Source organism: Ostrinia furnacalis, unplaced genomic scaffold (genome assembly GCF_004193835.3).
Source record: "Ostrinia furnacalis isolate ACB-3 unplaced genomic scaffold, ASM419383v2 OfSCF2350, whole genome shotgun sequence".
NCBI lineage: Eukaryota > Metazoa > Arthropoda > Insecta > Lepidoptera > Crambidae > Ostrinia > Ostrinia furnacalis.
The window spans coordinates 377,006-446,403 of NW_021132589.1; the positions used below are offsets into that span (position 1 = coordinate 377,006).

General features: G+C 35.7%; 4 protein-coding genes and 1 non-coding gene across 5 annotated transcripts; 2 read left to right on the forward strand and 3 right to left on the reverse strand.

The window, feature by feature from the left end:
• Window positions 1-4,794: 4,794 nt before the first annotated feature.
• On the reverse strand, window positions 4,795-4,868 carry TRNAT-AGU (transfer RNA threonine (anticodon AGU)). The gene has a single exon. It is a non-coding gene; the product is annotated as a tRNA-Thr (tRNA).
• A 19,319-nt stretch (window positions 4,869-24,187) lies between these two features.
• On the forward strand, window positions 24,188-33,040 carry LOC114355119 (uncharacterized). The gene is made up of 7 exons (XM_028307801.1): window positions 24,188-24,857; window positions 27,872-28,330; window positions 28,406-28,567; window positions 28,973-29,386; window positions 29,486-29,632; window positions 30,899-31,156; window positions 31,848-33,040. The coding sequence occupies exons 1-6, from the start codon at window positions 24,188-24,190 to the stop codon at window positions 31,135-31,137; spliced, it is 2,091 nt and encodes a 696-aa protein (XP_028163602.1). The 3' UTR covers window positions 31,138-31,156; window positions 31,848-33,040.
• A 9,111-nt stretch (window positions 33,041-42,151) lies between these two features.
• On the forward strand, window positions 42,152-53,960 carry shams (glucoside xylosyltransferase 1 shams). Its single transcript, XM_028307802.1, has 7 exons — window positions 42,152-42,205; window positions 45,224-45,404; window positions 45,484-45,790; window positions 45,911-46,103; window positions 46,533-46,648; window positions 51,721-51,903; window positions 52,862-53,960. The coding sequence occupies exons 2-7, from the start codon at window positions 45,283-45,285 to the stop codon at window positions 53,039-53,041; spliced, it is 1,101 nt and encodes a 366-aa protein (XP_028163603.1). The 5' UTR covers window positions 42,152-42,205; window positions 45,224-45,282; the 3' UTR covers window positions 53,042-53,960.
• A 2,128-nt stretch (window positions 53,961-56,088) lies between these two features.
• LOC114355122 (Niemann-Pick type C-2b) lies at window positions 56,089-63,994 on the reverse strand. The gene is made up of 4 exons (XM_028307803.1): window positions 63,863-63,994; window positions 57,809-57,919; window positions 56,702-57,115; window positions 56,089-56,492 (listed from the first exon to the last, which is right to left on the reverse strand). Exons 1-3 carry the CDS (start codon window positions 63,942-63,944, stop codon window positions 56,841-56,843), a joined length of 468 nt encoding a protein of 155 aa, XP_028163604.1. The 5' UTR covers window positions 63,945-63,994; the 3' UTR covers window positions 56,089-56,492; window positions 56,702-56,840.
• Window positions 63,995-67,474: 3,480 nt separating this feature from the next.
• LOC114355126 (uncharacterized) lies at window positions 67,475-69,009 on the reverse strand. The gene is made up of 2 exons (XM_028307808.1): window positions 68,724-69,009; window positions 67,475-67,894 (listed from the first exon to the last, which is right to left on the reverse strand). The coding sequence occupies exons 1-2, from the start codon at window positions 68,748-68,750 to the stop codon at window positions 67,751-67,753; spliced, it is 171 nt and encodes a 56-aa protein (XP_028163609.1). The 5' UTR covers window positions 68,751-69,009; the 3' UTR covers window positions 67,475-67,750.
• Between the last annotated feature and the right edge of the window lie 389 nt (window positions 69,010-69,398).

A 69,398-nucleotide genomic window follows, 5' to 3' on the forward strand; every position in this document is an offset into this window, starting at 1 on the left:
GATTCCGAAGGGGACTGGAGAAGTAATAAAATTACTTTATGTAGTTAATCCCAGTTGTTTTAAAGTGTTTGTAATTTTTAATGCACCATTTAATAATACTCCCGTTAAACTTTCCACAAGGCTAAAGTTGGTAAGGCAGAAAAGTTCTCGAGTGGCGACCACGGGCTGGAAGACGTAGCGTGGGCAGGCCTCCTACTACGTGGACCAACGATCTGGTAAAGGTCGCGGGAAGAGCCTGGATGCGGGCAGCGCAGGACCGTGCATTGTGGAAAACCTTGGGGGAGGCCTTTGTCCAGCAGTGGACGTCATTTGGCTGAAACGAACGAACGAAAGTTGGTAGAGATAATTCAATGCAGTTACATTTCATTATTATTGTAGATCCTAGCATAGCGTTTGTCATATTCTTCCAAGCTTCAAAGCAAATTGATGGCGGTTAGGGAAAAAAGGCATGCATCACGTGACAGTGAGTAATCGACACCGTCCATTGACATCTCCTCACCGTTGCCTACATATTTAACCATTTGATAGAAGACCTCAAATAAACGTCCTCATTTGCAGTTCATTACGATTCAATTACATTACGCAGGCACATTAATTACGTGTAGCTCATTTAACATTACGAAGAACCGCCGTACATTTACGAGCTACACATAAAAAAGGCATACGGTTGGCCGTGTTAGTATGTTTGAACATGGCAGCATTATTAGCTTCTCATCAGAAATGACATCGAACAAAGCAGCAGTTTGGACCAATTAGACGGCAATAAAACGCATAATAAACCAACACAAGCGTCTTAATTCATTCACAAATAAAAACTCGAGCTTTATGCTAATAAAAATAAAGTTCAATTCGTTTTTTCAAGGGTTAAAGGTAACGTGGTAACATGGGATAGAGCGTCGAACCATGGACCGCTCATTAGAGAAAACAAATCAAAATAATTAGGTAATAAAACCGGCTTTTGTTCCCATTGTAACATAATTTCGTAGATTGAGCTTTATGGTCGTTTTGATTGTTACAAATTTGTTTATGGGCGCGGGCGTGGTTAATGGGGCCACGATTCTTTGAAGTTGGGACATATATGGCCGACCGTATGGCACGAACGCGAAAGGGCCAAAAGTTGAGATTGTGAACCGAAGTCGTTCGGCAGATGGAAGTTTATTTAATCCACAACGAGGAAGCTCTTGGCCTGCATCTCACCTGATGGAAAGTGATGATTAGCCCGAGGTGGAAGCGAGCTTCGCCCGTAATCTTCAACCACAGAGGGAGTAATGGTCATAGTCCAGAAATGTAGCAAGCTAATGTGGGACTGGGCTGGTACTCTATCTGTTTCAGAATTGATGAAAGCTGAAAAAATAGGATCCTGAATATAGATAGACCACTTCTCGGCAAAAGCAGAATATACTATAATCCTTCGTGCTCGAAGGACCATACGACCTAAAGAAGATAGGTAGCTGGCAGTGATTGGGAGACTTCAAGAAATGGCTTATAAATACATACTAAATACAAAAATACAAAATTAGAACTACTTACTTAGTATAAGACAGTGACTTGTTGTTACCATATAAATATGCCTCTCCTGTTAGCGAGACGATGTGGCAGTTATTAATGCGATGTAGAAACGACGGTCCGAGATACGTTTCACAGCATCGCGTCGTTAGAAATAATAATATTGATTTCATACAATATAGCAACAAATACTTACCAACACAAGAGCATAGTTAACCTTGAATAACCTCAATCAATATTTTCTCGAAAATCGAATAAACTGGCTCATATTAACTTTTATCTTCCACGGACCAATAAATGATTAGAATATGATAGTGTGAAGAAAATACTTTATCGATAATTGTCTAGACTCGAAAATAATTACTGTTAGAATTATCGATACAATAACGAAATAAAAAATCTGATCGAATAAATACTATTAGCATTATTAGAACCGGTGGACCGGAAGAAGAAAATCATCTTTCTAATTTTCAAACTTTATGTAGAGCCTAACGACTTGAATTTGGCAATACCAATTTATGTGACTAGAATAAAAATATTATGTAGGTAGGAAGTACATGGTAATTTTTATAAAAGCTAGGAAAATTTTATAGAACATCATTATTAATGTTGTTTGTCTGATGTTATCTTTTTGCTTAGTTGTGCTGGTTGTGCATAAAAACAACGAAAAAGATGCATTATGTATTTTGTTAATTTTTATTGAAAATACTATAAAGAGTTTTATACAACTATCAAACTCAATGTTGACTCTATCAATCGTTGATAGAACTGTTAATAACGGTTTTAATCTAAATCGATATTGTGCTCAAACTGTCGACACTGCCACATCACTAGTATGGGATATCAGTGATTTTCACGGTCCCATACCGACGCAGTTCGACGGTGATTAGGCCAATTTGTGGGGCGCCGGCCAATTAACAGTTAGTCGGAAAACGACACTAAAACAATTACCGAGATTGGAAAGTAATCGAGTGTGTTTTCACAATTAAATCATTCATTTGGGGATAATGAGATGGGTATAATTTGGGGATCGATTTTGATAATGCAATGATGAAATCAATGAGTTCTTCGAAATAAATCCTAAAAGTAAGTAAACACCTACCTAATATTGTGGTCAATTTATAACCGCAAGATTTAATAAGTAATGATTATGTAGCTTCTATTATAATTGCCGATGGAAAATCAATGTTTATCTTTGTCTCTATTGGATACAATTTACAGCATACTTTTTGAATTTAAGATACTTTAAAGGTACATTCTGTGGACGAAACCGCGGACAGAAGCTAATAAAGAAATAAACAATATTTGTAGCACTATACCTTAGATGTTTTAGTATACTTAAATAAGTCTATAAGATAATCTAAAATACATTTTTATTGTAACGGCTTATTACCACGCACTAATTTATTTACGTCACTAAGTATATGTCACGATTACAAAAATGTATTCACAAACATTACTATGAGGTCTCACAGTGCGCGTACGCACAGGGTGACACACAAACCAAACACAGAGCTCTATTCAACGCTGTGCGTTCGATTTGCTGCTACACTTGAGCAAGCATCGTTTGTGAAACTTAAACGAGTCGCACTTACTGACTCTATAACATCATTTTGGGATACCTCATCAAGCACTTACTGATTTTATAACATCATTTGAGAATACCTTCGCTTATAACTTCAAAATTACTTTATCTCGGTCCAATATTGTCATTTTTGTCGCGGCTAACTCAATCAGCGCTAATTACAAGCCATCCAGTTTGGAGGGACACTAATAAACGGATCGATGCCCCCAATAAAGGTTCTTCTTCTTCTCCAGCTTTCTTCGGAAAGGCCATTAAGGTTTCGCGGCTCGGCGAATAGCTCAATCAATAAAAGTTATTGGGTGGCAAAAACTCGCGGCGACGGTAAAGGACCATTGTGCATGCGTTCGCGCGTCATTTGGGGGCCGATTATGGAGCAGCTGCAGTTTCGTATGCGATTTTTTATGACTACCTTTTTATTTATTTATTTTAAATAAATTGACTAACTCAATCTACTAATATAATGTGAAAATCTACACTACCATTGCTTCGGGAGAGTTAGAGGCTGATAAAAAGGAAGAGGGAGAACCTATCTAAAATATACCTAAATTAATGCTGATGGCCTTGTGAATAATTTAGGCCGTTATTTGCATCATGTAGAGCTTAACATCTGTACAATTATTCCATTGCATTTCAGCGTCATGAGTATTTATACATCACCTCACCCGCACGCGCGATTGTCTAAATGCACTTTAAGATATTAAATTTTTTGCTCTAAAACCTCTCACTAATTCTCTCAAGTCCTAGTCAGTACTTCTTTTCACTTCTATTGCTTTCTATTCTTATCCTATTTCATTTAATTTGCAGCTTAAGTTGCCGTTGAATACAAAACTGTATTGATGAAAAAATCAATCCGTTAAATTCGAATGACATCTGAATATCACACCAAAAAAGCTATCCCTCGAGTAGCGCCCGCGCAAGGCCTTGCCAAAGAATGTAATTAACAGAACACCAATAAAAATAATTGGATACAAAAAACGATCCGCTCTACCCGCCATTTATTATTTTGATTACCCTTGTTATTGTTATGGCCCTTCGGAGTTTTCCAACTGTATCTTGGAACGACACAGGGAAGGTTTGTGGCGCGTTTTTATTGACAGTTCTAACTAAAATATTTGTATTTTGAGACATAATACTGTTTAATAATACAATTGATGTTCGGGTATAAAAACAGCTGAAATGCGAACTTTAGATGTGCAAACTTTTCGATGGATTTCGTAAATAATTGTAGGCACAAAATGTTCTCTCCAGGATATTTTCGACACAGTGTCCGTTCTGTGTTGCACTTTGAGTTGATCTTTATTGTTACCATTTACGACTTTGTTTGAGCGACCGACAGAGCGCGTGACGCGAAATTAAATGTTGAATGTAAGAACGAATTGTTTATTGGTTTTAGCACCGATTGTTAATTGGTTTTGTACAAATATTGATTGAATTGAGAATATTGGAATGTATGTAAAAGGTTAGATGGTCTATTGTTGTTAACTTAATAGTTTCAAAAGGCATAGTTTCGTTTAATTTATTATAAACTTTTTTTAATTTGCACAGACAGAAAATAACGCAAATACAAGCCTTAAATAGGTAATGCTTTCTACGCAACTACAGACGAATGTACAATAACTAAAGAAATAGCTCTACATTCCGATAAAATCATGTCACAAATGAAAAAAAAAACTTCACATAATCAAAGCTGAAATGTAAAAAGCAGGCACCGGCGAGATTCGAACTCACGATCTCCTGTTTACTAGACAGGCGCTTTAACCAACTAAGCCACGGCGCCGACGGGCAGGGATGCGAAATTTCCTTTCCGGTCCCCTGTCCTTTTTGCACGACATTGTCACCCCTATTGACGCTTCTAAGAGTAGGCGCACACCGTTGATTTTTAGTTGGCCGATAGTTGTGCCCGATTTTAAATTGTATGAAAAATCGGCCTAATCGAATCGGCGTAGTGTGCGCACTCCCATACATGCCCCCATACTGATCAACTGCCCGACTAAACTATCGGCCGACGAAAAATCAACGGTGTGCGCCTACTCTAAAGGTACCTATTGTGTTTGTATTTAGCACCCTACTGTGCACCCCACAAATGCCTCCGCTACAATAATAGATTGACAATTTGGATGCTGGAGAGAGAGAGGTTCTGAGTTCGATTGTCGGATGGAGCACAGAAAGTGGAGAAAAATATTGGGGTGGTAATTCCCACTTCAGGAAATATTAGGGCTTCAATTCACATAATCAAATTATTGATTGAAAGATATCATATATGAAATTACAATACTAAATCTAATGGCGAAGTCTTGAATGCCTGCAGTTATGAGTTCGATTTCTCTTTGAGGCAGTATCGGAAATCTTAGACTGGGGTAGGTACTTTAAGGGCCAAAACCATTCTTAGATACCTAAAATGCTACGACTTTAAAAGTATAAAGGACAAAGCACATTTATCAACCCAGAAAGGGATCGTAACCGTATCAACTTTGGCAGTCAGTATTCTTTGTATGAAACTCCATACTGCAACATACACTTATCCGCACCGTAACGTAAACGCCTCGCCTCGCAGTTGACAGTGCGCGAAAGGCGATCACAGCTCGCGAAAAGTGATACGGTTTTGATCCCTTTCCGAGTTGACAAGTCTGCTATGACCTTTAGGCTACTTTTCCACGATGTGCTAAACGAGAATTGGCTAAAAAACTGTGCAATAAAGAATAAATAAATTAGAACAAGTACATAAAAAGCCTTAAAGTGTCATCCGTATTATCGTTATTAATAAATAAATAAATTCGCCACACTGATAACCTTTGCGTTCGCTATCAAACACTGCACGCCATTAACAACGTTTATCACTAATTAAACTGCAGACTTTGTAAGCATTATTACGGCCGTAATAATCGATATTACGGTCGTAATAATCAATATTACGTTGATTACAGGCCGCGTCGAATATTGCTTTATTAGGCTGCTATTAGCGATTCGTGCTTAGTTTATTGTTGTACTGTGATTCTGAAGGGTTGTCAACGTCAAGGACAATGAGGAATAAAATAAAATATTACAGTACCTACTAAAAATATCCTCATTTTTTAAATAACTTTTATGAATTAGAAAAGGTAAGGCACCGTGCACCGGTTTTATTTTGGAAGATTTTAAAAATATAGAGTCTACCTAGGCTGACCTTCCTCAATATGCACCTACTTACTTCTATTACTTATTTGGTTCTACTGTAAAACTATTAGTATAAAATGTATAACTTTTAAAGAACTTTCAGCAGCTTTCAGTTAATTTAACTAACTAAAATCTTCCATAAGAGGGAAGCAAGGCCTCGGTAGAGAAACTTTATGATATCAATTGCCTACGAATTCTTTCAGTTGTATCAGCAATTGAATTGAATACGCACCTACTGTTCACAACTTTGTAGAAGCGTTTTCACTTATATCTCGGGCTTTATTATGTCGTTAGACAAAAAAGAGGCAACCCTATTTCTGATGCATTATACAAATAAACTTGGCACAATCCATTATGGCCCCTAATTTCTTAGCAATATAAACGATATTCACATCATTATTAGTGGTTACAAAGCTGTCAAGATGGTATTTGCAATCGGTGGTTTATGTCTTAATTAGTACAAAAGGGCTATCAAGCCAGCTTTCGTGTTATGTCTCGTGTCTACGCGAGCTTAATTTATCAACATGCCATATATCTTAAATAAGTTCTTTTAAGCGAAATATTTTAACTTACCTAAGTCAGATTTATATAATGACGATTCTTAAAGCACTAATTAGACTAGTTTGTTTGTTGGGTTGGAGTCAGATGTAAGAGCTTAAATTTAGGTATAATATATGAATGGCTTTAATCGAACTGGTAAACTTTAACGTGCTCATATCATAAGTATTTCTTTTTTTTTCATAATGATTCAAACCTGATATTATTATTGTCTGTGATCTAGGAATATGAACATATGCTGAAATCAAATGCAGAATAACACTTACCCTTTTAGAACTTTGTTTACTGTTGTCACTTTAATATTATGGTAAAAAAGTGTTCTCTATTCTATGCGCTCGCTACTTGTTGTAAAATTGACAACATTCGCAACATCTCTCTTGTGATAGATGCCGCAAAGTTTAGGAAAATATAATCGAGCTTCATATGATTTCATGACTTTCTGCCAAATAATATTTAACCCTATCTTCAAAACTAAATAAAACAAATCAAAATTGCATTCGCAAGTAATTTAACTTGTTAGAAACCCCTATCTTTAAAAGCTGACTTAAAAACCAACCAGTTTAAAGTTTCTCGAAATAATTACTTTGTCAAAAGCATTTAACTATTTGTTTAGTAGAAAATTCGCTTATTATAGAGCGAGCAGGCCGGAGTTAGTGCCAGTTAATGGTAAATTAACAATTTGTAAGGCAAGCGTAGTAATTATTCGGACTAACTTACAAGGTTGGTACAAGTTGAGAGCTTTAGAAAATGACACTTTTTAAAAGTTCAGCAAGTTTGTAAGTGACGTAAGACAGTGGGTTGACAGCACTAATCAATCCCCGTACTGTACTGTACTGTGCTGTACTGTACCATACTGAATTGTTAAAATGTCATACTCTTATTAATTTTTTTACCGTCTGAAAAGTATTATGACAAATTGATTTCCATTCCATTTTATGTTTATTTTTTTCAAGCAATAAAAAATTTAATTTATCAATTTTTTTTGCATGTTGTATTGGCTTTTAGGGGTTACATTGAAGACGAAATCACAATCACAAAATTAACTCTATCTCCTAAACTAAGCAAAATCGTAGAACATACACTTTAGACCTCACTGTTTTGGCCACCCTGTATAATGTCCTAAGACAAGAAATAATTACATTTTGTATTAGGCAGCTTGTGGAAAAAAGGTATTCTGGAAGGAATTAGTTCTCTTATGACTTGTACTGCCCTTAGGCCTGATTTTACGAGTTAAGGCGAGCATGCAAACCAGCGATAAAACCGCGCTGAAATAACTAAATAATCCGAGCAAATTTAATTTCACTACCTACGTAAGTATTCTAGTAAACATTTATGAGCCGTATTATTTTTCGTGTATGAAAAATATTTTGGAAAACTGAAAGACAATGGCCTTTAAGCCATGAGGTAAGGCCTGTCTGATAGATATAGTGAGTAAAGATTACCGTCTTCAAGATCAAGTTCGGGTTCAATACCCAGATGAGCCAAAAAATAAAAAATTGCTTCACAATAAAATAGTACAGTTATAGTATATTCTTATTACAAATAACACACACTGCATTTGTTTTTGAAATATAAATAAATAGGTAAAACTGCTTTATATTGAGGTAGTTAGTTCATTGTTTTGCCGACACCATAGTTCTTCTGTGTACTTGGAAATTGTTTAGTTACAATGATAATATCTTACTTTACCCATACTCAATATTATCTACCAATTACAAAGTAACATCTCGTGAGTAATTTACTTAATGATTAACTTAAGTAAGTACTTTCGACACACTTCTAAGTAAGCATGGCCGAGCTCAACTTAACCCATTGCGTGCCAAGTAACAGCCGACTAATGCCAGCTACCTGACACGAACTAGAGTTTTACTCGTCAACTAAATGGTTAATTGCGAGGCTCGATAATTCTTTTAACCTTTCCTAATCTTGGTAATCGTATGTTTGAGTTAAAAGTTACAGTTTTGGATAATTCGTTCTGGAGCTTTTATTGATATTACTTTATAAGTTTCGACGTTTTTAAAACTCAAAGGACAGTAATCAAAAAGTTTTAATTTGTGTGATCTGATATGTCAGCTAAATCTTTGTCTTTTTAATTGTGTGGGTTGAGACAACTGGTCACAATCCTGTAGTGCCATTCGTTATGAACTGCCTACTGATGGATCTTTTTTTTATTCCCGACGGGGAAGCTCTTGGCCTGTATCACAACTGATGGTAAGTGATAATCAGGCCGAAGGTGGAAGCGAGCTTCACCCGGAATCCTCAACCACAGAGGAACTGGCTATCTTACCTCTAACTGCCCGAACACAACAATGCTGTTAACATTGTTGATCAAATTGAAAGCTCGCAGGTTGTAAGCTTATACTTGCCACCAGTAGGCGTCTGAAATGGTTCAATAGAACCAACTTGCAAACCTATACTCGACAATCGTAAACCCTGGATTTGAACCAACCATTATTTAAGTAGTAGACAGCAATATGTTCAGCGATGGATATTTGAACCGAACAATATGTAATCATGAAAGTTTATGTTAGAGGATGCAATTTCAGTTCTTTTCAATAGAACTGAAATGGTTTCAGTGTTTTTTTCTGATACACATACTAAAATGACTTTCGATACCAAAAAGTGAATGTAGGTTAGAAGGATAACAGATCTACACGTTATTAATGGAGTATCCAGAATAGTGTGGCGATACAAATGCAGTAAATGAGACATCAATGCGGAGCCGACCAATCGCGGGGGGCGGTTTAATGTGTGCGGGCACGCGATATGGAAACGGCCCTTAGGAATAGTGCACACAAAAAGATAGAAAATATAGAAAAATATAAGAGTTAGATGAGCACTTTTGTGCAAGAATGCATCTATGTATTTCTACTGATATCACTACCCGAATATAAAAAATATCGACGATACTGGTCTATCTCTGAATCTATACTGACACGAACTTTAAATCGTAAAATTTACCTACCATCGGAACTTCGAAATATTGATGTCAATATAAAGTTAAAAGTTAAAGTAACCCTACTTTAAATGCAAAGGTTTTATGCAAAACAATTTTTTTTACTAGCTTTTGGTAATACATAGTTGTGAATTTTGTAGTACATAGGGGAGAGTTCGGTATATTGTACCGCCGGGTAAATTGTACCACCCTCATATTTCGTAAAGTATTTATTGAATGTCTGTAATTGCAACACACAGCGATACACAACTAAATTCAATTAATATCGGCCATTTGGTTTTTGCCGTGACAACGAACACGTGTGTTTTATTTTGAAAAGTATTTTTTCATTGTTTTCAAGTAACATTTGACAATGCATGTTTAGTTTGTAATTTTGTTAAATTTAATCTCAGGGTGTTTCTAATATATTATTTAGAAGCGTAAATTAGTGTGGATTACAATTATTTGAAAAAAAATTCGGTATTTATAAGCTATATTTTTTACCGATTTTTTAAAAGCACTATCACCTAGTCGGCTAAATTGTACCACATCAAGTTGTATGGAACTTTACCAAAGGATTTTGAATTTTTTTTAGTTAATCATATTTTGAAGTTATAATAGCGTAGTTATGTTTGACTAACAATAAATGAAAGCAAAAGACTGGCAAAGTAGATTAGGTACAAGTGTGGGTTACGATAATTGAAATTAAAAAACTTTTACTCAAAATCGTGATAACGTGTAAAACAATATCGATTGTCTATGTTATTAACTACTGTTCCTTTTCGTTACCTAATTTGTTAAGAATGTATCGTATAATATTTTGCCATAGTTTTTTTATAGGCTTGAAATTTATTGAAATCCAATTTAGTAACCCTGTGGTACAAATTATCGAACCGGTTGGCTAAATTGGACCGATGCTCTGAACTCGTATTTTGTTGATTTGTGCTAAATATACAACAATCATGTTGATTCATACCTATAAAATAGTAAGTTGAATAATTTCTCTTTAATTATGTACCATGAACATAAGCAAAAACAAAAGAAAACTATGTGTAAAATGGGATTGAAAAAAACTGGTCCAAATTACCGGACTCTCCCTTACATTTTGAAGTAATCTTTCTTTCTTCTTCCTTTCTTTCGATTGTAAAGGGAACTTCTTCCTTAGATAGGTATAGGATATTCTAGACAGTGATAACACCCCTGGTACTTCTTCGCGCTATAATTTCCACTATCAGTGGAGGTAGAGCCTAACATCCGCAAACAGATATCCATGTCTATTACCAGGCTAGATAGGGCGAACCTATTATTTAGGCTTAGTGTTTGTTGAGTAAACAATAATTAGTCCTTTCATTAAGTTAATGGAACAATTAAACAATTTAAGTTAATAATTTTTGTGCAAACCATTTCCTAAAAAACATTTAGAGTCGATATTTTATGGGAAATTGTTTTTACTACTTAAAATCTTTCATTTATTAGTACTACTAACATCAGTGTTTCTGTACATTAGGTAGGTACCAAAAATTAGCTTTTAGGTACCTATTTACGAGGCATGGCTAAAAAATTAAAAATATGATGGATTTTCTGAGCCAGATATAATTAACGGTTGCCATTTGGTTTTTATCAGGCATTTTTAAAACGATTTAATAATTACGAAGATTGGGAATTAGACAAAGGCTGGGTTGCACCATCTTACTTTAACTTTGACAAACGTCAAAAATCTGTCAAACTCCACAAAACACACCTGTTATCGTCATAGTTACCGTTAAAGTTAGGTGGTGCAACTCAGCCTAAGAACATTCAAGTTAAAGTTGTGTGTCTGTTCTTAAAAATGTAACGCCTGACATGAACTAAATAGCAAGTCTACAAGATAATGTCATAAAAGGATTTTATGGCTACCTACTACCAGGATAACGGTTTTTAGCCCTGATTATCCCTTTTAAAATACAGAATTGTCCTCATAACTGGCGTAAGAAAAAACCTTAAGTCCTAAACTAAAAGTTGCGCGCCCTTTTGCTAGAGCTTACTGTAAGGCCACTTTATCAAAAAGACCTTACTTTACTTATCATCATGATTGACTTTTTGATAGTTTATTTACCCGCCTCTGTCAAAATAGTGTTATTATGTCGGGCATCCACTGACAGGTGGCATTTCACGAAATGAACGTTCGAATACTTGTGTAACAACATTTTTTGCCCTATTTGAAAAGGTCGACGTGTGTACTTGAGCAAAGCATGAAAATACTACCAGTATTAGCTGTTTTTTACTTGCAGTCCTATTTTGAATCTTATCCTTATAAACATACGATGCTAGTTTTCAGCGAGCTGGGAATAAAACGGAGATCTCATAATTGCATTAACTTAATTAACACTTGCGTTTAGTTTGTGGTATCAACAGTGGATAATTGTTTAGAAAAAAAAATGGAGGCTCCGATAAAAAGTTGTAAACTATAATTAAGATGGCTCGAGGGTGGTATAGCTTGTTTCGATTGTTTGCGGACTTAACCGGTCATTTGTCGACGTTGTAGGAATTAGATGCGCATATAAGGAAGGTTCTATTAAGGCCATATAATTCAATATTCAAATGTGGACCTTTGATGCTATCTCTACAAATTGAAACTTTACTATAAGGAGACATAAACGAGGAGGACAAGAAGGCTTTATAAGGTGTTTGTGCAATGTGTATTCAGTTATGTGTACCCAACAAATTATAAGCCTGAAAGGGTGAAATTGAAAAAAATATTTAAATTTTTTAACACTAAGGCTGAGTTGCACCACTAAATTTTGACCGTAACTTTAACGATAGCCCGTATTTTTGTATGGATTTTGACAGATTTTTAACATTTGTCAAAGTTAAAGTAAGATGGTGCAACCTAGCCTAAGTAATTGTTGTACCAACCTGACTGACATACCCAAGTTTTTATAAAATCCACAGGTTTTTCTAATACTCAAAAGTCGTCTCCACATTTTTCTGGATATTTTTTCCTTGTCGCACTTGCCTTTAGCTATTCTCGTTTTCAGCAATAGCGTCGCTAGATCTGAAAATACAGACTACGTTAAGTGTAGTCCCATAGGTTTTATGAATTAGCACGATGCGTGGGTAGATATAGTTTTTTTAAAGATCGTACAGCGTAAGTGTTACAGCAATCAACTCTTGTAAGTGTTATTCGTAACTGCAACATCGTCATACGGTGCGTTGCGTTGTCAGGTCGCAACCTAAAAAAAATCCGTGTTGATTTATGTCTAACTAGCTGACCCGGCGAACTTTGTTCCGCCTTAATGGCAATAAATAAGCAGACTTTCTTTTTTATTTCGAACGGGATAAAAAGTATCCTATGTCCTTCTCCTGGCTCTAAACTACCTCCCTGACAATTTTCAGCTAAATCGGTTCAGCCGTTCTTGAGTTATAAGTGAAGTAACTAACACGACTTTCTTTTATATATATAGATAATCGTGCTCAGTGACAGATCGTTAATATCACAGCCAACATCCATTGTTTATCACTTCTCATCAGCGAGAACTTTGCAAGGGTAATAGTATTTCTAATTCTACATGAATCATTGCATCGACCGTGTTAGTTTTTGCCTCGGTTCCCATAATCTCGCCACCTGTTATAAAAAATCAATTTGTTATGAAGCAGACTGCCGGCAATTGGTGCAAAGTGAGCGTGGTTCCTGCCTTAAGGGAGACCGAGGTGAATTGTATCAGAGGAGTTGTGACATTGTCGATTTTGGAAACCTATTAGTTACCAGCGAGTTCGTAACAGCGCGCATTTGGCAGCTCGAGACTTGAGCTTAAAAACACGCACAATTACGAGCTGAGTAGTTAATGAGTTCCAAATCGACAATGTCACAACTCTCCTCTGTTACAACTCACCTCGGCTTCCCCTGCGGATGTTTGTTTGTTCACTTTGTGTGAGCGTTCACGCCTGCCCCGCGCCTACGCGCTTCATTGTATGCGCAAGCTCCGTGTCCACTTAGGGGTGGCTGTGAATGATCAGTTTGAATAACATGACATGAAATAAGTGTATGACAGATTTCACAGCGCCCCTAGCGGTAACTTTCAAACTAGCGATGATGTTTAATGTAAACTAATGGTAAAGCTAATTGAGTTCGAGCTCGTATCCTAAGTACTTCCTAAATATTGTAAAAATGAGAGTTTGTGAGGATAGATGGACGTTACTATTTCACAAAACCTACTCAACGGATTATGATGAAACTTAACAGTATTAAATATTCATACGTCATAATAATTTAAAGGCCAATTTTATGACGATATTGAGTTCATTAAACAATCTGTAGCGAAAAGTATCAAGTCCGACTTTGTGTGAATTTCACACGGATTAAGCCAGTCATGTTTTTAATATACGAAAATTCCAAAACTTCGAGAGTTTCAATTCAAATCCATTACAATTAGTAATAATTTTAGCGGAAATTAGAAAAGATTTACTCACTTAAGTTTGCATTAGAAGAACAAATTATTACAAATAAACAAACAATTTAATATTTATCTACTCATAAGAAAATAAAAAGGCACAGCCCTAATGAAAAGCGTCGCGCGTTCAGATTTGTTGTTTTTCCGAATGGTCACCATAAAGTCCATGGAGTTAGTGGGCCATGGTGTTTGTAGCTATTGTACACAAACACTATTGGTGCCCCACATTGCCGTTAGAAAATGTGTAACATTAGTAAACTTTTGTTAGCAAACATTTAATCACAAATGTTAAAAAATGATTTTATGTTAGTAAATGTTTATTATCGTTAGTTAACAAATTATAACAAAACAAATCATAACAAAATTACATTACAAATTATAACACTATATTTTCCTTTAGCTTTAAGCGTTTGGCGCATCCAATAAGAGCGTTTTTTCTTATTTTTAAACAAAAAACGAAAGCTATTCCAATGAGCAAATCCTCTTCCATTTTCGAGTAGACGCCTTCAGAACGCTAACCAAACTGCGAACCAACACCAGATTTAAATGTTATAAAATGTTAGTAAACATTTTCTATTAGTGTAGGAGCACTTATAGCATGTATGTAACAGTTCCTAACAAAATGTAACAATTGACAACATTTGTTAGTAAATGTTTTTATTTTGAAAATTATAAATAACTTGAAAAAATCGAACTGCCTAAGGCGGGAATTGAACCCACGATTTTTCAAGTTATTTATAATTTTCAAATTAGTTTGAGATGCGACTCTAAACGCTAAAAATTTAATAAAAATGTTTTTATGTTAGAAAATGTTTACAAACATTTTCTAACGGCAATGTGGGAGCACCATATTATGAGTTATTTTATCGATGCACTTTTGTTTCATATGCATTTGAAAATGAACGAGATCTCCTTGTTGATAAATGGAAATGTCCTATAATTTTATGTTTTAATGCATACTGAAATTATATGCCTAAACCTGTAATTAGAGCATGACTGGCATTTGGCTATTTTGAATTTAGGTAAATATTACAAAAAACTTTTAAAATAGACAAAAAAAGAAATTGTTTTCCTGAAATGCTTATGTAAAGCGTAGTTTACTGCAGCAGCTACTCATAATTATGTACAAATGCCATTATTTACTTATTAATTTATCAATATGTGTATCGTTTTCCTGTGTAGGCACTGCCTAATAACTCTAACACGTTCTAAGGCTGAGTTGCACCATCTTACTTTAACTTTGACAAACGTCAAAAATCTATCAAACTCCATACAAAAAGCACCGGTTTTTGTTACGGTTAAAATAAGGTTATACAACTCAGCCTAAGATTCTATAGTAGATTTTTGTTGTTTTCTGTTTAGTTTATTAATAAAATCATTAAAAGTGGGCCCAGTTACTGGAAAATAAATATATTTAAAAAACTAGCGGCCGCCCGCGACTTCGTACGCGTGGATCCCGTTTTACCCCCTTCATCTATCTTACGCGGTTTAGATTTTGTCATACAAAAGGATTTTCCCGGTAATTCCTGTTCCTGTGGGAATTTCGGGAATTCCTTTCTTAGTGCACCTCTACGGTACCTAAGCTACGTCCCTTATAAATTTCAAGTGCCTACGTTTAGCCGTTTAGGCTGTGCGTGGGTATGTCAGTGAGTCAGTCATACAAAAGGAATTTCCCGCTAATTCCAGTTCCCGTGGGAATTTTGCAATGTCTTGTTGTAACTAAGCTTTAAGTTTACTAAGTTACCTGCATGCCAAATTTCAAGCGTCTATCTTACGTGGCTTAGATTTTTTCATACAAATGTTTTTTCTCGCTAATTCCCGTTCCCGTAGGAATTTTGCAATATCCTGTTATAACTAAGCTTTAAGTTTAGTTACTAAGGTACCTGCTTGCCAAACAAGCATCTAACTTAAGTGGTTTAGATTTTTCATACAAAAGGATTTTCCCGCTAATGCCCGTTCCCGTGGGAATTCCTAAGTATCCTATAACCTGCCCAGGAGTATGAAGAATAATTGTACCAAGTTTCATTAAAATCCGTCGAGTAGTTTTTGTTTCTATAAGGAACATACAGACAGACAGACAGACAGACAGACAGACAAAAATTTCACTGATTGCATTTTTGGCATCAGTATCGATCACTAATCACCCCCTGATAGTTATTTTGAAAATATATTTCATGTACAGAATTGACCTCTCTACAGATTTATTATATTAAGTATAGATTCAATCCAGTGACTTGGCACGTGGATCAAGCCAAAAATGGGGCAAGTCACTGGTATACTCCATAATAAACAAGCCCCTGGGTTAGGTTGTCTAATGCCCGTTTTCACCATCAATCCCTAATTTTTAATGTGTTACCATAGGGATCACTTAAATCTTAGGGATTGATGGTGAAAACGGGCATAAGAATGGCGAGTCAGCCAAAATACGTAAAAACCAATTGTAGTTTTATTGACTCACCCAATTAATTTATTCTTCAAATTTAAAGGAAATACCTTAATTCCCGGGAATCGAACTTAAGTCCGCGTGACGGACGTCACGTACAGGATCATCTATCATTATCTCCTGCGCAGAAAGCCGTTACGACTAGATTCTTCCTTGATCCTTTTTTTTTTCTAAAGGTCATTTGAGCGTCAAATTCTAAATGCCAGTTCCAATCGAAAGTTAGTTTTTAAAGTGCCTACTTTCGTATAATACTTTTTAAGAATGCATTACAGACCTCCGTGCTGAAAGTGTTTTTCTTGTTTGCACTCTTTTTTTTAATGGACTGTCCTGCTGAAGCGCGTAGAGCGCATAAATGTGTCCGCTTAAGAAATACTGTTTTTAACTAAAAATACTTTTTGAACACTTTCTTATTTCTTCATAAACATTATCTCCATCATAATGTTTTTAAAATGTGGCACTTCAAATTACTACTTTAGTTTTAAAATTATTATCTTCTCTAATTTCCTTTCATCAAGTAAAAATTATCTGTTGATTATAAAAACCACCGCCAATCGTAAAAGCAATAAAATGGACAAAGTTTAAAAAAGCAAACCCCGAGTGGAAATGAAATTGAATTTTTGAAAGTAATAAGAGATGTCCGTCCCGAATTATTTTTATTGCCTTTACCGGCCATTGTATGTCATTTACTTAACCTGTTATCGTCATAAGCCAGTGGGACCAACTTACAAGAACAGTTTGCATTGCATTTCGAATTTCAAATTTTCACTCAAACAAAAACTTTTTAGTGATGTACCATAGAGACCATAATCGATTGAAATCCAAATTCCACTACAGAATCAGTATTTTTGTATTCGATACACATAATGCTATTGTAATAACTAATAATCATGCACGACTATCCGATACGTTTATCTCATTTTGGTAAATTCGTGTTTGACTCGATGTAATTGAAGGCCTAAATTTACGTTAAATTGCTTTAGTAGGCTCTGGATTTTGGAGGGAGGGTTGTTTTTGTTTATTATCAAATTATGCGGAAGGGACAGAAAACAAAATTAAAAACCATTAAATCGAACCAATAGTTACATCTTACCTATATTTCAAGTAAGTATTTCGTTAAATGGAGAATCATCATCATTTAACGGCTTTATACATACAGGTTGGATTTTTGAGAAAGTTTCAGTCCGTTAATCTTGCTATTAATATGATAAATCATTGAACTGTAAGAATATTATAACACGATCACATTATATAATCCGTTATGTAACGATTTTAATATAATATGAGCTGATAATGGCTATAACTGCACACAAACTGCACGATGCAATTCCAAATTGAAATCGAAAATTGCGAACATACGTAATGAGAGCGGCTACGTGCGGCTATTTAACGCTCAAACGGCGCAAGCGCGAATTGGAAATCAAAACAAGCATTGATCCACAATCAAAACGAATCGAAACTTTAGCGTCGTGATCGATAACATACCATCCGATTATCGAAATCACGATCATTTGCGCCGATTGAAACGAGAAAACCGTGTGCACTTCACTAGAAGGCTCACTTTTCGAATTGGTTTGATTCTGTTTTCGAATTTGAATTTTATTCCATTGATTTAAAATGCGTTTGTGCGGTGAGTTTCGTTTTGAATTTTGAATTTGGAATAGGGAATATTCGAAGAAGGTTGAAAGTGGTTTGCGTTTGTGAGTTCTGGGCAGGTCCGATTGCACCTATTTCTTTGGATCATATTAAATTATAGCTAGCCGTGAAAATCGTCCCGTAATGTGTCGGTGAGATTACCTCCGTGGGACTGGCCAACGTATCATTTGGCTCGATGCCAAAGTGCAGGTAATGAGCATAATCTTTGAATTAGACGTATTTTTATTGATTCTTGTTTCGTACATTTGTGTCGCTTAACTTCAAACTCGGATAAATCCACTCTACCCTGTTCGGAGATATTTAATAAAAAGTGTTTATAGTCTTATTTTAATGAATTAAAAGGCAGTCTTTTTTTATTATCGCACTACTATTGAAGAAAATGATCCTGTTTATTCATTTCAGTATTTAAATCACGCATTCTCTCAAAAATTTAATATTTAGTTTGGATTTACCTTCATTTGATATAACGGAATGCAATTTATCCAACTTTGAAAAAACGCAATGAGGATTTATAGAGTTTTGATTTAATAGATTCGGATTTATCTAGTTATGAAAAAACACGATTAGAGCTAGGGATGTGGTAGCACATGTGGTAGTGACGAAATCGCGGTATACCATCGACAGTCAAATTTGTAGCAGCAAACTGAATAGAACAATAAAACAAAATAAGAAAATCTAGTTATTATTTTATAAAAAAAAAGGAAGTACCCAATTTAATTATTTTAAACACAATTCAATATTTCTTCAGTCATCTTCTTCAATTTCTTCTTCGTGAATTGGTCGCCCTATCACATTTTCAATATTAAGCATTTTTTATAATACATATTTCAATTCCACCAACAATGACCATTATGCCCAATTGGCTAAAGTGCGTTTCCAGCCCCTAACTTAAAGGAAAAAAAAGTTAGTTTATTATAAATCATTTAAATAGATCAATATTTTATTTCACATAATTACATTTACAAATTTAATATATTTAGCAAAAAACTGCAAAACATATCCAGACGACCCAACTCCACAAAGCATGTCTTATATTCTAAAACTTACATGAACATACCTACACAAATTGGATCGGAGAAAGAAATGTAGTCAATATTAGGTAAGTATATCATAAACATACTTATGTCCAAAATATTCTGTAACAATAGAAGGACAAAATAATAATCGAAAATGGTTAACACAACACTAGTGCCAACTCCAAATTCCAAACGACGCACAGGGATAGGTATTTCAAAACCGAGTTTTCGCTTTTTCCTCTTTCCTAAGGCGAACTTTTATATTAAGCCGCTTGCGGGCTTTAGTTGGTGACACAATTTTAATATAATTATCCATGGGAACTGTCTGAATATCGCAAATAAACAATAAAAAGCGGGAGCGCATGGTGCCACTGGTCGCTGAGTTTTCGTCAACTGGCGGCCATGTTGAAGAAATGCAATTACCGGATTGGCTCTCATGGACTTAGCTACGTTTGAAAAAAAATGTCTCATGGATCTATCTCTCTTAGATAAAATATTACGACTTTAACGGCTTATTTCTCAAGAACCACGCTGATTTATACACGACTGATAAAAATGTTTAAAACATTTTTTTTTTCTCTTTGATTTGACACCAAAATCTCAAAAAATCTTAGAATTGGATTTATCCGAGTTTGAAGTTAAGCGACACATTTTAAAATGCGATTGTTTGTGTTACGTTTACAGGGATCGCGCAAATCACGATGGTATAAGTTTTAACGATTGTTGTAATAGACAATAACAGTTTATGACTATATTTTACAACCATTCTAATAGGATTGGTCGACTCGGCACAGAGTATTGGGTAAGGTTTGCCATGGAAATTGAATAAACGTTATTATTATTGTCTACGATTATTGGTGGTATTTATGAATATGAACTTTGTGTTGTGTGAGTTTTAATGCTTATCTACTTAATACCGTACATAACATAACAGTTTGTATGTAAATAATATTAGTTTCCATAATTAAACTACCATGAAAAGAGCGGAGTCATACTGATATTTTGTGTAGGTACCTACTGACCAAGTCAGTTTTATTTTAGGTAAAAAGAAATTAAGGTTTTTATCAAAATGTCAGTTAGATAACTTTTTCTAAATTCGCTACATTTACCATAATCTATCAGAATTTGCTGACTGCAAGTCCAAAGTATGGCAGCTCTAGAGATACTAAAGAAAACAAAAAATAGAGCCTACGGGTTTTTCGCAAAAAATATGATGAATCTAGGTATGAAAACCATCATTATTTTTCCATGTAAATGGGAACTGTCGCTTGTTACACAACGGTAATGCAAACAAGTGTTAGTAACGTCATTATGTACCATTGTGTTTGGTTAATAAAGTGCAGTAAACAGTTAAAAGTTGTTGGGTTTATAATTTAGCTTTTTAGAGCAAAGGGATAGAGTTCACAATCGAATACAAAGAGAGATCTGGTAGTCTGAATGATGACATGATGTAAAAAAGAACAGTGATACCATTTCTTAAAATAGTTTATTTTAGAGAAAACATAAATGACACTGATAGCCATTACAAGTACAACACGTCATGTACTCTTTTGGCTCCAAAAATACATCAACGCTTTATCTCCTTACGAAAATTTCATTTTCAAATGACTTATAAAATGCGTACCTACGTTTTTTTCGGTCACCATTTCACCATTTGCAGAGGCAAATATCAGATGGTATGAGAATAGAACTCCTGCAGCAGAGACTAAATAATTTGATGATGATGATGATGATCGGTCTCCATTAAACAATAGAAGTGATACTTAGTTTTCAAACTACAGCCTTTGACGTGGGCTTCGCGGTACGTAATCTCTCTATATCTGGAGTTTGTGATAGCAATTAGTATCACAGTAAGTCATCATTTCCAGACTGTTATAAGCGTACAGAAGTTTTTACGTGGTACGGGATTCCGTTAGAAAAACTGCCTTGAAAAACTAACTGCAGGTGCTCCTGAGCCTGCCTCCACTGTGGTGAAGGTAAGTCAAGAGAAGACGGCATTAGCATGCGTTAAAATGACATTACCGCGCCACGCTCACTTGCCTCTGAAACAATATTATGAATGTTGAATAATTCCGCTGGCGACCCGAAAGTTGTCCGGAGGGGAAAGGTTCCGTATGAAAAGTTCGATTTAATACGGTTGAAATAAAAAAATCGCAAACCGGCTGAAAAATGGTCAAAAGGCCTTTTTTTGTATGGATTTTTGACGGATTCGATTTTTGATTCGATCAAAAAGTGCATTTTGTCTATGGGGACTGGTACATACTTTCAATTACGCAGCTCTCTGCTGTGTTAGCCTCATATAGAGAGACGCAGGAATGGATATGGAACACTATTAAAATATTATAAAAGTTAAAAATACTACAATAAATTGAGTTACACAATGAGACACAATATGATTATTCTTTATAATTGCCTTGATTTGTGATTGATTAGGAAACCTTAACAAAGGTAGGTACTTAGACTTACTAGTCTGAGTTGCACCACCTAACTTTAAGGGTAACTATAACGATAACCGGTGCTTTTTATATGGAGTTTGACATATTTTTGACGTTTGTCAAAGTTTAAGTAAGATAGTGCAACCCAGCCTAACATTTATCATTTTATTGTTTTCTATTTAATTTGAAAGCACCATTGAATGTCGCCCAGAAAACCCTTCGCTTTCTATTGAAAAGACCACAGAAAAAGTCATTTTTGTGTGACAGTAAAAAGTTTGCCGTTTATCCATACCTACCAAGGAACCCTAACAACACACATACACGTCCGTTGTCACAACCTACATGGACGTAATGAGGTTCTTATCTGACTAATTAAAAGTCGATTTGCCCGCTTTCTACCCGCTAATCCCGCGTGCATAATCGTGTGACACTGACAGTGACGTTACTCCATGATTGATGTTCTGTGGCCTGTCACTTAGCGTAGTTAGTCTGTTCCCCGGGTTTGCTTTTAAACTTTTTCATGTCAAACGAAAAATTATTTGGTTCTAAGGAGACCAATCGCGATAATATGACTGTAAAATAGCGACACAGGGACACCTGAAAATATGCAAATAAGGCGTATTTAAGTTGCTAATTAGACAGTGCATAAGGTAAAAAAGGTATATTGAGGAAATGTAATGATTTTAATAAAATAGTAAAATTTTCTCAACTTATCTCTACTTTTATCATTGATACCGATTTAAAAGCATTATTAATCCAACCTTAATTTTTACTTAAAAAGAAAGTAATTTGTAACAACACAAGATAATATCAATAAAAATTGTTTGAAAAATAGGTCCGTTTTGAATTTTGCATCATTAATTTACTAAGAAATTTTGAGAAAAAAGAAGAAAAGCCGATCAATCGTGCTCAGAGTCCATACATTCTAATGTGTCATGAAAAAACGCCATACATTCTAGTTAGTAAAATTACATTTCGCATACATCTAAATATTATTAATGTGACGACGTAGACAGGCGTAACTAGCCTATGATTTATTCAGAGTTTATTCAACTACCTGCAACTTTGTATGGCTAACGGCTGGAATGCCTACTATGGTGCCTATGGCCCACGCATTCCTTGTTACTTATCCCTATTATGTAGATTGCACTTTTTACCATAGATTCATAGATTCTGTTTTTAATTGCTTATACTCGTATTCAGCTCAGTCGTCTAATACCTTGTAATCAAATCTTACAAGTTATATCCAGTCTACTTTCTGGAGTTCATTCGAAATTCAACTACGTACAGTCACAGAATAAGTAATAGTACAGGTACAGANTTCTAACTCGAGATTATTCTGTAACATAGTTTCAAAAGGTAATATGTGCTCGCGATTCGTTGAAGGAATCAATTTGAAAACTGACGAACCTTTTCATTCCGTGACTGTACTTACAAAACCGATTTTTTTCTGTCATTAAATTTATTAATCGTTATCATAATATCTAATCATTTAGTCTCCACTAGGTCTAGAGAAACTAAAAAAAATCAGCCAACACCAATATTTAATATAAAGAAAAATCAACGATTTTTTGACGCAGACAGAATGTACACGTCGCAATAGCATAGAAAAGTATGCATTTTGTGCAAATTCAGAGGTGGAATTGTGTAAAGCAATCGTAATCATTTGACAGTTCATAACGTACGATAAAGTCAGTTATACAAAGCGTTTGACAGAATAATCGTACGTTATGAACTGTCATATGATTACTATTATAAAGCAATAGTAATCATGGAAAAAAGCGCGGGAAACGTTAAACTCGGCGGGTGTCTTTTTTAACTTTCCGATTTTATTTATAAATTTTCGCGTAATTGTGATCAGGGAAGTAGTTTTAGTGTAAATATTTATTAGTGTGTACGTATATTTTGTGTATATAGTGTTATTTGAGCTGTTATTAGGTAAGTTTTTTCTCAATTTCTTCTCTCACCATGAACGATCCTCCTGACCCAGGGGGATCAGTTCCCCCTGTTTTTGATGAGTCTATCAGCTCTCCTGGACAGTCTTCTCCTTCAGTAGGATTTTATGTGACTGTAACAAACNTCCTTGCGATTACTTAAACCCCGGTGATAAGCTTCGATTATATCGAAAACCAATAGGGTGAGTTGCACCACCTAACTTTGACCGTAACTATGATGTTAACCGGTGTTTTTTGTATGGAGTTTGACAGATTTTAGACGTTTGTCAAAGTTAAACTAAGATGGTGCAACCCACCCTAAGGCTGTTTTGACAAATCCGTATCGCGAAAAGCGCGGGAAACGTTAAACTCGGCGGGTGTCTTTTTTAACTTTCCGATTTTATTTACAAATTTTCGCGTAATTGTGATCAGGGAAGTAGTTTTAGTGTAAATATTTATTAGTGTGTACGTATATTTTGTGTAGATAGTGTTATTTGAGCTGTTATTTGGTAAGTTTTTTCTCAATTTCGTCTCTCACCATGAACGATCCTCCTGACCCAGGGGGATCAGTTCCCCCTGTTTTTGATGAGTCTATCAGCTCTCCTGGACAGTCTTCTCCTTCAGTAGGATTTTATGTGACGGTAACAAACGATACAGATTCCGAAAATTCATTTACTGCTCCCCCCACTCTCAAACGTAGTCACAAGAAAAGAAAACTTCATGGACAGGAAAAGAAAAAGGTTGATGGTCGTATGAGTAACCCTGATGACAAAACTACAGTAGATCCTCCTACTCCCACTCCTATTGACCAGGATTTGCCAAATTCGGGCTCTGCTCCCGTCACTATTGGACGCAAGTTCTACAATAACTCTGATACGGCTCCATACGTTGTCCACGTTCAGCGTAATCAATCGTCTCCCAGTGACGGCGTTTATTTGCATCCGGTAACTTTTGGGAACTTTCTAAAGAGACATAATTTTCACAACATTATTGATGGAAGCGTCAAGAGAATCGGACGAAACAAATGTTCAGTCTCATTTTCAGACTTCTCTCAGGCTAACTCATTTATGAGTCATCCTAAACTGGACTCTAATGATTTCAAGGCTTTTATCCCTACATTCAACGTCACTAGAATGGGACTTGTTCGTGGTGTTCCTGCTGAATGGTCCCCCGAAGAAGTCATAGAAAACATGTCAGTTCCAGTAGGATGTGGGAAAATAATAAAAGTGCGCAGACTGAATTTTAAATCTTTTAATAATGGTTCAGTTTCTTGGAAACCCTCTCAATCAGTTGTTGTAACATTTGACGGACAAACCTTACCAAAAAGAGTATTTATTTGCTACAATGCTTTACCAGTTGAATTGTATATCTTTCCTACAGTACAATGTTTTAATTGTTGCCGATTTGGTCATACAAAGGCCCAATGTAGGTCCCAGCCTCGCTGTTTTAAGTGTGGGCAGGCCCACATGGGAGATTCGTGCTCTGTTTATGAAGACCAAGCTTCCTGTTGTCTTTGCTCCGGTTTCCACTTTGCAACTAGCAAGTCATGCCCAGAATTCATCCGTCAGAAAAAAATTAAGTCTTATATGGCTGAAAATTCCATCTCATATGCAGAGGCTTCCAAGATTCACCCTCCAGCCTCAAAGTCCTATGCAGACGTATTGTCCTCTAACCCTGAAAAACAAAGCTCTTTTAGTAAAAATATTCCTTATTATAACCCTAATTCTGGTCCTCCAAAAGCATCATCTTACAAAAAGACAGTCTTCATGACACNACTGGACTAGGATAGATTTCAGTGCGATCCGGTTAGCACATTAGTATTGGCCTGAGGAACAAAATGTACTATGGGTTAATTCTGGGCAGCACTTGGTCCAGCCCCTGACACCATCCTTTTATACATTGCCTAGACGCCCCAGGCATTCTATACATTACCTAAGTAGTTAAGTATTTAGTTAATACCTGAATTATACACATTGCCGGTAACTTATCCAAAATCAAATTATCAAATAATACTTATTTATTATTAGGCCGTGGTTAGTTCTTAACATTTTTTTTAGTTTAATTACTTAATTCACTTCCTTATGTGTGTTTGTGTTGTTGGTTGTCCTAATAAATAAAATAAAATAGTTATTGAAATCTAAATGACAACTGAATCTCCGACACCCTTAGATTGACACACTCTGAGCTCTGCAAAAATCAGTCTGATGATATTGACCAAGAGGTCAATATTATTCCAGTCAGTCAGGCAGGGCGTTAGTCAAACCGACTTTTGACTGCAAAAAATCAGTCAAAAGTGCTTTCGCCTGATCTAAAATTTTACCAATCAGTCCAAACTTCATACAAAGTAATTACTAAAGCGCTTGGTCAATATCACTTTTGAGTGAAAAATCTGTATAAAGTGATATTGAGTGTTCAAAACCACTTTTGACTGATTTTTGCAGTCAAAAGTGATGTTGACCGATTATGAGTTTTGACTGTAACACATACTTACAAGTGGGAAACTTCCAGCCTGACCAACTTCATTATAAAGAATCCACCACTAATAATCATTAAACTTAGATATTCTGGTTCTCAAATACCTTTGTACAGTCGACAGCACATCGAGCTATAAATTTCCGTTGCAAAGTCGCCCCTATCGCAACTACGTAAGATACCACAGTGTTTACGTTGACGTGATGTCGACTGTATCTAGTTTAGCTGCATGAAGGATGATTTTGGGTTAAAATTACGACAGTGTGTTTGATTTGGTTACTACGAGAGAATTGGATAATACCTGCCTGGTGCACTATGCACTATACTAACTTAATATAAATAGTGGGTATTTTTTATTTCTCTGTCATATGCTTTATGTTCATGTTCTACCATGATTATAAGATACGAGTAGGTAGGTACCTACCTACTAGCGGGCGCCCGCGTCTTCGTATGCGAATAAGCAAAGAATAACCTAAACCCGGTAGGGGTGTCATTCTCGCTATAGTTTATTAATCGAGAAAACTGCATTAAGTACTCAATTTAAATACAAAATAATTTTCTCTGTAGTACCCTACAGGGAAAATTATTTTGCTAATGCTTACTAGCATTTAGCCATGTAGACCATAATTTTTTTTCATGACCAACGTGTATCAGATTTGGGATTTGAAAGATTGCTTTCGAAAAATGTTTGATACCTACCTCCTCCTACTACGTAGATATCTTTCTTACTCTTATATTTGTGATTTACTAAAAAGCTTTAAAATCAAAAACGTTTAGTAACTCAATGGAACTATTTATATGGACACAGCATAGAAAAATTAAATATTTCCTAAATTATTAATTAACCTAATGTATGTATAGACGTCCCGATTTAGGCGGGACGTCCCGATTTTTAAATCAAATTTAAATGTCCCGCGCGGGACAGGCTCGGTCCCGCTTTTCGGAGAGAACTCGACCGTACGTAGCGTAAGTACGTACTAAATCTGTTTTTTTTTTTACACTTTCATGTCTTTTTATTCAAATCTAACAATAATCTATACATACATATATACAACAAAATGGTAACAAATAACTACTAAACTAAACTATAACTAAATAAAAAAAGTTTTTTATTTATAAAGCTTGTATATACAAAAAATTTCATCTAAATCGCTACCTTGGGGGAAGGTGCCCAAAAGGCTGGCCACATTGCCACGCTGGATGGCAAGGCTGATGCGTTGGCCAAGGTAAAGGCCAGCCAGCCTTTGTATCGTAAGATGTCTCAACTAAGCGCTGAGATATCTTACGAAACAGTTTGTGGGCGCTTGGTCCCCACGGGCCCAGAGTTTCAACTCCAAACGGCTCAAATATGTATGTAACTTATTTATTATTATTTTTTGTTAAAATACATTTTCTATGGCTACTTTTGCTATCTATTGTCACGTAAACGTAATTTTAAGTTAAATAAAAGGATAAATATTTGAAAACCTTTGATTATTATTACGTTTTTTTATTATGTCCCGCTTCAAAAAGTACCAAAGTCCCGACTTGGCAAAAAAAAAAACTGGCAACGCTGGTATAGATTCTCTTAATTATAACATTATTTAGATATTAACATATAAAACCTAGTTATGTATTTAAATAAACTTGAACTTTTTAAATATTAATAAAACTTTAAAAACAATGAAACTTTTAATGTACAACAAACTAAAAAAATTGCCCTTTTAAAAAAATCAAGAAACTAATTTACTCACACTTCCAACAATTTTCAGCGGTACAACACGAGCGAGCCCCGCGACCGGCCATGCCTTCATCGCACCACCAGTTGACCCTTCAGAAGTTGGGCTACAGCTTCAACCGCCAGCAAGCCTTCTTCCCCTCCCCCACCCCTCTCACCTTCGCCGGCTTCCCCCATCTCGCGTACAGCAGCATTCCACACGCACCCGATTCACTCCCCCCTACCCACTTACACGGATCTTTTCTAGAAAGCCCGACATTCCAAGACTTTTCCTCCCGACAACCTGATGCCGTCGCAGAGGCTATGCCACAAATGCACCCGCTTCTCGGAACTCAAATCGGCCCGCTAACGGCTCTCAATCCGTTCAAGATGCCGCTATTCTCCACGCCACTACACTACCCGGTACCCCATCCAGGCTACTTCCACTCCAACATATTTTATCCTCCCGTTGTGACGTCGGAAAGCTCAACAATCGAAGCCCAGACTTCTAGTAGTAAGTATTATTCTACTAAGTTTCTTTTTTAGATATTTTTTATAACTTTTATCTTAGCTATTATTTTATTTCTAGATCCGTTACAAGATGGATTGAGCCCATCTAAATATTCATCACGCATAGAAAATACAAATAAACCCGATTCACAACTACAAGAACGAATTAAAGAAGATGAAGTGTCTAGTTCAGAGGAAGCGTGTAGAACAGAATGCTCCACTGACGACATCAGTAAAGCTGGTAATACTAATGATTAAGTAGTTATTTAAATAGGTTACTAACTTATGACAGCTTTTGCACGGGAAGAAGAAAGAGTGAAACTTTTAAGTATTTTCCTGCATCTATCCCAATAAAACTAAGCACTTTTAGATTAGTAATTCCATGTATGCGTTTTTGTCTTGTTGGTTGTCCTAATAAATAAAATAAATAATTGGCGATATCCATCGCAATCGCGCACGCAGACTGAACGCGTTGGTTTGGCGAACCTATACATTTAATAAAAATATTGCTCAGCGAATGAATCGACCTATAAATTAAGAAATTCTAATTCCAGCGAATTTAAACATTGAGCATAGCGAATATCTCGAATTGTGTATTGAATCGATCACTTTCTTTTAATAATCTCTTAATTCTACTTATCTTTAGATTCCAGGAACCACCCTTTACACTCTCCAAATAATTTTGAACCGCCGGTATATGTAGTGCCAAGAAATTTGGAAAAGCACAGCTCACAGGCGACAAGCTACAAAAACCGTTCGGAACATAATCCCAGAGACCGGCAGAATATAGTTCGCTTAGCAGAAAGCATGCAAAAATCATCTGAAGAAATCGATAACTTTGAAGGGAAAATGCGAAAAACAAACCTAGACTATTTGTGTTACACGTCCGACGATGTGTACGACCCAGCAGCGAAAGTGTTGGTGCTCACAATAAAATGGTTGCACGGAGTTTCGTCTTTTGTGCAAATGAAGAACACGGAACAGTTATGTTTGTTACATAATTATTGGAAAGAATTGTTCATCCTTACGGCAGCACAACATTCCTTCCGCCTTGATGAAGGTAAGACAGGAAAGGTCATAATAATGGTACAAATACTCGTATTTTGTTTACCAAAATAAGTGTAAGGTACGTAGATTTCAATACATTTTCTCCTTCCAGATATAATGGCTCTGCATGTACACTATAAACGCCAAAATACTCAAGATGATTTTAAGAAATTAACTACTCTATTAAAACGAATATCGCATTGCAAATTAGACAAATCAGAATATGACTGGCTGAAATCTGCTCTGCTCTTTCGCACAGGTAAATATTTTTCTTAAGGTTTAAGGAACATTTATTTCTTAATACATTTAAGTAATTTTTACTCAAATGCTAAATAAACAGCCATTGGGTTCATTTTACAAGAAATATGACAAATCTAAACAATGAGATAAGCATAAAAAATTAACACAAGCGCAGGTACATTTAAAAACTTATATAAACGATTGAGTAGGTATACCTACAATAAGCTATTAATAAATCATCAACAATACACTAATGAACTAATCTGTGTCCCTAATAAGTAAGTCATCAATATTAGACAGTGTGTCCGGACGTAGTGATCAAACTTTAAGGGCGTAACTCATATATAAGCATTGAGGAGTTTTAACTTCTTCATCAGCTCCTCAATATGAGATCATGAGATGATGATTTTCAGGCGCAAATACTTGAATAAGTTAAGAAAAAACATGAAAAACGATATACGTTCCGCACAGCCTGTAAGAATCCCACAACATATTACATAATTTCTTAATACATTAACATACAGACTAGCCGCGCTCTGGAACCGCTGGGAAGGGGTATCTTTGTTCAACAATAATGTTAAAACTAATAGACGTATGCCCGTTTTCACCATCAATCCCTAATTTTTAAGTGACCCCTATGTAAACAAAATTCATGTTATTTGTTACCATTGGGGTCACTTAAAAATTAGGGATTGATGGTGAAAACGGGCAGTAGACTAATAAATTTACATTCGTTTTGTAGAATAGCTCAAATAGGTACTAATAATACGAGTACAATGCAAATAAAACATACTTTAACGACCTGGTTTTTCTTCTGTTGGAAAATAACTGAAAAGAAGTGAAAAAACTCATGTTTTTTTCTACTTAAATCCATTCTTACTCCCTTAAAATGTATGAAACTTGTGTCTGTTTTCTACTTCTACCAATAGATAATTTTATTAGCTATCGCATGATATAAAATATTAATTTCCTTATTAGTGTAATGGTGCGTCCACACTGAGCGAAAGGGCTCGCGCGGCACGCTGGTCATCCTGCTCACCCTGCTCTTGAGTGAGTAGGATGTCGAGTTTGCCGTGCGAGCCCGTTCAAAAGGAAGAAGTGAATACTAAAAATTAAAAAAATAAATCCTTGCAATTTTGCGAGAAATGGGTCAAGCTCCAAGTACTTAGTAGTTTTCATCGATAAAATTGTCCATAGATTACGCCATTAAAGTTTGATCTCTACATGCTGTCCGGGCACTGTATATAACATATTGTGAACACTTATATTAGCATTTTACTTCTAGATAACGTGGATAGCCCTACCTCGCCTCAAATTGAAATGCTGCAAGAGCAAACTTTACTTCTTCTCCAAAAGCACTGCTCAGCAAAGGACGCGCGCCGCCTGGGGCGTATCATGCTACTATTGCCCAGCATATGCTCGCTGGCCAGCCAAGGGGTCCTAGAAAACTTGCTCTTCCCTTCTACCCCTGTTGAAGAAATCCACATGACGCTGTCCAGAATTTTCATGTACACTTCTCCCTAACACATTCGTTGTACCTATACAGGGTGGAAACGATAAGTGATCTCACTCGATTTTTTCTAAACTATACTAGATATCCAAAAGCTGGTTACTGTTCCTGAAAGTGCTTCACGAGCTCTATCCAACAGTACCAATAATAGGTTACAAAATAAACTGGATCTATCTGAAAATTCAATGTTCCAGGCTTCCATACATTTAGTAAAACCACATAATATTAAAAACTATACAAGATATCCAAAAACTGGTTACTGGTCCTGGAAGTGCTTCACGAGCTGTATCCAACGGTACCAGTAATAAATTATAAAATAAACTGGATCTATCCGAAAATTCGATGTTTCCAGCTTCCATACATTTAGTACTGCCACAGCCATGGTACTCGTGTCTTGGTAACATTTTAGCAAGTAAAGCCTAAAACCAATGTTTTCCATGAATAATTTTAAATAAGAATGCAATTTACGAGTTAATTTTAAGTGTTTATTATTTAAAATAATTAAAAATACACTTCTAATATTGTGCGGTTGGCATAGTGGCATACATTTAGTATGGAGGCTGAAAACATTGAATTTACGGAGAGATCCAGTTAATTCTGTAACCTATTACTGATATCGTTTAAAAGAGCTCGTGAAGCACTTTCAGGATCAGTAATCAGTTTATCGATATCTTGTATAGTTTAGAAATAATCGAGTGAGATCACTTATCGTTTCCACCCTGTATATCACTTATTGCTTTAGCAGGCCTTTACTATTTATTTGTTAATTTTTAATCCGAAATAATAAAACGGTTATATTATCTGTGGTAATAGATAGTTAATTAAACTTTTCTTTCCATTTTCGTCACATAAAAAAAGTAAAGCATTGGAGGAAAAATTAGATAGGGTGGGTGTACCAGTAGATAACAAACCGAATAAGTAAGCGACATTTTAAAATTAATTTTGATATCATTGCAAAAAATGAATTAACTACTCCTTGTCTATCATAGAATCAAGTAGCTTATTCCAATTTTCTTAATAACTGTAAGGTTTATTTTTATTCAACAATCAATATGGAAAGTCGCAATGTGCCTAAGGTTGACCAGATCGTACCAAGTCGTGTTAGTCGCTTTTATTTATGACTAATGATTGGTAGAAGTACGGCAGTGCTACCAAACTTAACAAAAGTGGCGGGAAATTCGACAGATTGTTAATATTTTGATGTGAAATTAGAAATGGTGTACTACTGGTTCCTGGTGTGGGACTGGTGCACCCACCCTACTTACCTTTCTGAATACAATTCAAAAATCAAACAATAGTACCTACTTGGATATTTCATCTGGTCAACTATGTTGTGTTGTGCAGCACAACACAGTTGACTATATTAATAAACTTCTTAACACAACTTGCGCTCTATGTAGTTTAGGTCAATAGCATGGAAGTATCAAATACCTAACATAAAGTAATTAAATTCATAATTTCTAAAGCCGCACTTGTTCGTACTTCGATTACTTAAAATAACTGTGCCACTCGTAATGTGGTAAATTCGTAGTCATAGAAAAATTACTTAGCATAGACATACCTACAACTGGATATTGGGTGCAATTGTAATCTCTAAAAAATACCAATTACAATGTACAGAAATGTCTATTAACCTAATAAATTTTGCAAGCGACTAATCCGTGATTTTCCTATAATACAAACCGTTTTTGTATTTAAAAAGAAAAATTCTTTAAAAAAACCCTTGCCCTAAAAATTACAAACAACAAAACCTCGGGTGTAGACACTTGTAAACAGCTACCATGTAAAAACACCTTTATGTTATTTTACCTGTACTAAAGTGATGCTTTATCATACTTGTAGGTAGAATTAATTATTGAAATAAATAAATGCAATTACAATTACTTACTTTAGTAATGTCATGGAACTTGCTCAAATTCATAGAAAATAATTCTTTCTAATCTACAGTATGACGATTGATGTCTTAATTTATTTCACAAATCAACTGTAAATTATGTAATTTAATAAATAATTAGTGAAAGTGTGTGCCTCGTATAATTTATGTTTTAAAATGTAGGTATGCCAAGTCAACTCAGCCTAACCCACTATCCAAATTTATATCAAACTATCTAGGTATGATCAAGAGAGCGAAACGGCCACGATAGCCGAACGGTGAAGGGGGTGGGTGGGTATGCAAATAAATGCATTTTCGTAATGAAAAAAATGGTAATAAATCTACTAATAAATCACTACTTCAGTGGTTCTACCGGGTCAATCAAATCTCAAGACAGATTCTAAACGAGCAGATTTTTTAAAATAATGAATAGTTAAAACACACCGACGCCGCCGACGCCGCCGCCGCCGAAGTCAAAAAGTCGGTGCGGCGCCGCCGGCCAATTTTATATCGGCGCCCACTTCTAGTGCAGTATAGGAGTCTGCTCGTAATGTCTCCAATTCATTCGCGTTTTGTTCAACTCTAGTCCACACTCCAGTTACGCTCCATTTTTATACCGGTAAAGTTCGAAACGAAACAACGGATTTTTTAATCGGACACCTTATTTTTAGGGTTCCGTAGCCCTAAAAAGGAACCCTTATAATTTCAATATGTCTGTCTGTCCGAGGTTTTGCTTGGAAACTATTGGCACTAGGGGTAGGGAGCTGTAATTTTGTCGGCATGATTAATATACATACCGTCGGCGTCGACGGTATGTCAACGACGTATCTGCAAAATGTTAAGTTTCCAGGAGAGCGTTTTAAAGTTTTGGAACCGGTTTTTTGTGTCTACAAAAAAAACTACTTGGCTGATCGGTTTCAAATTTGGGGATGTTATAAACTTAAAGATGTTATTTTATATAAACTATGTACCCATCTCCAAAAATACTTAGTTTTTTGTAAAAATCACATGCGTCATTGTTCTATGGACAATTTGAGGATGTATGTGATAAACCGTCGTTGTTCTAGGAATTTTTTTAATCAAATATATGACGTATGTCACTTTTAGTCATTATTCTACGGAACTACTGCCATGAGTACCCGTCGGATGATGAAGAAGGTTGGAGGAAATAAATAAAAAACATTGTTTATNATCTTTGGGAAGCGAAAAAAAAAGATAAATCCAGTAGATTACTACGCCGCACAATATTTCTTTCTCTTTATGTCCATTTTTAAATAATACTTCGATCATAGAATTATAATCATATGTACTACAACACACGCCAGCGTCCTGACGAGCGCGCGCGTGACACTCGACTGATATAATACCCGCCGGCGGGGCGCTTCGCTGTAGGTAATTATCGGATGTACCGCGCGGAGTGAGCCAGGCCTGGTACAGTCAACTTCAAATAGTTCGTGACTTCCAAAGTAGCGAAAAAGTTGAAAACCAACCTTATTCCAAATTGTAACAAAGACGTGTTGCGAACTTTTTGGCTACTTTGGGTGTCACGAAATATTTTGACGCTGACTGTACACAAATAAGATAAGAAAAAGACACAATAAGTAGAGCGAAAAGCGCCCTGGATTTCTGCTTTTCAGGAGGTGTATAGTTGTTAATACTTATATACGAGGGCTGCACTAAAAGTATCGGGAATGGAATATTTCCACTGTTCCAGTCATATTAAAATCTATTTAATTGCAAACTCCAGGGTTTTAAAAANGGCTTAAACCTAACCAAAAGTTGAAAGTTAATGGCTATAATTCTATCAGGGAAGACCGGGTTGATGGATATGGTGGGGTAGCCATATTTATCAACAAGTCTGTCCCTTTTAATACAATTTCTATCCCTAACCACAGTATTGATTTGTCTATTGTAGCAATAAGTATTTATAATTTTTGTTTAGTGTCTATATACATTCCTCATCCCTGTTCTTCTATCTTATCTGAAATTGATCAAATAATATCATCTCTACCTAAACCTTTGATTATTCTAGGAGATTTCAACTGTCACCATCGAGCATGGGGCAGTTCTATTTCAAATAACTATGGTGAAATGTTACTTGACATCATTGATAATCATAACTTGTGTACATTAAATACAGGATCTCCTACTCGTTTGACCAGTCCAGGCCAAAGTCAAAGTGCTGTTGATCTGTCAATATGTTCCCCTAGCCTAGCTTCACTGTTATCTTGGCAAACACTCCCTTCATCATATGGCAGTGACCACTACCCCATTTTAATTACCTTTCCATTTAATAGTCCTTTAACTTCTAAATATGTTCCACAACTGAAACATAGACTTCCAGATAGGACCAGCAATGCGTGGAATACATTTAAAGAAGGTGTTGAGAACAATCTCCCCTCTCTTCCAATTGTTTCATCTGGTAATGAATCCACTTGCGCTACATCCTTTACCAATCTATTAGTAGATTCCGCAAATAAAGCTTTTCCTTTAAAAAAACTTAATCATAAGCTGCCCCCGCAACCATGGTGGGACAGTGATTGTACAGAGGCCATAAAAAAAAGAAAGTCTGCCGAGCGTAAATATAAAGCTAATATGACCAATGAAAATTTTTCAGAATTAAGTAAGGTAACAGAAGAATCTCGTGAACTTTTTAAAAAGAAAAAATTCGAGAGTTGGAGAAAGTTCTGCTTATCAATTTCCCCTGAAACCCCATCTTCAATAGTATGGCAAAACATTCGCCGATTTAAATCTGGCATGACAGAGTCTTCTCGCCCTTCTATCCCACTAGAAATCGCTGGTGCTTTCGTTGACAAACTAGCTCCACCATGGGTCCCTCAAAAACTGTACCTAACTTCGCCAGTCCCAGACCCTGTGTCTGCCATTGACCGGCCATTTTCACTGTTTGAACTTAAGGGAATCATACAAAACGTTTCTGATTCGTCTCCAGGTGCAGATGGTATCCCGTATTCCTTCTTTCATAACTTAGATGATCAAGTACTCTCATATTATTTGGAAATCATCAATTCAATTGCGATGACAGGTAGTGACGTCCCTCTGTCATGGAAGTTTCAAAAAGTGTTGCCAATCCCTAAACCAAATAAGTCCCCGTCAGACCCATCTTCGTATCGCCCAATAGTTCTTTCCTCAGTATTAATAAAACTAGCTGAACACTTAATTAAAAATCGACTCGAATGGTTTCTTGAATGTAATGATTTGCTTGCCGATAGTCAATTTGGTTTTAGAAAGGGAAAAAGTACCATGGATAGTATCAGTATACTCATTACAGATATCCGGCTTGCTTTTTCTGATAATCAATCGGTTGTAGCAGCTTTTCTAGATGTAAACACAGCATATGATAACGTCCTAATCCCGATATTGCTTAATAAACTTTATTCTCTAAATGTCCCTACAATGTTATGTAATTTTATTATAAATATTTTATATGAAAGGTGTCTAGATCTGTCACAAGATGACTCTACGTTCAATCGCACTTGCTGGAAAGGCCTTCCACAAGGTTCTGTCCTTAGTCCTTTGCTGTATAATGTTTACACTCATGATCTAGCATCATCAATCTCTAATAATTGCAATATAAAAATTCTCCAATATGCTGATGACTTGTTGTTGTATAATATTAATAAAAAAATAGATGAAGCTGCGACAACTTTGAAATTCTCATTATCAAATTTAAAATCTTGGCTTGATAAAAATGGTTTAAACTTAACCGCAAACAAAAGTGCCATAGTAGTTTTTTCCAGATCTAAGAACCCTCCACCTGTTCAAATTTCATATGATAATGATGTTATCCCTGTTAAACCTTTTCACAAATTTCTGGGAATAATTCTTGATTCGAAACTGACTGGACGCCAGCATTGTGAGTATATAGTAGAAAAATGTGAAAAAAGGGTAAATCTGCTTAGATGCCTATCTGGTGTATGGTGGGGAGCTCACCCTTATTCAATGAAACTTATTTACAATGCTCTCATTATTGACAAGTAGGATGTCTACCTTGGACAAAAGATTTAGCTAGATAGGTCCAACTTCGAGAAAGAGGTCAATCGACGAATCTAACTCGACTGGGCAGTATCCGGAAAACTAGACATCTTTTCGTCCAAAATCCTAAAGTGCCTAAAGACGAGAGTCTACCATCAGTGTGTGTTACCCTATTATAGGTCCAAAACGTTGGCTCTCAAAGAAGCTCAAAGTTGCACGGAGTGCTATAGCAAGGGTTATGTCAGTGTTTCTTTACGAGATCAAATCATAAATGAGGGAGGTCTGTAAACAAATTAAACTCGATGACATATCCCGACAGATTAGCATGCTGAGTGACAATAAGCAGGACACATAGTACGCAAAACTTACGGCCAATGGGGCACCAAGGTTCTGGAGTAGGCGGCATACCGAAAAACGAAGCGTGCGACATCCACCCACAAACTAAGGCGGAACGATGATCTCATAAATGTAGCAGGAAGGCACTGGATGCAAAAACTATTACCTATAAGATCTTGCATTTTTTGAATAATGTTGGGATCTGCTTGAAAGGGTAAAGGGGTTGAAGGTGTAAGTGCTACTTAGAAATGAATAAAATAAAGACGAAAAGCTTTCTAAGCATACCTATACTTACAGGGTGACGTGTTATAAGTGAACATCCTTGTAAGGGATAACAGGTTATTGTAACCAATTTATTTATGTAGGCATATTCCTAGGCAAAAGTCAAGCATTCCTCAGTAATAATAGGGACATCCTAACATGGTGTTCCGATAAAAATTGTAATATATGATTTATTTATAACAACATTCTTATACACATACCCACCTAAAATGTATATTCGTATTTCGTACTTCATGTTCATTAATATGAAAGTCATAAAAGTAAAAAAATAAATAGTATCAAGATCGTTTATTCCAATTTCCCCAGTATTGCTCTCAACAAAGCTTATTTTCCCTATTTGCCATGAGATTCTGGTACACCTATAATAATGGTGGACCAACTCAGTGCGACATTACTAATTTACAGCCGTTCTTTAATAGAAGGAGTGAACTGTATGGGGTAACCATTTAGTGTTCGTGAACCTACATGAGTGTGGGCAAGTGAAGCAAAACAGTGCATCTTCTGGTTCTCTCAAGTTGTCCATAAGGGGTCTCAGTAAAGCACCACAACTTTACTGAGACTCAAAGGGTGGGAAGGGGTATCATCTTTCATTATATCATTACTTGATCTCATTTTGTAACTCGTATCACATAGGTAAATACTTGAAAATGGCACAAATTAAGTCGACCTCGACGTGTATTGCCAACATCATCAAAAAAGTCTGAGATTGGGTCACACATGTGCACCCTCTCACCTTGCCAGGTTGCACATCAATAATGATGATCTGTGCGAGTGCGGTTATGATTCAGGCACCATCAATCATATTTTCTTTTCTTGTCCCAATTATGATCGATCTGATTTCATCCAAAAACTTACCTCTTTGCATATTCCCTTCCCGACTTCCATAATGTCTCTCCTGTTTCACAAAGATGTTCATGTATATAATTGTATAGCCTCTTTTATTTCTGTAAATAGTTTAAAGTTATGATGTTTATAAACTTGTCGGCGCCGGACACAGATGCTGCAAATTATTATTGATGATTAATAGTACCAATCTTAATATTATGTTATCTGTAGAAATCTGTGGAGCAGAAGGTTTGTGATTCCTAAACGTAACACCCGACTGATGCGCAGAAAAAGATAACTGTCAATGAGTTGTGTCATGTCAAGTGTGAGCTGCGAGGTTATCTTTGAGAGCGTGTTGAGTTTGGTGGAACGTTAAATTGTAGGAAAAGTGATTGTCAACCATCCAAATCCAAGATATTATCTCCTTGCCCGTTAACCCACGCCAATGGAGATTCCACCCCTAGAGTTCCTTCTGATAGAGATCCAGTGCCTTAAAACTTATAGTCTATCCAATATAGCTTGATTAGAATGACGGCTGTCAAACGAATGTGACTAGTGATGGGTATGTTTCATACGGTTCACATAGATGTATCGATAAGTTTTCGAAAAAATGATATAAAAAAATGCACCCAATTTTTCTTCATATCTTTATTAATAAAAATGACAATTATGATTTAAATTTAAAGACAGTAAAATTTAAAATTCATGTCAAGGGTGTACAACCTAAGTCGTAGTCATTATCATCAGTGTTCTTCAGTGGTTTTTTCCTCTCGCTAGAGGGCGGTGGGCATCTCTTCTAGAGCAACGGTGCTATGAATACCCAAAAAATTACCGGTGATTGATTTCCGATGTTTGATTGTTTAAGAATGAAATGTTTTTTGGTTTTTAATAGTGAACATTTAAAAAAACGTATAACTTGACTTAAATATGTTAAAAAATTAGNAGTTTCAAATATTAATTATTTATTTATTTAACTTCTTATTTGGTTAGTGAATTGGCTATTTCGAAGAATTTACAAGGAGATTTAAATAAGAAGATAGCAATACTACAGTTCACACTAAAAAGAGAGGTAGGGCCACAGAGAGCGAGATAGATATAAGTAGGTATTTGACTCAAGTTTTGTTCCCAACTTTGCCCTCCATTTTTATCTGTAGCTTCATGATCGCGATGTCGTTTTGACAGCTAATTTGACAGCGAAGCATAGACGTAAACAGAGAGCAGAAAGAAGGAAGAAACTAATTTAAAAAAAAAGCCAAAAAAAGTAAAAACAATCGCAAAGTCATAGACATTTTTTAACTTTTATTCGATTTTGAATGAACTTTTATGTCGCCGCGTCGTTGGTGGTTCAATGTGTATTTTTTTGGCTGCCATTTTCCGATCGAATCGAATTACTGGTGACGCGGCGACTGACATTAGTGAAAACTTCATATTGGTTTGCGATGGCATTTTGACTAGACCCACTGTGGTCTAGACAAAGTGCAAATTATAATCGCAAACCAGTCGATAAGTGGTCGAAAAGCCCATGAAGCTAAAGATAAAAATGGAGGCCACACTTGGAACAACAACTTGAGTCAAATACCTACTTATCTCTATCTCGCTCTCTGTGGGCCGACCTCTCTTTTCAGTGTGGACTGTAGTATTGCTATCTCCTTATTTAAATCTCCTAGTTAATTCTTCGAAATAGCCAATTCAGTAACCAAATCGGAAGTTAAACAATTAAATAATTGAACTACGATTACCTACTTAAATTAAAAATCACAAAATTGTCAGCCGTTTAGGCTTAATGTGTTGGCGAATCAGGGAATTACAATTCCAATTCCTGGGGAATCGGTACCATGTGGCAACATCGGCCCAATCCGGCCCATCATGGCGGTTGTTTACTATTTTGTTTATTATGCAGTTAATTTCGTTTGAGATTTTTTACAGGATATAATCATTGTTTTATCACAAGAAATGGTGCAAAATTTTGTAGTGCGTGGTTGCGGTAGTACGTGGTGTTCCGGTAGTGACTTAAGATTCCACCCGTAAGTGTTTATTTCGTGATTTCCGACATTGGATCATTGTAAACATTTTTCACATTTTTCACAGTAATTTCTTCCTAAAACGTTTTACCAGTATTAACACTTATCATTTAATGATGATACCTATGTCAAGAAATAAAGATTTTAAGATAAGAGTAGGCGCCCACCTTAAAGCTATAGATAAAAATGGAGGCCACACTCCGAATATCTACTTGAAGCACAACCTATGTATCACTATCTCGCTCTCTGTGGGCAGACTCTTTCTTTCTAAATAAACAAAAAATATAAATTTGCTCAAAGTCAATGAAACTCAATGTAAAATCTGGTAAAATCTTTATTTCTTGACATAGGTATCATTAAATGATAAGTGTAAATACTGATAAAACGTTTTAGGAAGAAATTACTGTGAAAAATGTATACAATGATCCAATGTCGGAAATCACGAAATAAACACTTACGCGTGGAATCTTAAGCCAGGACACCACGTACTACCGCAACTACGCCCTACAAAATTTTGCACCATTTCTTGTGATAAAACAATGATTATGTCCTGTACAAAATCTCAAACGAAATTAACTGCTTAATAAACAAAATAGTAAACAACCGCCATGATGGGCCGGATCGGGCCGATGTTGCCACACGGTACCGATTCCCCAGGAATTGGGATTTGGGATTGTAATTCCCTGATTCGCCAACACATTAATAGTCCAGTCATTACGTACATTCAAAAAAGAAAATGAATTTGCGCTTCAAATTTTTTAATGTGTTGTAGGGAATACCTAGAAAAGCTTAACTTAAGATTGTCGACCAAGCTTTCCTAGGAGCTTTCGCCGCCATGTTGAAAAAAGGGGTAAAATTTGTTTTTCGGCAATAACTCGGCTATCCGATGAGACTCGAAAATTTTTGTAGGACACTTTTTGTAGCTTTCTTTGTTCTCTACAATAACGTCCGAACCATTTTTAGCGTATCATGCATCGTTATCGAGATATCGATCGATAAAGTCAAAAATTTTGGACACAATTGTGTCCAAAATTTTTGACTTTATCGATCGATATCTCGATAACGATGCATGATACGCTAAAAATGGTTCGGGCGTTATTGTAGAGCACAAAGAAAGCTACAAAATGTGTCCTACAAAAATTTTCGAATCTCATCGGATAGCCGAGTTATTGCCGAAAAACAAATTTTAAGCGTTTTCCAAGATAGCGGCGAAAGCTCCTTAGAAAAGGAGAAAGCTTGGTCGACAAGCCTCCTGGAAAGCTTGGTCGACAATCTCAAGTTAAGCTTTTCTAGGTATCCCCTACAACATATTAAAAAATTAGAAGCGCAAATTCATTTTCTTTTATTTGCCTTTTTTTCGGACGAAATGACTGGACTATAAGCCTAAACGGCCGACAATTTTGTGATTTTTAATTTAACTAGGTAATCGTAGTTCAAATATTTAATTATTTATTTGATTAACTTCTGATTTGGTTAGTGAATTGGCTATTTCGAAGAATTTACTAGGAGATTTAAATAAGGAGATAGCAATACTACAATCCACACTAAAAAGAGAGGTCGGCCCACAGAGAGCGAGATAGAGATAAGTAGGTATTTGACTCAAGTTGTTGTTCCAAGTGTGGCCTCCATTTTCATCTTTAGCTTCATGGCTTCATACAACTTTTTTCACATGCTGCATCTATCCATATCTGTGGCTACAAGGGTCCTAAAAAAAAAATTGACATTAATGACATTTGAATGAATCTGGGGAGAATGAGAGAATCCAGGGTACGGAAACTTCCATACTACGATCAAACTTGCTTCCAAACAGCGACTTCAGTCGATAAATTCCAATACTTTTTTTTTTTTCTTTATGGCTCTCGCGGATTGCGTTTAGCCACGACAGGGTTCTTGATTTTTGCGTTCAGTTTTGCCATAAGTTTTGCGGACATTGCGTTTAGACAGGGTGGGATTGGGTTAAAGTTAAAAGGTAGGGAAACGAATCAATTACGGATGGAAACGGAACAAAGGATGGTTTTCATAGGATCAATTTAGGTGTGATATAATTACAAAATAATAAAAATAAAATAATATTTACATAAGTACAATATACATTACTATTAACAATTTTATATTATTATGGGTAATAAATTCGGCTAGGATATTATAAACATCAATGTTATTGGTATATAATAGGCAAGTGATGGATGTAGGAAAAGGAATTTTAATGGCTAAAAGAGAACTAATAAAAGAGGAACGATCATATAGGCAACAGTAAAAAAATATGTGATTTAAGTCTCCGACGCCAGAACCACAAATGCACGAATCATTATCAAGTACATGAATTTTAGCCAAGTGTGCTGGAGTGCACACGTGACCAAGTCGCATTCTAGTTAAAATGGTAGTAACTGTTTTGGAAAGATTCATTTTAACAAACCATGGTTTACAAAGGATGGATGGTTGAATGAGCTTGTAATGTTTCCCCTTAGATTGGCTAGTGAACTCCCAATTCTCATCCCAGGCAGATTTGAGATAAGCTTTGGGAAGGGCTGCCGTTAAGTCATGGCAATAATTTGTGTACGGATGTATATCTCCACACTCAACCGCTTCATTGGCCAGCTTATCAGCTTTATCATTTCCTGGAATATTGGTATGACTAGGAATCCACGCAAAATTAATTAAATGACTGTTAAGACTACATTTGTGAAGTAATTTCCTGCATTCTGTAATAATAGGATAATTAGTATTGTTCTTAAATGGAAATTTATGTAATGCCTGCAAAGCACTTTTAGAGTCACAAAATTTACAGTTTTGTTTAATTTCATAAGGAGAGCATACTCTAAAGCCTTAAACAGTCCAAAACATTCTCCTGTAAAGACTGATGATTCTGGAGGGAGTTTTATTTTCTGGACAATATGATATTGTTTATGGTATGCGCCAACGCCAACATGACCCGTTGGAGAGTGCTTAGATGCATCGCAATAGATATGATGCCAATCGCCCCAGTGTTCGTCTACGATCTGATTGAACTTAATGTTAGCATTGTAGTCATCCTTATGTATGTCTAGGTTGAAATGAATTGTCGGAGTAAGAATAAGGGATTCAACAGAAAATATCGGAAGAATCGCCGTGTGGTGACGGCAGAGTAGAATACATTTGTCACCAACCCCTACTCTTCCCGCGGGTGTCGTAAGAGGCGACTTAGGGACTACACAACAAACAGAGAATGGGCAGCAGCGCTCTCTGAAAAACATCAATCTTTTAAACTGCGATCTCCAACCCGCCTGCCAAGCGTGGAGATTATGGCAAATCCCTCCACCATAGTGGAGGAGGCTCATAGTCCAGCAGTGGACTGTAAAGGGCTGTTGATGATGATCGGAAGAAAGGAGGTTCTGTAGACTGGGGCTTGGATTGATATAAATTTACGAAAACTAATAATCACACAAGGAGGAGATTTACGTGACCAATAAGAGGAAGTATCAATTAAATCATTAAGTCTGTTGAGTTTGCTATATTTATGATGGTCAGCAAATTGAAGTACACGGAAAAGATACTTGTCACATAAATATTGGCGGCGTAATTTCACTGGGGGCTCAACACATTCAGCTTGCAAGGCATTAATTGGACTCGATTTCATAGCACCAGCTATAATCCTTAGCGCTTTAGATTGAATCGCATCCAATTTACTTAAACCAACTAAATTACAAGGCTCTAGATAGAAACTGCCATAGTCAAGTACACTTCTTATAATAGCATTGTATAAAAGTCTTAATGACGCTGGGTGAGCACCCCACCAGACTCCAGAAACACATCTTAAAATATTTAAAAGCTTTTCAGATTTTGCAGCAATGCTATAACAAACAATGAGGAAGCAATACTTTTTAACTACCCTAAAACGCATGTCGCTGCTCCTGTTTCCTTCATATTTTCATTTTTTTCTTAATTAAAATATATTTCAGAATATTGTTAATTACAATGTGAAAACTTTTTTTAAAATGAAATTAATTTGTTTTAATTTAAAACTGAACGGTGACATTTTTTGTTATAATTTACTTAATAGAGTAGTAGAAATTACTATTTAACATATGGCAACTTTGTTTTTCCTCCAAAATGGCCGGTGTTGTTTTTGTTAGGTTGAATGCATTCTTGTTTTCTTAGCCATCGTTTATGAGTTCTGTGGCCCTATTAAAGTATTGAAGAGTCGAGTCAAATTCAAGTTCATTCCTTCGTACCTGCTGCTGTTCTGGTTCATCGGAGTTTTGTTCGTTCCTTCGTGAATCGCGAAGAAACTTTCTGTTATGTTAACAAGTGATCTGAGTTTTCTCAAAGTGCAAATGCTTTTTTAGTGTTGTTGAAAACTTTGCGAAAAGACGCTTTTGGTGTATAATATTATGTGTGTTCATAAATAAAGTAAAATTATTAAATTGAAAAGTTTTTGTTTATTTGCATTTCCATGTGCAATGTAGAATTTTTCCAAATCCATTGTTTTGAAAATAATACAATACGTACACCTTAAAGATAAATACTTTCAAAATAATGGATTTGAAAAAATTCTACATTGTAGGTACATCAAAAAAACAATAATTCTTTGAAGGTTATGAGGGCCTATGTGTGCGTGAACTGTGTGTATGTATGCGTGGACTTTATGTATGTATGTGTGTGTGTACTATGTGTGTATGTGAGCGTTACGTACGTAGGTTAAGTACAGCGAATTTAACACCAGGCTGTCAATTAGTAGGCTCAAAAATTTGACAGAGTGGGTTCTCTATTTCCTATGTATTACTTTTCTCTATGAGAGAATCGGTTTATTTTGTTGTGTAGTGTTGTGGTAGTGTTATTTCGAAATTAAAATGCGAAGATTAACTTGTTCCAAATGTTTATTTATTTTATTTATTACATGTTTCGTTTTGATCTTTGTTTATTATTCAAATAATAGTAGTTCAAGTAGGAAAAGTGTTATTTTGAAGTCACAGTTAGTTTATACATTTTACTACATAAGATTAATTTGTTTTGTTGCCGTTGTTATTATTAATTCTGAATGTTTGTTTCAGAGTAAAGGAGGTCCAAAGTAATAAATTTGATAAAATTGTGATATCTATTGTTGTGTGTGACAGTAGATTTAATGAGTCATTAAATGTTATTAAATCTGCTCTGCTCTTTACAAAGACTCCACTGTACTTCGTTATATTTACTGATGATAATTTAAGACCAAAGTTTGATGAAATATTACACAAATGGAAAACACACACAAGAAACCAATTGGATTTTGAATTACAAAGAATATATTTCCCTGAAGCTCACAAAGAAGATTGGTTAAACTTGTTCAGTAAATGCGCAGCTCAACGCCTCTTTATTCCAGTGTGTATCATGTTTATGAATGTCCAGATGTGTGCCATATAGCCCCTTACAGGGATCAGTAAATGAACCAGTTGCCTGTGAAGGGGTGTTGTATCAACTAATCTTGAACTTACATTTCAGAAATTGCTTACTCACATAGATGCGATGATCTATGTAGACACAGATACACTTTTTTTGGGGCCTGCTGATGAGATCTGGCATTTCTTCTCTCAGTTCAATAGTTCACAGATATCTGCAATGACACTTGAAGATGATAATCCCAATATATCTTGGTATCCTCGTTTCGCAAAACATCCTTTTTATGGGAAATATGGTAAGAACTTGTATCACAATGAAAATATAAAAATTACTGCTTTAGTATGACGTCCGGATAATACAACATAATTTTATCGGTCTCTTGAGCATTGTTATAATCGGATTCTACTGCAAAATGTAATTTTATAAAATAAAGCTTCCTTTTGTGTTGCATACTAATAACAAGTTTACCTTAAATAAATATTAATACAGGGCAGATTATGTATCATCCTAGACTGCATCCCACTTAACATCAGGTGCAATTGTGGTCAAATATCTGCCTTGTTATGCATAAAAAAAATATATTTACACTACATTGATTCCTAGATCTGTCCTGATTTTAGAATATTTAAAAATTATATTTCACTGTGTTAAACAGTGAAACTGTGTATTACTATGAAACCTTACTATGAAATTACTGGAAAAATTACATAATATTTAATTTCAGGTCTAAATTCAGGATTAATGCTGATGAATTTGACCAGAATGAGAACTTTTGGTTGGGTGGATTATGTGACTCCAATTATGCTTAAATGGAAACTGTACATACCATGGGGAGATCAGGTAATGTTATAAGCTTAAAAATTTTCAGGACTAAATACTTTTAAGTTTAAACCAAACAGGAGAAAAGCTATATTCATTTTTAAAAGGATGATGGGCACAAATGTATGGAAAGTGGTACCCGCTCCAATAGCCATAACCAATATTTGGGCCATTCCATAAAAATCTGTATATTTTCGACGTCATTTTGTCCGTAACTTTTTTAAGATGCTTTTGAATACTTTATTAGTGTAAATTATTGTTTACTAATTAATTATGCTATGTCTAAAAGGGCCAGTCACTTTATGCTTTATTTTAGGAGAAATTATAATTTTCAATTTTTTCATACTACATTACTCCTATATGACTTCTAATAAAGTATAAAACTTTTAACCTTAACATTTATAGATAAGTTAATACACATAATGTAGTTGTTTTGTTATTATCACTATATAAAAAACATCATTCCCTAACTAGTAATTTAGTCCTAAGTGCCGTTTAAAGCTAGGGCCTGACGCTCTAGGGACTGACGATTTGGAGTAAAACTTAACACAAATGCAGATTAACTTTATATTATAAGATGCTTAATACGATGTGCCGAAAATAGCCAAAAAACCACACGTAAATACTATTAAATTATATACAATTTCCTATTATAATCAATAAAGCTACTCAGCTAGGGACTGACGAAGTGACTGGAATAACACATGTTTCGGTAACAACTGGCACGTTTGCACTAATTCAAAAAACGGCTACCGCAAGCCAGTATGGTCTGAGGATAACTTCGTATCGTACTTTAAAATCAACTAAATATCATTCACTCTAATTACATATTAAAGCGCAAAATTATAAAATCAGTGCGTGGCGAGGGAATGACGCTAAAAACTGTAGACTCTTTTTCAACTAAAGAAAATCAAATTATTGTTTATTGAAACCGCAAAATATTAATAGAATTTGGTGTAATATACATTTAAATAGATTATTCGTTAATTAAAACAAAGGATAAAGTTGATGTTTTTATAAATGTGGGTCCCAAAACACAAACTTTTGGAGTACGGACATGCCTAGGGAATGACGTTTTGGGTCATTCAAAAGGAATATACTTAGGTTACACAAAAAGTATATTTATCTTCGAACGCAACCAGATCTGAGGCTGGTGGCCATAGTAAATGTTGTTCGTCTTGGTAAGACCTTTCAAATGACACTACAAACATAACTATTGGAGCCGGGTACCATTCTGCAAAAAAGTATGTATATCTTCGTACACAACCAGATCTGAGGCTGGTGGTCATAGTAAAAGTTGTTCATCTTGGTAAGACCTTTCAAACGCTACTAGACACATATCTGTTGGAGCCGGGTACCATTTTGCCCATTGTCCTTTATGTTTTCTTTTCTTCATCTATTTACAACATATTGACAGAGTGGTACTTGTTTCATCACCTAATTAAAATTAAATAAATAACGTAATAATTTTTCTACTTTTTAGTGTACTTTATTGGAGTCAATTTAATATTTAAAGTCTGTTTTTTTTAATCTGTTTTTTTTTTAAGTAGAAGCTACACGGTGCGGTGCGGCGCCGCACCGAAAACATTTTGCCGCATCACTATAATTATGTTTCAGTCAAAACTCATAATCGGTCAAAACCACTTTTGACTGCAAACATCATGCAAAAGTGGTTGGTCAATATCACTTTTGACTGATTTTTCCAGTCAATGCAACAGAATCAATAGTTTCGTTTACGCTATTGGTTCCCTAAGTGGGGGGGCTCATGCCATCTGTGTACTTAAGTGTAAAAATCCTGCGCGGTTGAGAGAATGGAGAGGCTGCTCGATACGACCAATAAATATTCTTAACTGGAGAAGGGGGGCGCGGAATTTTTGTATGGTCTAAAGGTGGCGCGTCTCAAATAAGTTTGGGAACCAATGGTTTACGCACTTAATAAAGTCAGACAAGTTACTAATCAACAAACTGCTGTATTAATTTATCGTGCACTAGCTGTGCCCGCGACTTCGTCCGCGTGGAATAATGACTTTGGGTAGGCACTTTTAGTAATTTAGTCTAATTACCGCAGTATTTATTGGTAAACAATATTTTTTTATTTTCATACGGGTGCTAGAATCACCAAGCCTCCAGCATGCCACTGGCCGTGGGAGAAGCAGCTTTTCCTCAATACTACTCCCACTAAAGGGCCTCCGCTAAGACGCTTGCGGGGCGCCCGCGCGCGGATTGTTTCGAAAATGAGTTTAAACAGCGCGCAAATAGGTGTCCGCGGCATGACTGTCATGCATTACTTACTATGCATTATTAGGCGAGCGCACGCAGCGGGCACCCGCATGATAGTCTTTAACATGATTAATATTTTAATTTTCATACAAATCGGATTTCATAAATTTATTTTGTATGAAAATTTAAAAAATTAAAATGATGATATCTAATTTCTGACTTCACCATACCATTTATATGCCCATGTTAACATGGGCCAGTGTCGGCTCATATACCCATTTACGTAACACCCTGTATATGTACCTATAGACTATAATTTATAAAATTTCTAGTGTGCACATTATGAAATTATTATTTATAATATTTATTAACTGATTAATAGTGACATTTTTAATCTACTTCTTATTTACACATTTGTTAATTACTCATATCGTCACCGTCGTGGCAGAATTAAATAACTGACACTTTTGGCAAAAACCACTTTTTCCACTTTTTGTATAGTAGAAAGTGTTACCTATATTTTGATCTTACTCTCGTGGCAATATCTATGATATTTCCAAAGATATCTTCAGTTTAGTGAAACTATTGACCATAAATTACAACTCTGTTTGTTGTAGAATTTATGTGGCAAAACTGAATAAGTGACTTTATTTAATTCTGCCACAACTCACTGCGAACGTTGCTTCAAAATACTTGTACTAAGAATGTCAACAAGTGACTTTATTTAATTCTGCCACAACTCAATCCGAAACATTGCTTCAAAATACTCGTACAATTGTGTTTTTGATTTATGTCATTTTTGTAACATTACTTTAAATGTTACTTTTAATTTCAATGTTCATTACTCAGATGTTGAATCTGGATAGTTACCTTCATCATTATCATCATTTCAGCCATATAGGACGTCTACTGCCGAACATAGGTCTCCCCCAATGATTTTCAATATGACCGGCTGGTAGCGGTCTGCATCCAGTGCTTTCTTGCTACCTTTATGAAGTCCACGTTGTGCTTTCCGGTACGTGCCCTCCACTCCAGAACCTTGCTGCCCCATCGTCTGTCAGTTCTGCGTAATTATTTAACAATTTTACAGATTTTGACTAAAATTGCATTGACAAAACAAATAAAATAAAATGAATAAATCAACATTTAGGTCAATAAAAGTGTGGCAAAATTAAACAAGTGTACTTATTCAATGGAAATATTAGTTTTTGTAATACCTTGGTTGAGGCAAAACTAAATAAGTGACATACAAAAACTAAATAACTGCAACTTAGTTGTAAAATACGGTTGTGGCAAAACTAAATAATTACATTTTTATTTTTTTATTTAAAATAATACAAAGTAACATCATCGAATACTATTGAATTAATAAAGGTAAATTTGCTGTATAAAATATCAAAAGACCGACGATAAAATATTTTAACCCTTAAAAGTTATCGCCATTTTTAACGAAAAAAAACACAAAAACGTGAATATCTCGCAACTTTGGTTTTGTCAGTTATTTAATTCTGCCACGACGGTGACGATATACGCATTATGATCCTAAAACAATTAAATTATTGCTATAAATCTTGGCAAAATATGTGCTCACAATGCAATGTTACACCTTTATACCATGTATAAAAACTGTTATCATTATCATTTCCGAAGTTGTTGCTAGTAAAAAGAAATCGATTACGAAAAAATATCTGTTCGAAACTCATACCTACTCATAAAATAAAATCTACAAAATTAATAAATTAATTTATATGGGACCAAGAATTACTCAAATCGGACCAGAAATCTATCAGAATACCTAGACGACGTAATTGTCACGAACAAAGTGTTCACATGAACATGCTAAAAACAAAAATTCTCATAAAATAAAAACTACTTAACTTAATTAACTTAAATTTTCATGGGACAAAATGGCAACTATTCCGCAACGATCAAAAAAAGAATGACTGAAATCGGAACAGAAATCTCGGCGTAATCGGTATGGCCCAGGTGATCAAAGTGGACTCGCAACACACTCACAGAGCCGAATCTATCTCGCTTACGCGCGCTTGTCACCAATTCACGTCTCGTTCACACCTATTCATTCGTGATCGGCTGTACTAAAGTGAACTAAAAGACCGATTTGAACGACCAAAAAGGAATAGTTCTTTCTCGTTCACTTAAAGGAATTGCTTCCTATTAGTACATAGTACATGTACTACACAAGCCTACCGGGTACTGTATGAAAGTACCTACAACGATTGGACTTGTGACTATTCAGAGGAGGTGTGATTTATTTATAGGTGATCAAAGGAAACTAAAATAATAATTTACTTAGAGTCCAAAGTATACCAAATTGTCGCTCCACTTTCTCACCTGGGTGATCAAAGTGGAATAGACTAACAAATATAATGAATGGGTACGCTCAGAGGCGGGGCAAGACCTAAATTTGATGTGGGCAAGACAGATTTCGCGAGGCCTTGTTCTGTGGCGACCTGAAGACGGATTTTATGAAATAATAAAAAAAAGGGTCAAAGGTCTATACATTGACAGTTTCTGATTTCTTGATTCAGTGATTATTTTTAAAGGAATATTGCGCCAAAGAATAATGTTCGTCACTTAAAACCGTGTTGTTGCTTAATTTTGTGTCTGATTATGGCTGAATTTGTTTGGAAAAAAATTTATTTTTATTTTTAACTACATTGTTTAGCTATCAAGAATTTATATTTAATAGTCAATGTTTGCATTTATTGTCGTATTGTGATATTGTCATCTCCACCTTGTATACATTTTTTCAAAATTTTTGATGCGCGAGGCCCCTTGTACCGCGAGGCCGTAGGCGGTGGCCCACGTCGCCTACGCCTTACGCCGCCTCTGGGTACGCTTTGTTGTTCCAGGATATAATAAATATCATATTCCACTACCACGAGAGCGCGGTGCTGGTGCTGCCGTGCCGCTTCAACTACCGCGCCGACCAGTGCATGTACGGCGACGCGTGCGCCGGCGCGGCGGCGCGCGGCGTGCTGCTACTGCACGGCAGCCGCGGCGTCTTCCACAACCAGAAACAGCCCGCGTTTCAAGTTAGTCTACAGTCTAAAGCCCGGTCCGTGAGCACGTAGAATTTTGTCCAATGACCCCAACTACCCATCCTTATCGCTCGCGCCTAATTATATTGCTGTCGCGACTGTGCGACTGGCACACTATGAACCAAAAGCCCAATCTAGCTGGACAAAAAGGGTCATCGCATATCTTACATTCGTTTAGCATAAACGATAGCTTAATAACCATAGGTAACGATTCAGTCATTATTTTTAGCAACTATCCTCTGATAATTTAGTAATTTTAAGACGAACTTGAACAAGTGAGTATTTTACGATCAAATTATTCACTTTCTTGAGTTTGATATATCAGTGTCTCCTGATTAATTCTACAGCTAGATTGGCCTTTTGGTTCACAGTGTGGCACCCGCAGTGAGTGTGCGAGCGCGATAGCAACATAATTACGCGCGAGCGATAAGGATGGGTAGCTTGGGGTCATTGGACAAAATTCTACGTGCTCACAGACCAGACTTTACACTAAGGCGATTATCACACTGCACCGCTCCGCCACGGTACGCGGGACGACAGATTTAATCATTATATGCAAGTACCTCAGTTTGTATAGAAAACACGCGAGGCATAACACACTGACAACGCGTTTGCGCACGGGATTCGTAATATATGGTCGCCACGCGGACCGCGACGGAGCGCGGTGCAGTGTGGTAATCGCCTAATATTATAAAGAGAAAAGACTTGTTTCTTTGTTTTGAATAGGCTCCGGAACTATTGGACCGATTTGAAAAAATGTTTACAATCCTACATTATGTGTTTCTGATGAACATTGGCGGTATCACTGGGTCAGCTATTACTATTTTATGAGACTACTAGATCTCAATACCCAAGATAAAAGTTTGAGCTATCCTTTTGGTGTAATATAGCATTTTACTGAATATTATTTTACTACAATTTGGTGTTAATCTAAACAATGTATTTGTTACAGGCGATATACAAAGCGATAGACGAACATGAAGTTGGAACAGATCCATCGAATAGTTTGCTGAATAACATGGAAAAATACTTATCAGAAGCTTCACCTTCCAACTGTGGAAACTTGAAGGATGCTTTTCTAAGAATACCTATAAAGACAATAAGTGATTTATATGACGCCCCCGAAAGGTAGCCCCATGGGTGAAGTAGGAATTATTGAAGTTTACTTGAAAATATAATAATGTAAGTATTTTAATGTTACCAGTATACAAAACTTGAAAATATGGTGCTTCTAAGAATCTCCTTAAATAATTTTAAGCATAAGGATATTATTACTATTTACTATAATGTACATTTATATTTATAAGATTGTAGTTGCAAAAGAAGCAAATGAATGTGTGATGTGAATGCATGAGCGAATTCTTTGCTACTACGACAACTCATATTTCAGCATGATTATAGACATGACACCGTAATAGAAATATATTTAAATTCCTCTATAATGAACACAGGTATAAAGGAAGAAAGCTACTTGTGGATTAACGGTTTTTTTGATTGTCAGGGCTAATCTCCATCCGATAAGGGAGTCCCACAACCCGCCTCCTCACCTAGGGCGCAAAGTATTTTTCATAGGCAAAAAAAACTGTATTGATGTGGATATCGCCGCTGTTAAGTTTTTCGAGAAGTTAACAAGGGTTTTCTGTCAATGGTTTTTCTATTTCTTTTTATCTGTTGATTCGCTCTAATCTCTGCTTCTGCGTCGATGGTAGAGGCGGACACAGTCAGCTCACCGCAAGCGGAGTGCGGATCTCATTAGTGCGGATTTCACTCCGGTCAGTCCAGCGCTTAGGTGACCTGTAGGCCTAGTATGGGCGCCGCGAAAAGCGGTTATTACGCCATTTTATCGATTTTGCCTATACATGATGTCGATAAGTCTATATCACGGCGCGCATCCCAGCCCGACTGGTTCCTTCAACTTTTCCCTACGCAGCTGCTATAATTTGGGATCTAACTAATCAAATCTTTAGGAGAGATTTAGAAAATGAAATTGAACATAGGCGTAAATCCACAGGCTTTCTTCCCTTAGTAAACAACAGCTATGTGATTTTTGACTGACCATAATATACACACTAAATTAAAAAGAATTCGATTCTACTATTCATGTCACTACACCCTAATTTTTAGAATTATAGCCTGACCAGGAACATAAAAACCCTGGCATAGAGGCGCTTCAATTGCATTTGATAGTGCAACACTGGGTACAGTCGTACCTGTATTAAATTAATAGGCTAACTTTATGTATCAGGATTCAGGATTATAGGCTTATTTAATATTTTCAAAAATTGACAAAAACGTATTATATTATAGGTAAACTGGTTTAAATAAATTAAATGAAACCATCAATCGAGCAAGTACGATTTTATTATTATTCATCAATAATCAAATTCTGAACTTGAATATTCAACTACAATGTCTGCTCATGAACGCTTCAAGCTCGGTACTTCTTTCCCAATTCCATAAAATTCAATACTTACAAAGTGACAAAAAACTTTAAAATAGGTAGTTGAAACAAACCACAGCTAATTTTCATAGTTGACTGTACTATACGATAAACATGTCAGTCAATTTGACAACCTTTGTCGGAAACATTATTCAATGAAAATATGGTCCGAACCCTTAGTATTTCTCTTCGACAAATACTTTAACACATTGTGAACCACTTTTCTTTCACGACTATATAAAGATTTTAGCAATTTAATTCACAAAATCAATTGCGCGCATTTAAAATAAAGTTTGTTTACACTTTGACAGCAATAGACTGACATGCAAGGTGACATGTCAATGAAGTTTTCAGTTACTGTTGCCATTAAAAGAAATTAGTACCATTAATTTTCCGCAACATGGCGAGGGTTTTTATGTTCCTGGTCAGGCTATAATAAATTTATGATGTGTAATCTCTGGAATGATCTGTCAAGTTACGCTCAATTTCTTCTTGCTACTATTCTTGGCTACTTTCGTCTAGGATCGTATCGATCGATCTCAACGCGGAAGGTGAAATGCGCTCGTAGTAATTCTTAATATAGTAAAAGATTAAAAAAACTCCATTAATTCCTGCGCAATTGGAAATCTTTGCATTACAATAATTCGAGTAACGTAGGTAATGATTTCATTTATCGGTTTGAGAAACATAAAAATCCCATGCCAAAAAATTTTTATTAAGAAAATGGCCTTAACAGACTAATGAAATTGAATGATACCTACATAATGTAATATAACATTAGTATAAAATTTAGTGGCCATCTTTATGTATTAACATTGAATCTGTTAAAAACAAGTCAGTATTAAAATTGCTTTATTAATATATTCCCAGCCTTGTCGGCAACATTTCCGTATCCGGTATTTTATCTCAGCAAGGGCACGTCGCTAGTTTGACTACAGAAATGATATCATATGAATTATTTCTGGAAGTTATTCATATGTTACATTGGTTAATACTGTACCTACATTTTACAAAACATCATCACAAAAATCTCCAACATTTAAATTCCCAAAATAAAATTCAAACTAATGCTATGAAATATTTATCCCTACGTTAATTATTTATTTTTATTTTTATTACCGTATTATTAGGCAATACATAATTACATAGGTACTGTTATTTTTAATGGAAAATAACTGTTTATTACTACGCGAAAAAGTTTTATCTAAATATGTGTTTTTTACTTTACAATAGGCAACTTGAAAGTATTTATTTGCCTTTCGTGATCGGGTAGGCGTTGAACGCCCAGTATCTAGGTATTTTATTTAAATAAAAATATGTTTAAGAATAAATTATAAGACATTCGCGCTATGTAGATTAAGTAAGTAACAATTAAGTATTGCTATCTGCCTCATTTATTATTAGCATTTCTATTATTAAATAAATATTGTTATTTTTTTACATAATTTTCTGAGATACATATTAAATGTTTTGGAAATATTTTTTTTCTTATTCTACACTACACACCAGTTCTTAGGTTTTTAGCTTAAGGTTAAAGTATCATTTCGCATGGTATTCGTAAAAGCTACCGGGGATGCATCCACATTCCATATTTATGTAATAACCCTACCGAATAGAATGGAATATTTTAACTTGTGCAATACAAAAATTACAAAAAGTCATAGATTAATAAAGCCTTTATTATTAAGCAAAAAGTATAAAAAATGAGAATATTAGCAACTGTATTATTCTTTATTTCACAGACTGGGTTTGCATGCCTTTAAAAATATTACCATACCTTCCATTAATGGGCTAAGAAGGTATTGTTTTAATTTATTATTTATCAATGTTTACAGCGGCCGAAGTGGGTTATGTTAATGCTTATTAAATAAAATGATAAGTAGATGATACACAAATTAATAATTTATTTGAATAGGTATAAAAATTTATTAATAATGTACTTAATAATAACAATAAGAGGTCTTCTTTTTCAAAACCGGAACATGTTCCGAGAGTCCAAAAGACAAAAATGAAAACAATAATTTGTATTTAAGTCCCCTGCGTACGTATGATGCATCACGCACGAATACCTACTTTTAAGTTTTATTAGAACGAACGAAATCAATGAATTAATTTTGGTAATGTAATGGACAAACATGTTTATGTACAGGGCCGGATCGTGAATTTGTGGGGCCCTGGGCTGAAACTTCTTATGACGTTGTCACGTAAAATTATCGTCCGTAAACCGACTTTACAGACATTTTTTTTTTTCAAATTATGGCCTACTTTTTAGCGGGATCTGGGGGCCCCTTGTAACCCCGGGGCCCTGGGCTGCAGCCCAATCAGCCCATAGGTAGATCCGGCCCTGTTTATGTAAGTAAACGCTTGTTTTGTAGTAAGATAAAAACTAAATGAATATAGTTGATACGTAATTTACTCAACACCACCCATTATTGACATTGTATGCTCTCGGAAGTATCTTATATAAAATGCATAATATTAAGTTACGAACTTATGAGATCCTGACGGGTACTGTGAAACAAATTAAATCTCTTTTTCCCTTCAATTCCCAATGTACATTTGTATTTAATGTGGGATATATGGAGAGTACGGGAAACGAGTCCTTGTATACGTATTTGGTGCCGGCTTTTACAGGACAATTAGCTTTTTCTCCACTCTCCGTGAAAAGTTTATCACAAATAGAGTTTCCATCGACTCCTACAAATGGCACATCCAATCCTAACACTTTAGCTGTTACTTTATTCTGGATATCGTCGAGGTCTTCATCTGAAAAATCAAAATAAATCAACAATTAAAAATCGGCTAGTTAATTTTAAATAACTTTGTAAAGTAGGTAATAGGTAGCTTAGGCAGTGGCGGCGTAAGGCGTGGGCGACGTGGGCCACCGCCTACGGCCTCGCGGTACAAGGGGCCTCGCATCGCGCCTCAAAAAAAATGTTTTTTAATATTAATCTAATTTGTATTTTTATGAATAAAAACTTGTCAGTGTTCATTTTTTTTTATTATTACTTTTTTTATAATTCAGTTCGCCACAGAACAAGGCCTCGCGAAATCTGTCTTGCCCACATCAAATTTAGGTCTTGCCCCGCCACTGCTTAGGCACGCGACGCGATTTTTCCTAAGCCAGCACTCTAGTAAGTAGGTAAACATCTTCCTTCATACAAAAATATTCCTACCTACTGATCAATGTGAGTGTAAGTGCTGTGTGGGAGTTTCACCCTCCTCTAAGGGAGGTTAAACGGCGTCTAAGCGTACAAAATAACAACAGAATGTAGGTAACAGTATTAATCTTGTTAAATTTGCTATCGCACAAGAGAACTATCTATGCACCTATTTCCGCGGGTACCTACTTAAGCATACATTTTCAGCCGCGAAAAGCTTACAGATGGGACAGTTTTGTATAAAACAGTTAACAGTTTTGTTGTTAATAGCTAACAGTTTTCTGATTATGATTCTTACCCGGTGTGAAGTTTATCGTGATGTGTTGCTGTGTGCCTTTCTTCAGTCGACACGGCGGCTTCTTGCATGGTGACAGCTGTACGTTTTCATTGAGATTGTCAAAGGACTTTCCTTAAAATAAAAAGAAATAGGTAAATAAAATAAACAGTTTCATCATGTAATGTACAGACAACGGTATAAAGTTTAACACCGTGGCAGCAATGCACTACGGAAGTGATGCCAACGCGCTACTAAACCGCTACAGCAGCGCGACTGCATCGCTACAAAAAGTCGCCGTGTTCGAGGGCCCTAAAGGGCTTCCCAGTTTTTTGTTTCTGCAAATACTTTAGAGAGCTTCAAATGGCGTGGAATGGGTTTCCGGTCGGACCACATTCAGACGCACGCAACTCAACTTGAAACAAATCCAGTTTTTCGGAACTGTAGAGTGTAGCCAGTACCACATAACATTATACATTATTCTAGAGCGAGCATCATGCGGACATTATAAAAAGGATGCTAATGAAATATCCATAAATAAGGTGACGCGACGACCAGACTACCCTATCAAATTGATTAATATTATATAAACTAGCAGCCGCCCGCGACTTCGTACGCGTGGATCCCGTTTTACCCCCTTCATCTATCTTACGCGGTTTAGATTTTTTCATACATATGTTTTTTCCCGCTAACTCCCGTTTCCGTGGGAATTTTGCAATATCCTGTTGTAACTAAGCTTTAAGTTTACTAAGGTACCTGCATGCCAAATTTCAAGCGTCTATCTTAAAATGGCAATGCCAGATTTTGTATGGAAAGTGGCGTCTTTTTTTTTTCGCGCGGCCATCGATCAAACTTTGTTTTTTGATTACAAAATAGTGTAATAAACCAAACTTACTATGGCATTTATACCTCTAAACTCAGTCTGAACTGAGTTACGAGCATTAGAAGTTTGATGATTTTCATACTAGATTTGCTTTTTGTGCGCAAGTTTTGTAAGAAATTGCAACAAAATATTGCGATATTTTTTTATTGCGCTGATTCTGCTCCATACTGATGTCTGGAGCATTTAATGGATGGTATTGTTTGTTTACACATACAATCTCACTAGTTTGTTGCAATTTCTTACAAAACTTTTTGAAAATCATCAAACTTCTAATGCTCGTAACTCAGTTCAGACTGAGTTTAGAGGTATACATGTCATAGTAAGTTTGATTTATTACACTATTTTGTAATCAAAAAACAAAGTTTGGTCGATGGCCGCGCGAAAAAAAAAAGACGCCAATTTCCGGCATTGTCTTTTAAGCATGCAGAGTTGAACTATTCTTTCGAATACTTAATGAAAAACCAATTTGAACTGAACGATGTCTCATGTTACAATTGACCCCTACAACGGGTCAATTGTACCAATAATATATGAGGCAATAAAAGTAGTTATGTTTACCTAATCATCACCTTTATTGGTATTCTGTACTCTTAATCTCCTACAATCATCAGTATTTATTAAATGAGATCGAAAATATTTAGGAACAAGTATGAAAAATCAACACTTAAGTTTAAAAACAAAACAATAACATTTCTTCCATAAAAACGAAAAAAAACTAACTGTTTCTACATAATATGCCATCAATTTGGCTCGGATATTGCTTCTGAAACAACAGTAAGCATAATAACAATGATAGAAATATCAAAACTGAAAAATCTATTTTTGTATGAGGGTACAATTGACCCCTGGTACAATTGACCCTGATTATTTATATCTACTACTGCTTCGACCTTTCAAGATTTTTTCATAAGTCTGTTCATGAAGGATACGATCCGTTGATCCGCGATCCGTACTTTTGACTCTACGCCGAGGCATCTAAAACAAAACGTTCAAATACTTAGTTACTTACTGAATTAAGCTAAAATGTACATATTCAGAAGGGTTTAATGCCTGGTAGGTATGCCTAAAATTTTAAAAATAATAACCACGTGAATGTTTTAGGGACAATATTATTTGATCCTCTAAAAACTAATTGNGATATTTTACCTACGATTGAGATGAAGGTAAACAATCTGTATCTAAGTAGCTAGTCGCAGTGTTTACATAATTATTTTAAAATCACGCGAGCCAATGAAGTCGGCTGCCACTCATAGTGGACGTCCCTGACCGTGGCGATGCAGCCGAGACTCGGACAGTACTTAATTATCACATCAGAGCCGTTTCGTGTTCATGGTTGACCTAGCTTGCAGAAACGACAAAAACCGGCCAAGTGCGTGTCGGACTCACGCACAAAGGGTTCCGTATCATTGATTTATGAAATTATTTTTTTTTTAATTTAAGTTATTTGTAACTATGAGAGATTACGCGGTAATAAGCGGTTTACGATTTACGAGGTATTAAAAAAAACTACTTACTAGATCTCGTTCAAAACAATTTTCGTTGGTAGTTTTTATAGTAATGTACAGTCGCGGAATGAAAAGGTTCGTCAGTTTTCAAATTGATTCCTTCAACGAATCGCGAGCACATATTACCTTTTGAAACTATGTTACAGAATAATCTCGAGTTAGACAAAATAATCTTTAACTGTTCGTCAGTAAAGTTCAAAATTATTCAGATTAAAGTTGTTTGACATTTATCTTGTCAAGAAGATTATTATGATTGATAAACTAAAACCTTCTTGTTGGTTCAACCTGCCATTATTATTTCTATTAAATAAAAAAAAAAACATTTTGTAACATTGCACTGATGGGACAGAAAAATAAGCAAAACCTTCTTCGTTAGCAAACGTCACATTTATTTAAATGTTAGCAGCACTGTTTCTTGCACTGGTATGTTGGCAGGTTTGACTCTTACACTTACCTAGTGCAAGCGAAAACCGACACTAAGGTGACGAACCTTTTCATTCCGCGACTGTACATCATATGTTTTTTTTAGATTTTTCATTTTCTTATTTTAGAAGTTAGAAGGGGGGGGGGGACCAACTTTTCAACAGTATAGCTCTTATAGTTTCGGAAAAAAATGGCTGTGACATACGGACGGACAGACAGACATGACGAATCTATAGGGGTTCCGTTTTTTGCCATTTGGCTACGGAACCCTAAAAAGCAGGCATTATAAAGTCATCGTGAGGAAAAAATATCGATGAAACTTGTCAACGTTGTTTTTTTACATGAAAATCTTAGGTTATAGATGAGATACGAGTCCTTTGTATTTGTTAGACATAATTTCTTCCTCTTGAGTTGAGCTGAGTTATAGAACAGCACAACACATAGCAGCAGCGCACTGATTAGGGTTTGGGGTACAACGACTAACGCTAGGCAGTGACAGATAGCCCCTACAATTTTACACACATACGGTACAGTCCAAAGTCAAAGTCAAAGTCAAAATTTCTTTATTTGTTTGGACTAATAAATAGTTCTTACAAATCGTCATTTTGCTCTTAAGGAGCCTCTACATGTCTCATAATCTTTTTACCCTACCAGCGCTTCGAGACCAACATTTGGCAAGTGCTGAGAAGAAGCGCCGCAACAAACTCAGTCACCACTGTCTGCCGGTTAATATAAATAAATAGAAATAGTAGTAGTAGGTACATTCGATTCAGGAGCAGTTCACTGAATTTACCATGCATTCTTGTATGGTGTATCTTATAAGAATGGGTATACAAGATTGCGTGGTATATTAAACAAGGTAGTGACGTGCTAATTTCTAGACTTACATATTAAGATACTAGTAGAAATCACTCGCATACATAAATTTGAATAACTTCAAAGCACATTTGAAGTCTTGCCTATTGGTCGATGATAACAAATAATCTTTCTGCACCGCGCTAACGCAGGAACCGGGAACCTTACTCAGTTCAGTTATGTGCTATGTCTGTAGTAAATAAGGTAGACCTTATAAGAGCAGGATTAGGCGATTGAGAAGTTAAAACCTCTGGTAAATGCCAAACATGGCAGGGGCAGAAAATAAAGGTTCTATGAAACTATGCAATGATTTACATCATGCAGTCAATCAATCTAAATGTGTATGATGGATTTAGTTATTGTAATCTTAAACACTTTACAATACTGTAGATACATTGATAGAATTGAAAAAAAAAAAAAATAACCTTCAAGAGAAAAGTATCCGATAAATGCACCCTTCAAAGGAATTGCATGAATAATGCTTGCACGGTCTCTATAATGTTAATATGTGTAGATAGGTACGACGCTGCAGCAGCCAGCCGTATTACGTAGCTGTGTAGGTAGTCTGTCATTTTTTGCTTTGAGACCTTTTTGTCATGGACTTGAACCCGCTGCGGTTTGTATAAGCCGCAGAGATTTAAGCTGTTGTTGTACCCGTATTGTAAACAAAAAACCTGTTATATAAGTAACTAGCTTTCCGCCCGCGGCTTCGCCCGCGTGGAATTTTGTATGTCACAGAAAAACTTTATCGCGCGCGTCCCTGTTTCAAAAACCGGGATAAAAACTATCCTATGTTCTTTCCCGGGACTCAAACTATCTCTATGCCAAATTTCATCAAAATCGGTTGCGAGGTTTAAGCGGGAAAGCGTAACAGACAGACAGACAGACAGACAGACAGACAGACAGACAGACAGACAGACAGAGTTACTTTCGCATTTATAATATTAGTTGGGATTACTTTTGTTTTGTTAAAATTTTAGTAAGCAGTATCTAAACATCTAAGTAAATTGCAAAGTCGTCACTATTTTTGGAATTATTATATTCTTAGGTACGCAAGTATTTTAGATAGGTCATAATCTTCTGAGCCTTTTCCCAGTCTTCGTACCTATGGAACCACATTCTTAACTGTATCAATAAAATATGTCAAGTCTCCGTGTTCCAGTGGTTAGACAGTTGGAATCTCTCTACTTTTAAAAGTTCTCAGTTCGATTCCCAGTTAAGTGCCAGAGTGGTTAGGCTATTTCAGGATTAAATTAACCAGATTTTCCTTAATTAAATATTATATGGTTCTGTCTGACTCTCTCTGATCCGAAATCAGAGTGGGCACGCTAAGCTAGTTATTGGTCAACCCTCATCAAACCTACGTTTACGACGCGGTTCGAAATTCACCAGAATATAAGAAACTTCTCCTCCTTCTACTAATCGCTCGGAAATTGAAGTACTAAAGCAAAAATGTTACTTTCAACAATTGCTAACTAAGAAATCCTTTTCATTCAGATAACTAAAAAAAAAATTATTTTTTCTTGTTATAGTTAGATGTTACCTAGTAAACGAGTGACCAGCATGCCCGATTACGCATCTCCTATTGTTATTGCTCATTAATTATCTCGGTGATGCCGTTATAATGAACATGCTCAGCACGGAATATTATTTATTTATAGGTACACTAGCGTCTACTCGCAGATAACTATTATTTAGACCAGTAGCCACTTATCAAACCAGAAAAACAAGGTAATTGTTGAGTTTATAACTAGTCGTGCAGTGTTAAGTTTAATTAACTTTACAGGTATAATAATAAATAATGCAATATAATCTTGTCCAATCTAAGAGATATTTAAACCGGATCTAAGAGGAGATATACCTATAAAAACAACTGGTTGCACCAAGTAATCTTTTAATAATTACTAAGTTTTCCCTGCATGGTAACTATTACCTTTTATCTACTAGGTAGATCTAAGGATATTGATTTATGGTAGGTAGTCTTCTATTCTCTTTATTCTTATGGTAATTGGTAGCTAAGTAGGTACCTACCAATATAACGAAATCCAAAAATAATGGTTCTATTACAAAATGGCAAATGTAAAGTTACCGCATGTTGTTAGCACACATCAATGCACCAGTTACCGAGGCAGGTATTAACGAGACGAAAGCAGGTCGACAGCGACCGACAGTATTGTAAAGTTTGGAAATTTAGAACATCAGAACTAAGTAATACCGAACTTCAGATTTTAGAATCACAATTTTACTACAAACAAAGAAAAGATATCAAAGATTTAACTAAGCGGATGCTGGAACCATTGCTAGCATATTGACAGTCATAATAAATAATAAATGTGCAACGATGTTTGCTTAGTCTTAGATGAAATAATAAAAGATTTGAAAATAAAAATGTCAGTAAATTGTTGCACTCACCGGAGCATTGTTCCACGTTCGTGGCCGCGGCCAGGGCGACGAGCGCGGCGCACGCGAGCACGACCAAACCAAGCTGAGCCATCGTGATTTCTGGCGTCTCGTCTCGGCTGCACTGACCGCGCTGTCCATTCCAAATTACTCGCCACCCCGCTTTGTTGCCTTACCTCAACTCTGCCTCCAACTCGCACGCGAATCCTTATTGCGAAGAACACAAAGTGCAAAGTGCTCGTATATTCATCACTGCGAAGCCTCTTGGTTGCAGGATACAGGACGTAAATATCTCACACGAGCTAGCTAGTAGGTTGTCTTATTTTGTGGTTAAGTCGCGTCTTCGTGTCTTATTCACGTAACTTGCGATGATTCCGGACTTTGGTATTGACATACAACAATAACAATACGTTACGATAGTAAAGTGCTACGTTGTCATCATTGATAGGTACTTACTGTTTTAACTTTACTAAAATTGATTGCGCATTTGTGGAGGTTTATCCTTAACTATTGTTTTGGTTCACTACTTACTTAATTTATGAATAGTAAATGATTCATTGACTTGGTGTAAAACATATACACGCTTTAGTTAAACGGGGTAATATTTCACCTATTTAATAAGACATACGCCAATCATTAGGTAGTAAGTAATAGGGGAGGTAAACCCTGGAACTTTAGACCGACTTCGGCGACTTCAAAAAAGGTTATTCGGCACTTAAAGTGCCTCGGGCTTTGTTCCTTTGTTAGTCCTTAACGCTTGCTCGGCCTTGATCAAACAAATAACGTTTTAAATTTTATCTAATTAAATACCGGAACAGGAATGTAGGTGGAGGTACCTTTTAAATTTGCCCGCTTTAGTTCGCGTGATGAAACGCGATGTAAAGGCTAATTTGTTACCTATTTGTTTTCATTTGGTAAAATAAAAATATAGATTAACCTACATTTGTTATACAAAATAATATCATCTCTATTTAGTTCTTTGTCCGAAACTTTGCTCACGTAAAGCTAATTGCGTATCTGTATTATATGTAGAATTAAGTAAATTATATTTTTTATTGGTTTTCCTATGTACAGTTTATGTTATTTGACGACCTGCCTGATGGTGTAGTAGAGGTGAATTCAATGAATTCCAGCCAGTCCCAGGTTCAAAAGCTACGGTTTATTTATAAATTATGTAGAACTTTTCTAAAGTTTCGCGTCTGGGAGTACTGGGACTGGCATAGGGGACTGGAGACTCGTCGTCAGTTCAAGTTTTTCTGAATGTGGGTTTTGGCCTTTAAGTACTTATTATTATTCTGTGCCTTTACTTAAAAACCTTAAGGAATTAGTATTGTTTATAGTAGACATAAATATTTAAATAGACTTGAAAACATAGGGCACCATGTACGAACCTTCTTTTAAGAACTTTGCAACCACAGGAAAAATATTACCTAGGGTAGACCGGGGACAATAGTACCATTTTTTGGAAATTGTTCAATATTGAGAAATCTAATGAAATATAACTTATTCTGTTAGGATGCTGTAAAAACTAGACTCTTAAGCTACAAATTTAAGCATGCAGAGTTGAACTATTCTTTCGAATACTTAATGAAAAACCAATTTGAACTGAACGATGTCTCATGTTACAATTGACCCCTACAACGGGTCAATTGTACCAATAATATATGAGGCAATCAAAGTAGTTATGTTTACCTAATCATCACCTTTATTGGTATTCTGTACTCTTAATCTCCTACAATCATCAGTATTTATTAATTGAAATCGAAAATATTTAGGAACAAGTATGAAAAATCAACACTTAAGTTTAAAAACAAAACAATAACATTTCTTCCATAAAAACGAAAAAACTAACTGTTTCTACATAATATGCCATCTATTTGGCTCGGATATTGCTTCTGAAACAACAATAAGCATAATAACAATGATAGAAATATCAAAACTGAAAAATCTATTTTTGTATGAGGGTACAATTGACCCCTGGTACAATTGACCCTGATTATTTATATCTACTACTGCTTCGACCTTTCAAGATTTTTTCATAAGTCTGTTCATGAAGGAATAGATCCGTTGATCCGCGATCCGTACTTTTGACTCTACGCCGAGGCATCTAAAACAAAACGTTCAAATACTGAATTAAGCTAAAATGTACATATTCAAAAGGGTTTAATGCCTGGTAGGTATGCCTAAAATTGTAAAAATAATAACCACGTGAATGTTTTATAATAACTTATTTTATTATAACCAATTTAAAATATTATGTAGTAAGTATAAAATAAGGTTCCGGGGGTTAATTGTACCACGGGGTTGATTGTACCGCTACAATTGACCCCATGGAGAATGGTACAATTGTTCCAAGTAGGTAGTCAAGAGAACTTCACCTACAATTCAGTCATTTTCACAGTGAATGCCAATTATTCGCTGTCGATACAAAGTTTAGAGCCTGGATAAACTATTGACAACAATACCTTGTAACAAATATCATATTAGGCAACTTATGGGCTCATATATTTGACGTAAAAACTTACTGCAGCTGGGCAAAAAACAAAAATTCTTCCTGTACATCTTCGTTTCTCAGCGCAAGCGCCGCCGACTGGTGAGCGGATGGAAACACAAAAAGCGCATATTCTGACGCTATGCACACAACCTAACGTCGCTTGTATGAGGAAATATCGCCAATGGTGCTATTGACCCGTGGTACTATTGTACCCGGTCTACCCTACCCATAATCCCCATAAGCACTATCACAGTATTTTTCACACTAATTAGTGTCGTCTAGCGAATTAGAAAGAGCCTGTAAAGTTTGTGAGGTTGTATAGGAGGTAATCTCTGGATCTACTGAACCAATTCGGATATTTATATTTATTTATTCATTTATTGCACATAAAATAGGTATTTACCAATAGAAAGCGCAATTTGTGAGTGGCTATTAAATTAACTTTTTGTGACAGAACGAAAATCACGCGGGCGAAGCCCCGGCATGCAGGAAGATTTATTATTACCGATGTTCTGTGTTTATAAAAAATGGCTGGAAATTTTAGTTAATTAACTCTGTGGTATCAATATGATGTCATTCATGTTAGTTACTTACTTCGTATTAAATATGATAAATTCGAGCCGAGAATTGGTATTGCCATAAAAATAGAAACAATAATAATCGGGTGTTGTCGAAATACCGATTTATTATGATAAGGCATAGAAAATAACACTTTTTTACGGACGATAAGTTATGAACTTATGAGACATTAAGGTAAATATTGTGGCATCTTGTGCAGTTTAAATATTAAATGCGTGTCATTATGTGATGATTCACTGTATTAATTTCAATCAAATTTGTTTCTGATTGACGAATATCGGACTTAGTTTAATAGTGCCTATTCCCTTAGTAAGTAAAAGATAACGGCTGTGATTTATATGAGTCATGTATTTTTATCATTGACGCACTCCCCTCACGCACGCATCGAGATTATTAAGATCCGCCAACTGAAATTTGTATTTTCAAACTTTTATTTTTTAATGAACTAAAGATGGCTAAGGCATGGCAATTTAAAAAAAAATACGGTAAAGTCAATTTTATTTCAAAATGGTTTTACAGTTAATAATACAAAATAATACTTTATAGACTAGAAAATATTTTTAAGTCACAGCAGTAGACATAGATAGGTACTATTTTTACCAGAGCTTTAATTAATCTAAGGTTATCAGCAGCAGTTTCGATGATATACAGGGTGATTTTGTTATCAGTATCCGGTTTTTTTAATAAGCTCTATAGACCAATTTAACAATACAACTTTATCTTAATAATTCTTAAAAGCGGTAATTTTCGCGAAAATAAAATTTTAAAATGTAATTCGCGGGTTTATTAATTTTACAAAATCACCCTGTAATTTACCATTTTTTTAACTATGCATGTCTTTTCCTCCGCAGTAGTCCAAATCGTCTCAGAAGTTTCTGCAACGGGCTCTGTGTTTGCACCAGCACAGAGTAGCACAGCACTCGTTGACCGCTCTCGTTGTACACTCGCCACTGCAAATAGCCTCGCTGGTTCTGTAATTAAAACAAAAAAGATATCAATTACTATTGCGGACAAAACTTCGTCACAAAACGAACTTTGTACCAACTCTATTGTCCTTAATGTAGATCTACTATAAATAGAATAGCATGAAATAAACAATTACCTACTTAATAGTAGTTAATTTGTAATTAAAAAAATAATCTAATCTGATAACGGGGTGACGTGACATGACGTCTGTGACACACTGTGATCTTCTATGCGATCACAGATTAGAGAGTATGTCTATATGCGATAACTACCTATCATAGAAATAATCCTATCCTTAATAATTCCAAAATTACGATTTTTCCTGCTGTTCATTACCCTGCCTAGTCGTGTCATATGCAAAAGTCAGCGTGCACTGTTAATGAAAAGTCAAAGAAGTTTTATCTTATTCACATTCCATTCTCCTCGGTATTCGTTATTCTAGAAAAATTGGCAGTTAGCTGGCACAGAATATCTGTCTAGGTTTTGGAAAATACATTCGCTTTGGTGATTGGTTGATGTCGAAATTACCTAAGCTTATTACTTTTTGATAAGTAAATATTAATCTTCTCCGATATTAATTAATACCTACCTTCTTATTAGATACGGAATGGACTCAAACAATGCATTTGTAATAATATGAAAACATATGTAAGAAATCTATCAAGCTGTTTTTATTTTAATCTTTTAAGTATTTAATCCGTAGTGCGTCCCCATACTGACACTTACTTACAAGTAAAAATATAAACTAATGCGTATTAGGTACTTGACTTTATCCCCCATGCATGCTAGATAAGTAAGTAGGTATTTATTTATTTACTTGTAAATAACACTTACCAATGCCATGTTCTGGGGTACCGACATTTTGCTAGTCAATGAAGATATAGTGTTGGGCACCACAGGGCAAACTACCGTTTCACATTGCTCTGGAAGACATAACAAAAACGAATTAATACTTTTAATACTAGATAGAAATATTTTAACTAAAATACAAATTCTTAATAATGTCTATAGCCTAAATACTATTGTTAATGTGGACAATGCGGTGGTCACCACCCTTGTGGAAGTTGCGTGTGTCATGTGTGGACATTACACTTTACCACTAGAGCTCCCACCATGACATGCTTCAGAAATCCTTCTAGTTCCTTTTGACACGAAATAGTGTCAAAAGGAACGGTCGTGGGAGGCTCTCGGTGGATAGCTGAAGCATGTCGCTTGTGCTTGTGCTGTCGTCTGTACTCTGTACCCAAGTAGGTACCTACTTGTAATTCGTTAATTTTATTCAACGATTTTATTTAACTAGCTGTTGAAATCAATTTGTACAACAGAAAGCCTCGCTACGAATTACCATGGCTTTGTTTGAAGTGTCTAAAGTGCTTAGATTGAATTTTAACTAAGTAATCTGTTGACGTGGATCGTCCCGAACCGATAGCATCAGCATAACTATCTACACAACCAGACATCAAGGTTAGCCAGGTTAATAAAAAAGGGTGAGTACTCCCAGATAGCAAG

What these genes read in the sequence shown, in the direction of transcription:
- LOC114355119 (XM_028307801.1), top strand. Translation starts at nt 24,188, where the DNA reads ATGAACGATCCTCCTGACCCAGGGGGATCAGTTCCCCCTGTTTTTGAT. An exon ending in TTCCTTCCGCCTTGATGAAG is followed by an intron (nt 29,387 to 29,485) that starts GTAAGACAGGAA and finishes TTCTCCTTCCAG; the next exon opens with ATATAATGGCTCTGCATGTA. An exon ending in TGCTCTGCTCTTTCGCACAG is followed by an intron (nt 29,633 to 30,898) that starts GTAAATATTTTT and finishes TTTTACTTCTAG; the next exon opens with ATAACGTGGATAGCCCTACC.
- LOC114355122 (XM_028307803.1), bottom strand. Translation starts at nt 63,944, where the DNA reads ATGGCTCAGCTTGGTTTGGTCGTGCTCGCGTGCGCCGCGCTCGTCGCC. An exon ending in GAACGTGGAACAATGCTCCG is followed by an intron (nt 57,920 to 63,862) that starts GTGAGTGCAACA and finishes TTTTATTTTAAG; the next exon opens with GAAAGTCCTTTGACAATCTC. An exon ending in CACGATAAACTTCACACCGG is followed by an intron (nt 57,116 to 57,808) that starts GTAAGAATCATA and finishes TTGATTTTTCAG; the next exon opens with ATGAAGACCTCGACGATATC.
- shams (XM_028307802.1), top strand. Translation starts at nt 45,283, where the DNA reads ATGCGAAGATTAACTTGTTCCAAATGTTTATTTATTTTATTTATTACA. An exon ending in AGTGTTATTTTGAAGTCACA is followed by an intron (nt 45,405 to 45,483) that starts GTTAGTTTATAC and finishes TGTTTGTTTCAG; the next exon opens with AGTAAAGGAGGTCCAAAGTA. An exon ending in TCCTTTTTATGGGAAATATG is followed by an intron (nt 46,104 to 46,532) that starts GTAAGAACTTGT and finishes ATTTAATTTCAG; the next exon opens with GTCTAAATTCAGGATTAATG.
- LOC114355126 (XM_028307808.1), bottom strand. Translation starts at nt 68,750, where the DNA reads ATGTCGGTACCCCAGAACATGGCATTG. An exon ending in TACCCCAGAACATGGCATTG is followed by an intron (nt 67,895 to 68,723) that starts GTAAGTGTTATT and finishes TTTTAATTACAG; the next exon opens with AACCAGCGAGGCTATTTGCA.